The sequence below is a fragment of the Cimex lectularius genome, unplaced genomic scaffold (genome assembly GCF_000648675.2).
Source record: "Cimex lectularius strain Harlan isolate CLEC.00 unplaced genomic scaffold, Clec_2.1 scaffold194, whole genome shotgun sequence".
NCBI classification, from domain to species: domain Eukaryota; kingdom Metazoa; phylum Arthropoda; class Insecta; order Hemiptera; family Cimicidae; genus Cimex; species Cimex lectularius.
This window is the reverse complement of record NW_019392734.1, coordinates 444,396-515,851: the sequence shown is the minus strand read 5'-3', so window position 1 is coordinate 515,851 and position 71,456 is coordinate 444,396. Positions and strand designations below refer to the sequence as shown.

General features: G+C 33.9%; 6 protein-coding genes across 8 annotated transcripts in view; 4 read left to right on the top strand and 2 right to left on the bottom strand.

Annotated features, from left to right (window-relative positions):
• The first annotated feature begins 11,139 nt into the window (after positions 1 to 11,139).
• LOC106661065 (dopamine N-acetyltransferase-like) lies at positions 11,140 to 26,551 on the top strand. Its single transcript, XM_014384193.2, has 4 exons — positions 11,140 to 11,399; positions 24,901 to 25,133; positions 25,260 to 25,529; positions 25,653 to 26,551. The coding sequence occupies exons 1-4, from the start codon at positions 11,252 to 11,254 to the stop codon at positions 25,824 to 25,826; spliced, it is 825 nt and encodes a 274-aa protein (XP_014239679.1). The 5' UTR covers positions 11,140 to 11,251; the 3' UTR covers positions 25,827 to 26,551.
• Positions 26,552 to 32,136: 5,585 nt separating this feature from the next.
• On the top strand, positions 32,137 to 34,132 carry LOC106661066 (V-type proton ATPase subunit D). The gene is made up of 6 exons (XM_014384194.2): positions 32,137 to 32,297; positions 32,443 to 32,560; positions 32,625 to 32,772; positions 33,210 to 33,425; positions 33,484 to 33,562; positions 33,623 to 34,132. Exons 1-6 carry the CDS (start codon positions 32,257 to 32,259, stop codon positions 33,750 to 33,752), a joined length of 732 nt encoding a protein of 243 aa, XP_014239680.1. The 5' UTR covers positions 32,137 to 32,256; the 3' UTR covers positions 33,753 to 34,132.
• A 3,893-nt stretch (positions 34,133 to 38,025) lies between these two features.
• LOC106661064 (galactosylgalactosylxylosylprotein 3-beta-glucuronosyltransferase 2-like) lies at positions 38,026 to 51,417 on the top strand. 2 transcript variants are annotated; one of them, XM_014384192.1, is made up of 8 exons: positions 38,026 to 38,671; positions 38,751 to 38,797; positions 42,112 to 42,251; positions 43,640 to 43,799; positions 47,563 to 47,688; positions 47,766 to 47,957; positions 49,273 to 51,058; positions 51,178 to 51,417. In XM_014384192.1, exons 1-7 carry the CDS (start codon positions 38,530 to 38,532, stop codon positions 49,477 to 49,479), a joined length of 1,014 nt encoding a protein of 337 aa, XP_014239678.1. In that variant the 5' UTR covers positions 38,026 to 38,529; the 3' UTR covers positions 49,480 to 51,058; positions 51,178 to 51,417. The 2 variants fall into 2 exon arrangements, with proteins under 2 accessions (XP_014239678.1, XP_024082704.1); XM_024226936.1 differs by having other exon boundaries at positions 38,035 to 38,681.
• Positions 51,418 to 51,459: 42 nt separating this feature from the next.
• Positions 51,460 to 52,726, bottom strand: LOC106661067. 2 transcript variants are annotated; one of them, XM_014384195.1, is made up of 4 exons: positions 52,489 to 52,726; positions 51,863 to 52,146; positions 51,697 to 51,795; positions 51,460 to 51,630 (listed from the first exon to the last, which is right to left on the bottom strand). In XM_014384195.1, exons 1-4 carry the CDS (start codon positions 52,538 to 52,540, stop codon positions 51,535 to 51,537), a joined length of 531 nt encoding a protein of 176 aa, XP_014239681.1. In that variant the 5' UTR covers positions 52,541 to 52,726; the 3' UTR covers positions 51,460 to 51,534. The 2 variants fall into 2 exon arrangements, with proteins under 2 accessions (XP_014239681.1, XP_014239683.1); XM_014384197.1 differs by having other exon boundaries at positions 52,350 to 52,685.
• A 4,866-nt stretch (positions 52,727 to 57,592) lies between these two features.
• Positions 57,593 to 71,456, top strand: part of LOC106661157 (nuclear migration protein nudC) — a 212,521-nt gene continuing 198,657 nt past the window's right edge. The window contains exons 1-4 of the mRNA XM_014384388.2: positions 57,593 to 57,847; positions 63,619 to 63,696; positions 63,989 to 64,180; positions 64,255 to 64,452. Coding sequence (XP_014239874.1) covers positions 57,779 to 57,847; positions 63,619 to 63,696; positions 63,989 to 64,180; positions 64,255 to 64,452 — 537 coding nt within the window. The 5' untranslated portion in view covers positions 57,593 to 57,778. The remainder of the gene's footprint in view (positions 57,848 to 63,618; positions 63,697 to 63,988; positions 64,181 to 64,254; positions 64,453 to 71,456) is intronic.
• Positions 65,073 to 71,456, bottom strand: part of LOC106661158 — a 36,522-nt gene continuing 30,138 nt past the window's right edge. Inside the window, exons 2-4 of the mRNA XM_014384389.2 lie at positions 66,831 to 66,983; positions 65,999 to 66,245; positions 65,073 to 65,912 (exon numbers count right to left, since the gene is read on the bottom strand). Coding sequence (XP_014239875.1) covers positions 65,884 to 65,912; positions 65,999 to 66,245; positions 66,831 to 66,983 — 429 coding nt within the window. The 3' untranslated portion in view covers positions 65,073 to 65,883. The remainder of the gene's footprint in view (positions 65,913 to 65,998; positions 66,246 to 66,830; positions 66,984 to 71,456) is intronic.

Genomic DNA, 71,456 nt, shown 5'->3' with positions numbered 1-71,456 from the left:
CCCGCTCGTGACACTAGCTTTTTAATTTCAAACTTACATAAAAATATTAAATAATTATTATATTATGTTGTATATGACACTAATCTTTTCATCTCCCACAATAAATAAAATTATAAATCACTGGATCAGCAATAGGACCAATTAAAACAATATAATTTAAAATGTTACGATTTCAAAATAAACACGTTTTCCGCCATCACACACCGCCACATTCGTTCCCTTCCTTCTGATCTTTACCTCGTTTTATACAAATCCACCACTTTTAGTCGCTTCTCCCTTATCCATTCCTACAACCTCTAGAATTCCTTAACTAATTCCATTTCGCCATGACTCAACCCTTGCCTCATTTAAGTCCCGTCTTTTAGACTACCCCCTAATGATTAAATTATTAAACATCTCTCAAGGATGGGAAATTTCGATTTGTACTCAATAAATGTCGAGCTAATAATTACTTAATTTACCTAGTAAAATGGTTGATTATTGGGTTGTCTGGAAAATAATGCAACACCTATTAAATAAATGATTTTAAATATTTTAAAAAAAATTAATTAATAAAGGCTGAAACGACAATGGCTAAGAGGATCTACCAAAATTACTTTTCTTTTGAGGCGTTGTTGATACTAAACCGTCCCGACCTGTCCGCTTTGAAAAATGGTTGGTTTTCCAATAGATATTTACAATTGTGAGGTTTCGATTTGTAACTCAATAAATTTCAAGCTAATAAATACTTAATTTACTTACTAAAATGCGTTGAATTTTGGGATGTCCGGAAAATGATGCAGGTTTTTGGTTATGAAATAAAAATTATTAAATAAATGATTTTAAATTTTTTTAAATTTGAATTAATAAAAAATATTTAAAAACATTTATTCCTCCACAAAGGCTGAAGCAACAGTGACTAAGAGTATCTACAATAGTTATTTTCTTTTAAGGCGTTGTGGATGCTAAACCTTTGTGCATTGAAAAATGGTTGGTTTTCCAATAGATATTGTGGTGACCCAGAGGAACACCACAGACGGCCCTATCCAGGGCCTCATCACCACCCATCTCTCGCCTATCTCCCTAGGTCGGTTCTGCCAATGGAGAGCTAACACATCCACCGGGAGTGGGGTGAAAAGGGTATATGCCAAAGAGGGGGTTTTCTGTTTCCTAACCTGAAGGTTGCTGGACGGTGGAAGAAGAAAAGGGCTGATTGCGGAAAAGGAAAGAAAGCAGAGAGGAGAGAAAGGAAGAAAGGAGGACGTTTTCCCGGACGGGACCAACCCAGGACACCGGACCACCTCAGGAAAGGTAGGCAGGCCTCTTTTTTCTTCGCTCGCTCCCCTATCTCTGAAGACATTCATTTGATATTAATAAACGGATGTAAAAAAAAAGAAATTTTTCATGTAAATAAAATTCTTGTTTTCTAACTGGAGGAAAATTTTGGGATCCCGAACAATATTTACTCTTGGGAAGTTTTGCTTTGCAACTCAATAAATGTTGAGCTAATAAAAACTTACCTATTAAAATGCGTTGATTATTGGGTTGTCAGGAGAATAATGGAAAAATATTAAAGGCGTTGTGGATGCTAAACCGTCCAGACCTCTGTGTATTGAAAAATGGTTGGTTTTCCAATAGATATGTACTTTGGGAAGTTTGGATTTGAACTCAATAAATGTCAAGCTAATAAATAGCTAATTTACCTAGTAAAATGCGCTGACTTGTCCGGAAAATAATGCAGGTTTATAGTTATAAATTAAAAACAATTGTATAAATGATTTTAAGTATATTTTGTTTTAATTTATAAAAAATATTTAAAACATATTAGGTATGCAGAAGAAAGTCAGCGTCTGCTGGGAGGACAAGGAGGAATAGAAGGCAAAGAGAAAGCGGATACCCTTGCAAAAAAAGCGGCTCCTACACCGCAGATAGGACACGAACCCTTCTGTGCCATAGGAACCGACATTATCAATGAGTACCTCAAACAGAAGGATTTAAAAAAATGAGAGAACAATGGAACTCACTCATTGGACACAAACAATCCAAGAAACTCCTCACAAATTTCGGAAGGAAAGAAGTAATAGGATGTATCAAAGGAACCGGGAAAAATTGCAAATACTAACAGGATTCTTAACAGGACACTGCAAACTAAATGGACAATTAAACAATATTGGTATAAGCCAAGCCGGCACGTGTAGATTCTGAAAAGAAGCAGAACAGACACCAACACACCTATTGACTTTAATGCTAAACTTCCCCGCAGGAGGAAGTGCTTTGGGATGTACAATGCAACCTAGAATAAAATTCAACCAATGAAACCTGTCTAATCAGAAATGGGATTCAACGGCTGTAGGCACAGAACGAGACCATGGTGGAATAAAGAGTAATGACACAGTGAACACATTGGCCAAGTATGCTACTCAATGCAGCATTCAAGATTTGAATCTTCCGAAAATCGATGCGCTAAAGTTATTCGATAAAATCTGGATCAAAAATGGCAATCTATTTGTGGTACAGCTGAAAAGGGGTCTTTCTACAGGGCCTTATACCCAAATGTTAATACAACACGCTGGTATTTACATGTAGACGGTAGTGATCCTTTTCCGTAATGAGTCATGGAATAAGCAGTGACTACCTTTTGCAAAATAAAACAGAGACAATCCCCAAATTGTTCCACTTGCGATGTACCCGAAGATATGAAGCATTTACTTTTCGATTGCGAAGAATACCACGAAATCAGAGAAACTTTCCAAGCAGAAATTTTTGAATGTAACGACACTGAAAATCCCTTCAACCTTGAAACAATGATAGCTTCAGAAAACGTATTGATTTACAAATTGATGTTTAAATTCGTAAAAAATGTAATTTAAATATGTACAGTTATCGGTAACTATAGCGCATCCGGAGATGGGTTCCCTGGGGTTCGGCCCATGGTGTCGGGTGCGCTGTAGTTAGTGGTGCGCTACATCTTGTACGATGGCAAAATATTAAAGAAATAAAGCAAAAAAAATATCACTGAAGATATCCTAACGTCGGAACATAACGACGGTTTCCAACGCGCAAACCTAGCAAAACGTACACAAAAATATTTTAATTTCTGACTTTAATATTGGAGGGAATCGATAGTTAAGGTTGTTTTTGGATGATCTACGCGGCTCAAACGGGTAAAACTTGATTATGTCTGCGAATAGTTTTCAAAAAAACAGATAAAATAATAGGCAAAAATTAATTTCTGCCGTTACTTATAAAATTTTGAAAGTTTTTAATTTATTTGTATTTAAAAACTAAAACAAGACCCGCTTCTTTTAAGGCGTTGCTTATGCTTAACTTATAAGTTCGCTGCACATTGAAAAATGGTTGATTTTTCAATAAATATTACGATTCGTCGATGTAATAAATGTAGTAAATTATTCTGGAGCGAGGTAGTCAATACTATTACTACTACTACTACTACTACTAGACAATGTAGTTTAAATAAATTGCAACATCGTATTTCACCAACTAGCGTGCAATTATCACTAATTTTTTACAAGAAATATGTATATATTAACTTTGTACATAGTTATTTAAAACCAATAGGAAATAAAAATAAAACAGAATTGGAATTGAATTTATTCAAACATAAATAAAACTGAACTGTCAAATGTAAAAATAAACAAGAAAATAAAAGTATGTTGACGTTGATAAAGTGCTTCATAACTAAATAAAAAAGTTTCGTCACGGGACGATTGCCGAAATGTCAGTATGTCATGTCAACCATCCCAGTGAGCTATGAATAAAAAAACAATTGTCCCAGCAATTCGTATAAAAATAAAATAAACAGCTAGGGGACTCGTGTCTTTAACTGACTCTATTTTTACACGGGGATTGCATTTCGGCATTTTTTTAGAAGCACGATGTATAATATGCTTTTTATGTTGGGTTTGTTGAAATGCAATCAGTACAAATCTCATATAATTAATACAGCAGACGAGCAAACGTATTTAGCCTACATGATTTTGTTTTATTATTGAAAAAAAACAACAACTGGAATTTTCAATTTTAACAACTGGAATTCATCACATAAAACAGAAAAAAGTTGCAATTTGGTCGCCTTATCTTTAAGAAGGAATGAAGCACACAACAAACTTTGCAGCAAACCTTTCCAACCTTATAACTGATATAATGATGGGATGAAGAAACTGCCCCAACTTTGACCCCTAGTTCATCAATAATTGATCTTTCCTTGACAAAAGAAAATATGTTAAAATAGGTCTGTAGAAGGGATATGATAAAAATATCAGATTTAATCAAATCCCCAAGCCATTTATTAATTCATGTGAAATATTTATGTGTACATTGCATTTCATGTTAGAAAGGATGTTACTTTTTTCAGACAAAACTATTCATTTTGCAATGTACTTTTGATTTTTTGCAGGAACAATTCTCAAACAACAAATCTCCAAATATAGATCATTTTCCTGTAATTTCTTCCAAACTCACGAGAGAAAGACCAGGTTGGTGGGACTTGATTTAGAGATTTGGACCGAACTTTTTATAGCGATTCTCCACTCCAAAGTACGCCACTTCTTTTGCAAAAAAAATTGAAAGTTGATTTCGTTTTTTAATAATTTATTTTACCTTTCTGCTTGCTCAAATCAACTATGTGAATGTATCATTTTACAGCATTTTTTATGTAGATTGCACGAGGGAAACTCCGACTTAGCAAGTCCCAAGACCTTGTTATCAAAGGAGGGACCAAATATAAGTCTTGTTGAATTTATTTATTTACTTTGTATAAATTAGAATATTAGTAAAAATTATAAGAATAAAGTAAATGTGATTAAATAAGCATAAATCATTATTTAGAGATTAAAAAATATTGCTTATGGACTTAATTTATTGTTGGTTAACATAAAAAACAAAGATCTACAACAACGCAGAATATTCTAATTTGGTCTAATTCAAATCCCGGAGCAGTGGCAGCCCCAGGCTTGGAAAGAACGGAAAAACAAACTTTCTGTAAGCAAAGCAGGTCAGAAAATGGACAAAATCTGGATTTAACTTCTTTGCCTTGATTCTTGCTTAGTTGGAAATTAATTACAATTAATAATTACTGATAATTTTGACAATTTTAGGGGTCAAAATATAAATTTAAATTGAAAGAAAAATTTATATTTAAGTGTCTCTAGAGATGCTAAAACGTACACACAGAAATGACACATCGACTCAGAAAACAAACTCTTTGAGCCCTGAAGATGATCTCAATAAAGATCGAAACGTTGGCACGATAAAGAAAATGTTTTTCTAAAACCTACGTCACACCAGACCGCATCTCACGATCTCCCAATAATCATTAATTATTGGTCACTAAACGCCACACATACGTTCATATAGTTGGTTTGAGCAAGTAGAAAGGCAAAAGTACTAAAAATCGCAAAATTTCAACTTTCAGAATTTTTTTTGGCTAAACCAGGGCCTATCCACAAGAAATGACGGACATGTGTCCGATATTTTTGAGTGAAGAATCACAAAAAAAGTTAGATTCAAATGCGTAATTCACCAACTTGGTCGTCCCCTTGTCAGGTTAATCCGTGAAACTGAATTAGTACTTGTGGTTGTAGCTATTTCAAGAGTGTTTCTAGAAAGCCAATCTTTTATGACGAAAACTGGAGTGCCAATTTTAACTTATTGTTCTTCATATTAAATATGATTCCATAATGAGTTTCCCACCTAATGAACGCCTATTTACCTTATATACATCAGTCAAAATAGGTAACGCGTGTTAAAGTTTTTCAAAGAAGTATCTCTCGTTTTTTCAGCAGATCTTTTTAGGTTTTATGCAGCATGTTCCCTCGTTTTTTCATGTCTTTCGTTTTTGGCGTGAATAGCATAAAATTCTCAACCCATAACCTTCTTCTCCTAACTTATTTATTATGTGTACACTGGCATTTTCGAATGATCGGCGTAGGAATGAGGTCCAGTAGATTCCAACCCAAAACCAACACTAAGTGCTATTTCTTCTCTGAATTTTAATTTTTCAGTTTAACATCTGTGAATTCATCAATCTTGTTTTCATCAACGATGCAACTAACACTTCTGCGAGGTTCTTTTTCACCCTCACTGTTCTTCCAGACCTATCGGCAACCGACTACAGATTTTTATTTCAATTGATAAGACATATTTAAAATAATTTATTTAATTGTTTTTATATTATGACCATAAAGCTGCTTATTTTCCGGACAACCCAACAATCTACGCATGTCAGTTAGGTAAATTAAGTATTTATTAGCTCGACATTTATTAAGTATAAATCGAAACTTATGAATTGTAAATATATATTTTATGAATATGAAAACCAACCATTTTTCAAAGCGGAGAGGTCGGGAAGGTTTAGTATCAACAACGCCGCAAAAGAAAAGTAATTTTGGAAGACTCTCTAAGCCACTGTCGTTTCAGCCTTTGTGGAAGAAAAATAATTAAAATCATTTATTAATAGTTTTTATTCTATAACCATATACCTGCATTATTTTCAGGACAACTCAACAATCAATGCATTTTAGTAGATAAATAAATTATTTATTAGCTCGACATTTATTAAGTAGAAATCGAAATTTCACGAATGTAAATATCTATCGGAAAACCAACCATTTTTCAATGCACAGAGGTCTTGACGGTTTAGCATCCACAACGCCCTAAAAGGAAAGTAATTACGGAATTTCTTTATAAATCGTGAGATGCGGTCTGGTGTGATCTAGGTTTCAGAAAAACATTTTCTTTATCGTGCCAACGTTTCGATCTTTATTGAGATCATCTTCAGGGCCTGGGATTTACAAACATTGTTTTCATTTAACAAATACATTTAGGATGTGGATAAGTGAATTTATCCAATGCAAAATATATTTTTTATATTCAATCAAAGAATTTCTACTCACTCAAAGTGTTTGTCTTTTGTGTAATTGTGCCATTCTTGCGTGTGGTGTTGAGAGTGCCAGTGAGATTTTGCTGTTTTGTGTTTATATACGTTGGATTTTGAAGGGTGGGGAAGGATGTCGGTATAGAAAACACATTTTTGTATAAGACGTCGGCTTCTTTGAGGTGAAAGGAGCCGACGAAGGGAAAAATGTGTTGGTAATGGTTCGGCCAGATTATCCTTTCAGGATTATATAGAAAGGGATAAATAGGGAAAGGAAAACTGAATTTTTGGGAAGTTAGACCATGTAAAAAATATTTGATGTGTGGAATGTAATGTGATGATATAGGTATGTTATCTGTAATGAATTTGATTAATGATGTTGGCGTAGCTGCGACTGAGTTTACATGTAATTGATGCTGTGTTTATCTCGGTTGATATAAACCATTTCTAAGAAATTACGTTTATGTTTGTTTTGTTCTGTGTGTAATACTTTTGGATTTTTAAAGTCGAAATTGTGTTAGTGATCAAGATGGTGGGTAGCGAGGGGTGTAGGATTTTGCTTGGGTTTTTTGCAATCATAGATATGTTGCTTTACTCTCTTGTCCAGATATTGGGATGTAAGACCGATGTAAGTTACCGGAAAGTTTAAACAGTTGATCTTGTAGATTACGTCAGATTATTTGTTATTGGTGTGGGATCTTTAATTTTGGAAAAAAGTGTTTGAATTGTTTCATAATTTTTGAAAGCTATTTTGAAGTTATCGGACAAGAGAAATGTGTTTAATTTGTGTGATAGACCTTGGATAAATGGTACGGAAATGTATGCTGGTTTGTTTGTATTCGATAGATTTACTGTAGTATTATTAGTAATAGTGGATAGTGTTAGTGCCCGTAATTACGGAAGATACTCTTAGCCACAGTATTTTCAGCCTTTGTGGAGGAATAAATGATTTTAAATCTTTTTTATTAATTAAAATAAGTAATAAGTAAATTAAGTATTTATTAGCTGGACATTTATCGAGCTACTAATTGAAACTTCACAACTGTAAAAATCTATTGGAAAACCAACCATCTTGCAATGCACAGAGGTCTGGAAGGTTTAGCATCAACAACGCCGTAAAAAGAATATAATTTTGTATATACTTTCAGCCACTGTCGTTTCACCCTTTATTAATTAAAAAAAATGTAAACTGATTTATTTAATAGTTTTTGCATTATTTTCCGGACAACCTCATAATCAACGCATTTTACTAGGTAAGTTTTTGTTAGCTCAATAGTGAGTTACAAATCGAAACTTCTCAAGAGTAAATATCTATTAGAAAACCAACCATTTTTCAATGCACAGAGGTTTGGACGTTTTAGCATCCACAACGCCTTAAAAAAAGTAATCAAGGTAGATTTCCTAGCCACTGTCGTGTCAGCCTTTATTAATTAAAAACATATTTAAACTCATTTATTTAATAGTTGTTGCATTATGTTCCTGACAACTCAATAATCAACGCATTTTAGTGGGTAAGTTAAGTACTTAAGAAACTTTTCAAGAGTAAATATTTATTAGAAAACCAACCATTTTTCAATGCACAGGGGTCTGGACGGTTTAACATCCAGAACGCCTTAAAAGGAAGATACTCTTAGCCATTGTATTTTCAGCCTTTGTGGTGGAATAAATTATTTTAAATATTTTTTATTAATTAAAATAAAAAATAATTAAAATAATTTATTAATAGTTTTTATTTTATAACTATAAACCTGCATTATTTTTCGGACAACCCAATAATCAGCGCAGTTTATCAGGTAAGTTTTTATTATCTCAACATTTATTGATTTACAAATCGAAACTTCCCAAGAGTAAATATCTATTAGAAAACCCACCATTTTTCAATGCGTAGAGGTCTGGACGGTTTAGCATACATAACGCCTTAAAAAGAACGTAATTATTGTACAATAGATACTATTTCCCCGAGGAATATCAAGTACTCTGGGGTGAGTGTATGACGTCTGGAGAGTAAAAGTAATTTATTAGCGTGAAAGGAAAGGGTTCCTTATAACCCCGCCCCGAGGAATATCGAGTACTCTGGGGGGAATGAATGCGACCAGACATCTATGTTTGTGGTGATGTATATATATGTATTGTATGTTTTGTTTTCATTCTGTATTTGACAACCTGAGGTACAAACGAGAGACTAGCATTCTAGAATATCAACGTAATATATATCTGAAATCAGAGAGTCAGTAACCAGATCGAGACGCTCAAATGGCTGCAGTTTAAAACAAAATATGCGCGAAAGAAAAGAAAAAGATGGAAAACACCCAGAGGGCCGGCGATGACCTCAGCTGTTTGTCGGCCCATAAATTTATATAGATTATGGCCACTTATATATAGATACTATTAGCCACTGTCTTTTCAGCCTTTATTAATTAAAAAAATATTTAAAATAATTTATTTAATAAGTTTTACATTACTTTCCGGACAACCCAATAATCAACGCATTTTATCAGGTATGTTTTTATTAGCTCAATATTTATTGATTTACAAATCAAAACTTCCCAAGAGTATATATCAATTAGAAAACCAACCATTTTTCGATGCACAGAGGTCTGGACGGTTTAGCATCCACAACGCCTTAAAAGGAAAGTAATTAGTAGGTACTATTAGTCACTGTCGTTTCAGCCTTTATTAATTAAAAAAATATTTAAAGTAATTTATTTAATAGGTTTTGAATTATTTTCCGGACAACTTAATAATCAACGCATTTTACTAGGTATGTTTTTATTAGCTCAACATTTATTGAGTTACGAAGAGAAACTTCCCAAGATTAAATAAATATCTATTGGAAAACCAACCATTTTTCAATGCGTACAGGTCTGGACGGTTTAGCATCCACAACGCCTTTAATATTTTTCCATTACTCTCCTGACAACCAATAATCAACGCATTTTAATAGGTAAGTTTTTATTAGCTTACGCCTTAAAAGGAAAATAATTACGGTAGATTATTTTAGCTACCATTGTTTCAGCTTTTGTGGATGATTTAGAATATTCGTGTCGAGTGGCCAAAGAAGATCCTTCCCCAAGACGGCCCAGATCCTATTTGGATAGCAAGATAAATATAATATTTTTATCTCAGCGTGTATCAATATGAAAGAAAAGAAATGAACATACTCTTGAGATGCTTTAAAATAATGTTTACCAATATTATTCCTTTCTTGTATCAAAAACCTAGAAAAACATAATCTCATAATATCATAGGTGCCAGCGACGGGGCGCCCTGCTAGCCAGCCGAAACTGACCAAGGAACACCCCGCAATGTATCCTATGTCCGAGGTTCCAATACATCCGACATTTATCTTATGGTTGGTGTTCCTCAAGGAAGTATAACGGCACCATTCATCTATACCATCTGCTGACATTTCCCTTCACCGCAATATAAAAAAAATTTTCTATTTACTGATGACCATGTCATAGCCTTCCGCTTTCTATACACCTCCTCCATTTAGGATTGTACGATTAGATGATAAATAACAAACTCGACTAAAACGTTTAGGCTATAAAGAGACCAAACTCTTGTCGACTAACCTGGCCAGACTTTTAGACAAAAATTATATAGCCAAGCACTACAAACTCCAACCGTTAAATCCTTTGTAGGTCCTTTGTATATGAAGGAATTACACCATTCTCATTCCCGTAAACATCCCCTAATGTCCTAGACAAATTGTCACCACAACTTAGTCCTAGATGGTAGTAATACATAATCTATCTCATCACGGCGGTGTTCTCAGGGTTGACTGTCAAGAATACCGACACCGTAATTGACTATGGCACTGGGTACCTATGTTCAGATCTATCAGGCCAAATAACTTCTTGGAGCAGATTTGTTGTTTTATATTTTCTGTATGTATGTTATTGTTATAATAATAATAAATTAATTAATTATTATAATTATATTATAATTATAATTAATTAATTCTTCTTATATTTGGAAAATATAAAATAAAAAGAACAAAATATGCATATTTGTTATTGAGTTGAGTGCTGATCTTATCATCAGATAGACCAGATAATTTTAATTTTAATCGTTTTCCATAGTTTTATGTGCCTTTAAATATTTATTTAATCCCAAAGGAATATGGGAAAGTTAGGAGCTTTTTTATAGCGTAGTTGCTCGACAAGGTTCATGGAAAACGTTCCAAATTTTTTGGCGGAATCCTGTCGACGAGTAGGTATTGTAAATGAGGGGTCGACGATCTGTGTTAAACCACTTTTCCGAAGGGCATCGGAGGATTGGAGGGCGATTGTCCCACTTCCCATTAAATAAAGGGGTCAGTGAAATAGGGCAATTGCGTATCGAGCCGGGACTCGGTGGGATTTCAGAGGCGGGATGTACGGGTTGCCATGGATCCCTGGCTCCCCACCATTTGATGCCATTAGCCATCTCCCGGGGGCAAGGCCCCCCATCACAACCGTTCTCTCTGAGCACAACCTCAGATTGATTCCAGTGGAGTGCAGTCCCAGGAACCCCCCCTCAGGTGAGAATTTATCTTTCTAATAATTTCCACTCCAACCGGATCCATCGTCAAATCGTCAACGAACCAACATCTCGACCCTAATTACCAACATCCTACAATTCCTCGATGTCAAGTGTTCATTCCTTTGTTTTGGTTGAATCTGATTTTTACAAAAACAATTTATCTACCATAAATAAATAGAAATAAAATAATTAATTATAAATAATGACAATTTAGCTAAATTAAAGGATTTTTTCTCTAGTGAAACTATACCGTCTTAACTCATCGTAACAATTAAAAACAAAAACAAATGTGAATCATAAAAATATTAATTTAAATTAAACAAATGTTTCTCAAATAATTACCCGGGGTTAGAATAAAAATTAGGATTAAACATTATATTTTAACATTATAAAATAAAATGTAAAGTATATTGGATAAAAAAGTATATTTCGATATACAGTGGAAACCCATTTATCCGGACCCATTTTTAAAAAAATTTTTTACAAATTATTTCGAGATCGTGAGATGCGGTCTGGTATAGTAGTGTATAGTCTCACCATCTCCAAATCATTAATTAACGGTCAATAAACACCAAAATTTTTTTATAAATTTTTCATAATTGTCATTGTATGTATATTAATTTTTTAAAATTGTAAGTATATTATAAGTATGGGATCTTTAATTCGTCGTCAGAAATTCGTAAAGGCCACCAAATCGCCTATTTACTATCACACAATCGAGGAGGCCAGATAGGCCGAAAAAAATTAAAAATAAAGTAAATAAAAAAGGTGTATACTATTTTAAAAGACTAGAAATTGTGTCGTGTTGTTCGTATGTTGGCTTCCATTGAAAAAGAATTTTTTATTACGTACATTTTTATTAGGTATTTTTTGCATATAAATTTTTCGAGAAACGCGTGTCCGGACTTAAACAAAAATAAAACTATTAAAAACTATCTATTACTTTAAATGTAACTTGATATATGAATAAGTGTTCACTTTTGTATGTGTGGTTTTTCTATTTTTATGACACGATGCTAATAAAATCACAAACTTTCGGATTATCCGGTCAAGTCCCGGTCCGTCCGGATAAACGGATTTCTACTGTATATAAAAAAATCAACTTCATTGTCAAGTGATCTCCCTTTTTTTACTAAAAATGAATGTATGTTGCACGTCATGATCAGTATTTCAATGATTTTTAAAACTTTCAAATCAAAAGAATGGTAAAAATCAAAATGTTTGACAAGTAATTGCATTAGAGGTTTTTCAGTAACACTCTAACTAAAAGGCTTACAAAAAGGAATTTTCCATCTATAAAAAATCGTATATTAATCTGTTACATCTATAAAAAGTATATCAGATCTTTCTTCTTTAAAAACTTCCGTATAAAAAGAATGGTAAAAATCGAATTGGCTGACAAAAAATTGTTTCGGAGAAATTTCCAGTCCCTCTAGAAGTGTAGATTAAACATATTTTATGAAATTGATTAAAGTTTAAATTTTAAGCCATAATCATTGACCTCAAACCTACAAATTTTAAAAAATCCAATACTAGATTTAAAAAAACATTTCTTTAAATAAATGAATAAGAAATAAACTAATTAATTGTAAATGATAACACATCCCTAATTCAGCTAAATTAAAACTTTTTCTCTGTGGAAATTTTTTGTCTTTACTTCAGCATAAGCATTAAAAAAATAAAGAAAGAAAGAAAAACAATAAAAAAACAATGAGTAAATTTCCAAGTTTTTCATTTCAATTAATCAAATAATGGTCAAGTAGCCTTGGGATTTTTTAACCACAATAAAAAATTAGGGCTGAACATTCAATTTTAAAATTAAATATAAAAGTATAAAAAAGTTACTAATTGGGTAAAAACATATATTTCAGTATAAAAAATAAAAAATGAATATATCCTCACTGTTAAATGGTCCATCTGTTTTTATTATTATTGAATGTATTCTTGCTTCACGTACTTCTACAATTTTTTATTAATTTTAATATTAAAATAATGCAAAAAACAGAACGTTTGACAAATAATTACTCTGGCTATTTTTTGGTTTATCAGAAATTATAATTAAAGTTTAAATATAAAATTGAGAAAAGTTTAGAATATGAGCCCTCGATAACAAATTTTCATTTCTTTTGTTTTGACTGAAGTTGATTTGTACACAAATGATTTTAAATAAAATAATTTCGGTTTAGTTCTCTGAACAATATGTTCCGGCTGCACGCCCTCATCTGCAACCCAACGAAAATGTAAATTTTCAAATTGAGTGAAGTTTAGATTATGTGCTTTCAATATAAAATTTTCACTCCTCCTGTTTTGATTGAACACAATAATTTTAAATAAAATTATGAATTAAAAATAAATGGGATAATTAATGGGCTATTTATTTTTCTGACAAGTGTTCCAGCTACATACCACCACGATAAAACGAAAAACGTAAATTTTCAAATTAAAAAATGAAAAGAATGGTATATTAGAGATTTTTCAGTCACACTTCAACTAAAAGTTCTACGAAAAGAAATTTTCCATCTAAAAAAATTAAAGTATATTAGATCTTTCTTCCCTAAGAACTTCAAATCAAAAGAATGGTAAAAATCAAACTGTTTGGCAATTTCAAGGACGTCCAACAAGTATGAAAGAAAAATAAATTAATTGAAAATTATCTTAGAGTTAAAAAAGGTTTTTTGAAGAATCGGTAATTTAGTTGTTTCCGATCGTGTAATCTGCCTATATTTTCTGTCCCGTGCATTGGAAATGTTGCTGCTTCAGTAGTGGGTTCGTTTCTATTTCAAATAAGGGTTTTGAAAAACCTATTTTTAAGATTTGTTTCTTATCTGTTGATCTTCTTTGTTTTTCTCTATCAGACACGTTTCAGATACCCGCCATCTTCAGAAAGTACAGACCCGTCAAAACGATTGAGGACGGCTAAAATGCAAAACCAACTTTGTAATAACGCAATGATACAATTTGAAAAGCGAAACACAGTTTGATGTTGAACACTGAACAGGGTTGGTTCCTCACTGAAGATGGCGTTAAGCCGAATGCGTTTAATTAAAACGTAAACCTTTTACTACCGTCACTGGTAGGAAAAGATCAACTGTTGATCAGTTCAACAAAAATCAAAACACTTGTCAAATGCCTTGGGATTTTTTCAGTACAACTGTAAAAAATTTAATAATTTAAATAATTCACTAGTTTTAGTGGTCCACTTGACCAATTAATATATTTCAATTAATTAAGGTTTTTAGTTGAGATAAGAAAGTTAGTGTCACGAGCAGGATTCGAACCCAAGACCCTCGGCTAAATACGCCGCTGCTCTACCACTTGAGCTATCGTGACTTCGATCCACTCGGACACTAACTTCCACCTCTACCCCACCTTTTGAATTTTCCCTCCTTTTTGCCATTTTTCAAATGTCGTGTAATCTATTTGATTCTCGGCGACAAATAAATTGGCCACGGAGAGCTTTAGTGAAGGTACACTTCATTTTTACTTGCTAAATTCACTAGTTTTAGTGGTTCGCTTGACCAATTAATATATTTCAATTAATTAAGGTTTTTAGTTGAGATATCCGGCATATTTAGCCGAAGGTCGTGGGTTCGAATCCCGCTCGTGACACTGACGTTTTTATCTCAACTAAAAACCTTAATTAATTGAAATTTAAATAATGTGTAGATTGCATAGGTTAACTTAACAGCTGTTGTTTATACAATATAACAGAAATTGTTACATGGTTCGTCTGATGAAGAAATCATACAGATTTGTCAATAATGTTTTTTTTAAATATTTTTAGTGTTTATTCAGGTCTGAGAGTCTTTTTAATAATTATCAATGAAATGTAAATAATTAAAACAAGCCTTGGTATGCAATTGCGATTGGAAACTGGAGGAAAACCTCTCTAGAATATATTTCGCTTGAGGGCGGAGGAAATAAATATATTTTTTCGATCGAATGACGATTAGGGTGGCGAAACGAAACGTCTTTCTTCCTCTAAGGAAGCAATCAAATCGCCTTTTCGGCCGAAAATGATGAAACCCCAAATTGAACGAAATTCACCAAATAATTACACTCCTCGAAGAACATTTTGTGATGATTTTAGTAAAGAAGGCGCACAAAAAATTACACATTTTCTAACGCTTTATGCATGTAAGCAGATAAAGACCCATGAATTATGTTATAATGAATTAGAAAATGTAACAACTCATCATAGTTTTCAATCAATCGAAAGAAATCTAATGTTTTCATGTTGATTGTGTGATTGAAATTATAAGTCTGAATAGATTTGGAAATATCGTTGAAAGAAAGTACGGTAGCTCGTACAATTAGATTAAAAAAAAAAAATAATGGAAACATGAAAAAAAAACGCATAGAATGTGTACCGTACGCATCATAGGTGCGTTATCTGTAATATTAAATTAGCGTATGGTGAAATTTTTAAATTTTAAACGTAAAAAACAATATGAAGAAGGTGGATGCGCGCCCTATATATACACCTATATTTACATGCTCCAAATGACCTCAAAAATAACATATTTCAAGTCATCGGATAGTTGTAACCTAAAGCGTAAAATTGCTGAGGATTGTCTAAGAGATAATTAAAAATATTAAGGGGTTAGTTCGCCAAGTTGTGTATGTGTATGTGTATGAGTGTGTGTATTTATATACAAAAAAATTCATAATTATACAATAAAACTATAAATAACAATTATCGTTAAAATTGAATTAGAAAAGCCGACCAGAATCATCTGTAAATGGTGGGAGGCTGGTGCCGAATGGCTGATGAGGCCCTTAAAAATCGTTGGGCAACCTGTTGAAGGAATTAATAAATTCGACCCCTTGCCAATATAATTGGAGCAATTTCATAATTGATTGTGTAAATTAGTCTAGGGGGAAGGCAAATTGGTCTTTCGGATGGCTTATGAGCCGCGCTTTTTATTCCAGATTAGCCCGATTGAGAATTATTAAAATTTTGAAATTAATTAATTAAGTTTCGACACGTTTTATACGAGAGCCAGTCTAATGAACTAATATGAAAGATGTAAAATAAAAAATCTCAGGACAAAATTTCAATTGTTTACCTTGAGTAAAAGGACGAATAAATCCGTAAAACGACTAGATCACGTGTTAATACTACTAAAGATACTAGTAATGAATATGGATTAAATTTCAAACATAAAGTTAATTTGAAAAGCTAAAGTAAACAAGTTTTTTACAATCTACTGTAATAAACTGAGAGAACTAAACCAGGAAATCCATTAAGTCTTGCGGGTTTTAATCGGTCTTGTTTGATGACGGCGCGATAAGAACATTAAGTTTTTATGTAAGTAAAGTATGGTTGGAATAGAACAATTTTTCATGTATAACATAAAATCTTAGACACAAAAAGCCGATGGGGGTGCTCTTTTACCTTTAAAGTGGGCGAATGGCCAGACCGGCTATGTGACATTTTGTGTTAATTATTTTTTATAAACAAAGAAATATATTATAAATATGTATATTTCTATTTATTTATCCCATTAATTCGTATGTTAATGATTTGAGATGAAAGTATATATAACGTGTATCAACCCAAGTTTTCTGATCTTCCTTCTTTTCTTCTCTTAATTTCACACTTCTTATGTTCGTCTATCTTTATTTCGTTCATGTTATTACTATTTCATTTTTTTTGTTACTTCTCTCATTCCATTACCTTCAATATTTTCATATCTCTCATTTATAATATTTTTTTCTTACGTTTTTCTTTCTGGTTTTCTTCTTAATTTCAATCATCATTCTCTTCTCTCTCTCTCTCACTCTTTCATTCTCTCTCTCTCTCCCTCTCTCCCTCTCTCTCTTTTTCTCGCTCTTAGTCCTTTTCTCTTTCTCTTGAAAAGGAAGAAGAAAACGTTTACATTGTTGAAATAAATTATTTTTAATTTTTATTTGTACTTTCTTTTTTGTACACGTTAACTTTTGTATTTTCTCCCTTTTTCATGTGACATATGTCTATAGTGTTATGTGTACTTTTTAAATCTCTTTTCTTCTTACCTATTTTATCTTTTCCTCTCCCAGAGACCCTGTCACTCTAGATAATTATCCAATATATATTCACAATTTCTCTTTCTTTTATTCTTATAATATCTCTTTTTCTCTCAGTTTCATTGTTTTCTTACTTCTATCGATCTTTCAAAATTTTTCTGTACCTCCTTCTACTTTCTCCTTTTGATTTGTCAATATCTCTCCCTTTTTTTCACTCTCTCTATCTCATTCACAATTTTATAATTAGTATTGAATATACACATTTACATTCATATATTCATTCATTATATTTTACATACATAAATTTAATAGATAATTTTATGTATTATTATGTTTTCATATTAATCACTCTTTCTTTCAGTTTCACTATTTTCTCACCACTATTTCATATTCTCATTATTTCACATTTTTCCTTCCACTTTTTCTACATGATTTCTCTCATCTTGGTCTTCTCTTTCTCTCTTTTCTCTCTCTCTCTCTCTATCTATCTATCTATCTATCTATCTCTCTCTCTTTTGCTCACTCTTTCTCTTCATTTTTTGTTGCTCCCATTCGTTCTCTTTGAAAAAATAATTTATTATACACAAGCACATTTGTACTCGTTTTGTACATCTTAATCTTCAAACCACAAATTGAAATGTAAAACTGAAATTTCAAACTGAAATGACTTTTTGTGTATACATATTTTCGTACCAACCGTAAATTAAAAAATGAATTGAATTTAAATTGACTGAGCTATTGTACACAAGAGCCAATGAAGAGCAAGCTCAAACAAATTTTGGTCCTCCGGGCCGGATTTTTTACGTGTATGTTTTATATGTAATTTACTATCCCTCTTCTCTATATGACGTTTTTCATAATTTCTTTGTATAATGTTTTCAAGATCAAAGATGTACATCAGGTATACAGGTATACAAAACTATTTCCTTTCACACTTTTTCTTTTCACATTTTATCTATTTTTTATTCTATTTTTTAATTTCTCTCTCTTTCTTATTCACTATTTACCTATCTATCTATCTATCGAAACAGTTCCCTCAGTCTTGGAACAATGTGGCTTATGTAAACGCAGTAAAAATGTTCATATTGCTTCAATAACATCATATTTATCATTATTTATAAAAAAAAAACAACCTTAGCATATTCAAGTTATTATTTTTGTCAGCCAAACTTACATAATTAGGCTAATATTTTCGAAGGTATATGAACTTTTTCTCCCAACTTTTTCGTATTATCATAATTCTATATTTATTTTTGCATATATATGTGGATATTTTCATAGAATCTATTCTTGTATTTTTTTAGATAACAAAATTTTTTAAGCAGACGCATAAATCATCCGAAAATAACGTCTCAACAGTTTTACAAAAAAAAAGAAACTTTATCGTATGTTACATATATTATATGCTAGCTGTGGTAGGCTCCAAAAAGTTTAGGTCAATATAAATAAATTATTCCGCCTTATTATTATGGCTGAGTGGTGTAAGTTGTGGGCTGAAAGCTTTTTCACGTTTTTCTATTAACATTTGCCTCCCCTTTTTACCAACAGGACAAAATAAAAATAAAAAAAGAGAAGAAATTCCATTGTCCTCGCCACTCAGCCGACAAGCCGCGGATGCCGGGAGACCCCGCCTCCAGACCACACCCTCGTTAGGCCGAGTCCATATGGACGAGGGGGACAAAGCCACCCCCTGGCAGGGGGCCCGGATCCACGGAGGAAACCCGGAAGACTGGCGCCGGGATTTAAGCTTGCCAGATCTACCGATCAATTGCTCAGAGATAATATAAAAACCTAGTAGCAAAAACATATTATAAATTTAAAAGAATTGTAAAAAGTTGTAGTTCTGACAAATATTGATAGAAAGTCACCCCTATCTGTTATTAAACTTAAACTTTTCAGAAGTACGCACAACCCACATGGACACTTTCTAGATATGGTATGCAAATTATGATTTTACATTAAATGTTTTAGGCTGTGATATTTAAAACATTTTAAAAACAAAGTTAGAGGCACTACAGTCATAATCTTAAGGTGATTTTGTGTGTGTGTGTGTGTGTGTGTGTGTGTGTGTGTGTGTGTGTGAGAGAGAGAGAGAGAGAGAGAGAGGGAGAGAGAGAGAGAGAGAGAGAGAGAGAGAGGGGGGGGGATAAGTATTAAGAAGCAAAAGTAAAAACATGAATTAGTGAGAAATTAAAGGATTGGTGATAAAATAGCTAAACGTAGAGAAAGATTCATTGATAAGAAAGAATAATGGAATAAAAATTTATGAAAAGAAGAGAAAGAGAAAGAGAGAGATAAAGAGAGAGAGAGAGAGAGAGAGAGTGAGTGAGTGAGAGAGAGAGAGTGAGTGAGAGAGAGAGTCAGTGAGAGAGAGAGAGAGAGAGAGAGAGAGAGAGAGAGAGAGAGAGAGAGAGAGGAATTTCACTTAAGATTTATTTCACAAGATATCACATTTTATGTTAATAATAATAATGATTTTATGACAATGATACTATTTTTCATTTGATTAAAGTTTTTTACATAAACTTAACAACCTGTGAGAGAATGGAGAAAGAAAGAAAGGAAGAGAGAGAGAGAGAGAGAGAGAGAGAGAGAGAGAGAGAGAGAGAGAGAGAGGATAAGTATTAAGAAGCAAAAGTAAAAACATTAATTAGTGAGAAATTATAGGATTGGTGATAAAATAGCGAAACGTAGAGAAAGATACATTGATAAGAAAGAATAATGGAATAAAAATTTATGAAATGAATGAGAGTGAGAGAGAGAGAGAGTGTGTGTGTGCGAGAGAGAGAGAGAATTTTGACTTTTTGCAAACCAAAAGGAAAAGAGAAGAAAACAGGGAAGAAAAGAATGAATTTTAATAAAGGGAGAGAGATGGATAGAAAGAGAAGGAGTGAGAGAGAGAAAGAGACAGAGAAGGGGGAGCGAGGAAGAGAGTAAGAGAGGGAGGGAGGGAGAGAGAGAGAGAAAAGAGGGAAAAAGAAGAGCGTGTTGATAAAAATAATAAATTGCAGCAACAACTGGACAAAAAAAGAATTCTGAATTTTAAATAAATAGGCTTAATCTCTTAAATCCATTGTGGATCAGTGCCGAAATTTCATAAACGTATTCCTTTAATATTGATCAGGGTATGCTAAAATTAAATTTAAAAACTTTTCATAATTGTTATTTATAATATTAAAATGTTTGAAGGAAAAACTGTGATAAATGAAAGTAATTTTAATTCTAGACTCCAAGGCTTCTTCGGAATACTCCTTTTTATGAAAATGTTCTTCACAAATTCTCACTTTGACATAGAATTAAGCGTTTTATACTTGTAAAATAATCTGTGGTTAATTAAACGAACCTTCATTAGCTCCGGTTCTATAAGATACTCGTTTGTTGGAATTGTAGAAAATCCTGGACGATTCATGGTCTTCGGAATGAAAGAAAAGAGTCAGCACTATCGACTAAGTACATAAGAATCAAGAAAATGTGATATAAAATCGTTTTTCTTCGTGACAGAGTTTCATACTTGGTTTTGCGATGGAGAAAATTGTTTCACTAGGGCCGGAATCCTCGGAATTATGACCTTGGATTATGGATTTCCATATGTTTTTGTCAATTCAAATTTATTATCTCTCTCCCTCTTTATTTGTCTGTCTGTCTCTTTTTTTCTCTCTCTCTCTCTCTCTCTTTCTCTCTCTCTCTCTCTCTCTCTCTCTCTTTTATCCATCTGTCCTTTGTCTCAATCTCTCTTACTCTCTCCATCTTGCATTTTTTTAAGAAAAGCAAAACTCATATTCGTTTCTCCAACTCCGAAAATTTCTCGAGTACAAAACTTTGGGAAACAAACTTATAATTTTTTTCCAATAATGTTTGCCTTCCAAATCTTTCGATTTTGTTGTTGTTTGAAAATCACAAAATTGAAACAACTTTAAAACACCTTAACCGATCTAAGGTAAAAACGACAAAAGTTTAGAACAATATGAACCATACGTAATGATATAAATAATTTAGAACCCTACATAAAAACCGAAATTTTGAGTTTTTCTTTATTTCATCTTGATTTTTCTGAATACGTAGTATGTAATTGAGGGCCGATGGGGGTACCTAATATTCCGCCATCAGCCCTCTTGCACTACGCTTTCACGCCAATAAATACTTTCTCTCCCAACAGCTCTAGATGCAGAGAACTATCAGTACTTTATACAATGAAACAAACCTGTTTCCTCCAATAATCGGAACGGGGAATCCTACGCGCTCTCTTTATGGAGCCAAGCAATGGCGCCCTTTAATTAAGTAAGGCACAAGAAGCAACCTTTCTCTGCCTACCAGAAACATTCGTGGGCATTTGCCCAAAAGTAAGAATCCGTGGGTCAATCTCGCATGGCCTATCCTTAATCCTTGGACGGATCAGATTTTCCGAGGGCCACCTATCCATGCTGCTCTTGATTTCCCTACCGACTCGGCCCATCGACGCTGCCACCTGCTTTTACTAATTTTTGTGATTGCATCGGTTCTATTAACCAAAAATAATTATTTTAATTGATTAATCATTTGATGCAAAGTATGGTTGATTTGAAAAATTAGTGTCACGAGCGGGACTCGAACCCACGACCTCCGGATCAGCTCCCCGACGCTATTTGAAGTATCGTGGCAAGGGTAGACCCGGAGGTCGTGGTTTTGAGTCTCGCACATGACACTAATATTTCAACTCAACAAACATACTTTGCCTGAAATAATAAATCCATTAGAATAATTACTTTTGGTTAAAGAACCACAACTAAAAACGTATATGAATTACATTGCCATAGACTCAGACACTAGTATATTTATTTCGACCTAGTATCCCAAAAAACTTTTATTAAAAACAATCCCGTGTTAGTTACCATAAAAAACCCCTGGGATGCGTTGAGTTAACACCCTGTTTACAATTTATGGCTTTAATTGCATATCATTCCAAGCCTTGTAGATATAAGATGTAGATGTAATTTTCAGGGTATAGTACACTGCGCCCTTTAGGAGCTAATGTATCCTCCGTACTCTGCCTAAAGCACATCGGTGAGTCCTATTTCATCAAGAAACTTGATTAATAGGCCCTGTTTCAGTGGTTGAAGCTCTTCTATGGTCACATTATACATCCCAAAACACTTCCTCCAGCGGGGAAGTGTACCTCCGCAGTCTGCCAGTAGATGTGTTGGTATCTCCTCTGCCTCTTTGCAGAATCTGCATGTGCCATCTTGGATTACTTGGATTATTCCAATCTTCTTTATGTGTCCATTTAAGCTGCAGTGCCCTGTAAAGAAACCTATTAGGATTCGCAGTTTATTCCTGCTTCCTTTGACACATTCTGTAATTTCTTTTCTTCCGAAATTTGTTACGAGATTCTTGGATTGCTTGTTTCCAATGAGTCAATTCCGTTGTTCCTTCATTTTCTTTTTGTCCTTCTGTCCGAGATACTTGTTAATAGTGTGGGTTCCTATGCCACAGAAGGGTTTGGGTCCTATCAGGGAGTAGCAGCTCTTTTCCTTGCAAGGGGAATTCTCGTTGCCTTCTACTCCCATATGTCCTGGGATCGGAGGCTGACTTTGTTCTGCATACCTAATATGTTTAGTTTGGTTTTGTAGTTCAGCACCATCATTGAATGATATCGAGCTTAGTACTTTGATGGCTGCTTGGCTATCTGACATGATAGTTATATTCTTGTTTTTGTACCCTTTACTTACGTTGAGTTGGGTACATCTTTCGATTGCGAGAATCTCAGCTTGGAAGATACTAGTGTATTTTCCCATGGGTTCTGAGTATTTGGTTCCAGGTCCAAATACTACTGCCCCTGGACCTTCATGTGTTCTAGATCCATCTGTGTACCATGTTGCCGCTCTTAAAAGAGATGTTTCCATCTCGTCCCCATTCTTTTTTGGTACCTAGATTTATTTGGAAGTTTTGATTAAATTCAAACATCCTGTTCATGTCCTCGGGGCCGTGAGTATCGGATGGTCTTTCCATAGTTTGTTGCTGTCTCTCCATTTTAGTTTTATTCCTATTGGCGGTTTCTCTTTGGTAATATTAATGATGGTTTTCTGCGCTGTCCTTATTACCTGGTGTAGGGTGAAGTAATCCCAGTACTTTTTCCATGCTAATTGTAGGACATGTTCTCATTGCTCCCGTTATGCAGGTGCATACACGTCAGTATTTTTGTGAGTTCTTTACTTTTAGTTACTTGTTCTGCTATATCAGCCCAGGCTATATCTCCAAATATAAGTATGGGTCTCACTATCATGGTGTACATCCAGCAGAGTGTCCGATTTGCAACCCCAGTTCCTCCCTGCTATTCTTCAACACACCATCAAAGCTCGCGTCGCCTTCGTGATGGTAGAGCCGATGTTCTTAAATGTCAGTGTTTTATCTAGTGTGATGCCCAGATATTTGACTTATTTTTTGATTTCCATCACAGTGTTATTGAGTGTTATTTGCCTCATGTGATCTAGTTTCCTTGTGAAAAGGCGACTATAGTTGTTTTATTAGAGTTGATTCCTAATTCAGCGGTTTTACACCATTCTTCTGTGATTTTTAGTCCCTCTTGTTCCAAGCCTTTAAAGTATTCCTATTGTCTATTTATAGAAATTTAAAAAAAAATGCAATGGTCACACTTGACAAGAAGTAATTCATTCCGATCAGGAAGACTGTCAATTCTGAACCTAAATTCACTAATTTCGTGGTCCGCGTGACCAATTAATATATTACAATTAATTAAGGCTTTTAGTTGAGATAAAAAAGTCAATGGCACGAGCGGGATTCGAACCCACGATCTTCGGCTAGATACGCCGCTGCTCTCTTTTATCTCAACTAAAAACCTTAATTAAACTGAACCTAAACTTTATTCAACTTCAGAACTACTTTATTCTAATTTACTGACATGCCAGGTGCCACAAGGTTGAGGGAATGGAGAAAATAACGTCCCTTTTTTTAAATTATCATTTCTGTCTGCGTTTCTGAACCCAAATTTCATGAAATTTTCCTAAAGGTTTCATGTTTTTCTAATTGTATGCTTTTAATTTGCTTTTATGTAATTTAATTCATATAATTTATTGTATAATGAATATTGAATGAATATATGAAGGTTGAGGGAATGGAGAAAATAACGTCCTTTTTTTAAAATTATCATTTCTGTCTGCGTTTCTGAACTCAAATTTCATGAAATTTTCCTAAAGGTTTTATGTTTTTCTAATTGTATGCTTTTAATTTGCTTTTATGTAATTTAATTCATATATTATGGAAAAGTCCAAACGGAATAGGAAGCAGAAATTTTGATGTGATTAAAAACTATGTTGTTTTTTTTTGTCATAATACACAATAGTTCCTGATTTCCGGCTGATCTAGGACGTTAATATACTGTATACGAATTTATGTGTACTTATATTTTTTCTAAATATGTTTCGTGATGCATAAAAACATTAATTAGTGTGCGTTGTATTTATTATAACTGATGTAAATTTTTATGATTTCTACAGGAATCGAGATGGACGCGCCTCGAGGAGACGATATAGATTTAGTATCCCCCGTTCCCGATGAATATTACGACAGAGTGATTTATCATCTGAGGAACAATTTTTTCGCTGACGAGCCCCTGAATAATTCCGTCGGCCTGTGCCAAAGGGGTGAATCGAACGAAGAGCTGGAAAAGCTGAGCATTTCAACCCTTAAGGACCGGCTTTCAGTCATGGCCATTAACAGCAACAACGAGGTATTTCGAGGGGGTTTTCCACTTTGTCGCCTTGCTTCGGTTTTACGGAAATAAAACTCTTTTCACTTTTATTAAAGACAGATTAAAAAAGAGAAACTTTTTTTAAATTGGCGATAATTGTTGCAGGTGATCGCTGTCGTTTTAAACGGGGTCCTCACGGAAAAGGACCTTGACGAGTCGCTAATCAAATTAGAAAACAACTCAGACGAAAAATGCAAAACGATATTCAGAGTGCTTTACAGGCTCAATCATTCGTTACAGCTATTCAAGAAATACAAAGTCGATAAAATGTTCGAATGCAGGATTCTATCCGTCGATGCCAAGTATCGCGGTTTGGGCTTGGCCAACAAACTTATCATCAGAAGCGAAGAGCTTGCGAAGGACTTCGGCTTCAAGGTAAAAACATGATCGACAGTTAATTCAATCCGAGTTTTCCTTTACAACAAAACTTTCATCAATTTCTAAACGTTCGAGTTTTCAATTAAACAATCGAGTTAATTAAACCTCCTTTTTTTCCAGGTGTTCAAAACAGATTCGACAGGGCTTTTTTCTCAAAGGACTTTAATGAAATTAGGCCACGAGGCTGTATTTGAGGTGAATTACGAGGACATAAAGGATGAAAACGGGGAGCAAATATTCAAGACCAAACCTCCTCACACTTGTTTGAAAATCATGACCAAAATTCTCGATTAAATTTAAAAATAAATAAAACAAAGAGCACGCTGTTCACAAAAACACTGCAATTAGTCATTTTAAATTTAACGTTAAATGACCGAATGGTCGTAAATTTGGCAGAAAAAAAGGCAATCGGTGCAATTTTGATCTTTTGATCTAAATAAGTTAAAATATCCAACAATTTGAGAACGATGAGCGTTCTGTATCGACCAATGAACAAGTTACAACGAAATTCAATGTTCAACATTGTTTTTAAAGACAATATTTCATATTAAAATTTAAAAAAAAAACGCTTAAAAAATTAAAGTCTATTGAATGTTAAGTTTTTATAAATGTTGAAAATTTATTGACGTTTAATTATTCGTTAAAGTTGAATATACGTTGAAACAAAATTTTATACTCTCTGTTACAAAACTGGAAGAATCTCTGTTATTGGTGTTATTAGATTTAAACAATAAAATAAACGTAGAATGTACCCATAATTAAATGTAATCATCACTGTATTCGACGTATTGATTTGGAAAAACAACACTGTTTTCATAGTCGTTAATTGATTTTTAATGTTAAGAACTCACAGGGAACATTAGGCAATGTTTAGTTAATAGGATTTTTCACGGTCACATTTTTATGCGACTGGACATCAAGACGGACAAACGGAAAGAATTCAATACAAAACTAAACATAATAAGGGAACAATGTTTTTAAATCAATTGTACTTATTGTTTAAAACAAGGTAAATAATATGTGACATATATCAATAAATATTTTATCTTTATATGTCTTTTTATGATAAAAATGTTAATAAACAGATCCATTTGAATTTTTTTCTTTCAAAAAGACGATTTATTTCACGGAAAAAGGTGTAACATAAGCATATCTGTTCTGACCATTTTATTGGGATTCAGTCCAAACCCCACCATGTTCCTAGTAAGTAATACAGCTAAGTATTCCAGTGATAAAATATCTTGGAAATAAATAAATAAAAATACATGAACATTATCAAACGAAAGTAGATATAGTATGAAAGCAATTAAGCCAGATGTACATAAAGTGAGGAACTTGAGAGAAAAGAACTTGTGATTCTCTCGAGATTGCGAATAGGTCATATCAGACTAATCCATAACAGGCTTTTAATAGGCAGCAACTCGTCCTCGGTGTATTCGAAGTGGAGTATCATTTTGACTGTAAAACGTATTTTGGTCGACTGTCGCCCTTTGCAGCCCTTTAATCAAAAGCTCAACTTTTCGAGTGATTTGAAGGAGTTACTTTCTAAGATCACTTTTCTGCTTGACTTAAATTTATTGGAATTTATAATGAGATTTAGGCCTTTTCCCAAATTCTTATACCTTTGAATGATTTGTCTGTTAGTGTTTGAATGAGACTTCTGCGTGCAAGATTTCTTTCTTTTTTCACGAATTTTTGCGCCTGCCGGAGCGGAAAAATTAAATAAAAGAAAAGAAAAATTGTGGGGTAATAAACTACAATGCACAAAATGGCAATTTAAACAAGAAAAGTTAGCTCCCTCTGAAAAAATAAATAAATAAAGAAGGATAAGGAAAATTATTTATTATTTTTTATTATTATTGGCCATACAAGCCTATGAGAAATGTTTAAATTATGGAACAAAAATTCGAAATTCTTCGTTTTTTTTTTGCGTACTTTGGTCTTTCAAATTAAGTATTTTAAAAGGATAATTTTTTTTTTAATTTGGATGCCAATAGGATAGATTAGTTGAGTAGTATGAGTGAATATTAGGAATGTCAGAGCTTTATAGCTAGAAGGGATATAGCTAACTTAAAATAGAAGTTTTTATGTAAGGTTTTTGGTTGAAATGAAAAAGATAGTGTCACGAACGGGATTCGAACCTACGACCTTGGGCTCAATACGCCGCTGCTCTACCACTTGTGCTATCGAGACTGATCAAGTAGTTATAGCAGCGGCGTATTGTGCCGAAGGTCGTGGGTTCGAATCCCGCTCGTGACACTAACTTTTCATTTCAACCAAAAACCTTATATAAAAAGTTAATTAATTGAATGAAGTAATTTGGTCAATAGACCACTAAATATAATGGATCTAAAATAGAAGGTTTAGGACATGAAATGACCTTAGCCTTTAAAACGCCCTTAAAAATTAATAATAATAATAATAAACCTCGTCAATTTTGTACTGTAAATTTTTGTCGAAATGTCCAAAGATTTAATTGTTTAATTAAAACAAATTTTTTCGTTGAATAAAATTCAAAGTTTGTCAGTTTATTTATTCGATATTACATCGTCGACAGGCTTTCTACACTGTTCAGAGCTGTGCGCAGTTGTACTTCCTTATAAAGGCCATATCCTCAAATTAATCTAATTTATCACAATTGACGCGTCCTTTTGGTTTGTCGATTGACTCGGATTGATTCAAATTAAAAAAGAAGAAAAGGCCAATTTAAAAATGAAATCTTATTAAACAATTTAAAAAATGCATGACCTAATTGTATTGAGCTGAAACGCACAGTGCATTGTAATTTTTATGAAAAAATTATTATTTGATCGTATATTAAATATTTATACAGTTAGTAAAAAAGTCTAAATACATTAAGTATTAATGACAAAAAAGGGAGGAAAATTAAGGATTTTGATTTAATTATTATTTATTTAATTAATTAAAATTAAAAGGAAAATTACATTTGAAGTCTGTTTAACTATTTCATTCATACAAGAGAAAATAATGTCAAAACGTTTGAAAAAAGTCTGCGTATGGGGAAAATAACCAATAACAAAAGACGTCATTTATTAACAAAACAAATTTATCGGTGGCAGAGAGGCTCTCGTGTATCAAGAGCACTGTCGATAGGTGGCCCTCGGAGGACCTGTTTCGTAGAAGTAAAGTCATCACCCGATTAAGGATAGGCCATGCGAGGTTGACCCACGTGCACATACTTTTGCCACGGGTATATGTCCGGCATGTACAGAAAGGTTGCTCGATGTGTCCAACCTTATTAAAGGGTGCACTACCTTTACTCGAGAGCGCATAAGAATGCCACCCGATATGAGAATTGTGCTTGAGCACGGCAGCGAGTATCTGGTTCCTCTGTTCCATTTTTTGGAGAAACAGGTTCGTATTACTGTATACAGTACTGACATTTTCTATCCCTAGCGTGTGTTGATAGTGAATGTATTTATTTGCCAGAATGTGTAGTGGGAGATAGCCGATAGTGGAATATTGACTATCAATCGACACTCAACTAGGTTAGTTATGTAAAGTGTGTAAATGGTGATAGAGGAATATTGAATACTCCTTCAGCCTAATTGAGTGAAAGGTATGTTAATAGGAAAGACTGTATTTAAGGGTGAGTGGACGTAGTACTTTGTGTTGGGAGCTGAAATGACCTAGCTGTTGATAGACCCCGGATCCGAACCTCGCCGGCTAGTCGGATAAGACCGAGGTCTGACCCCGGATCCCAACTCCCTAGGTGGGTGATTCTCGAGGTCTGTCGGTAATTTATTGTAATTACGAAAGATTAAATTGCCCATGGACTGCGAAGCCTCGTACAAAAAGAAAATTGATAATATAAATATGTCGTTTCTCCTGATGCTCTTTAAAGGTTACCGAAATATCCCTTGCGAGAAATGATTGGCTCATTTCTGTTCACGCGGTACGTTTGGTTGAAGCGTCACGGGAATGAGGCCAGGGTCTGAATTTCGACTGATAACAGGCCCAGTAGCCCTGGAATTTAGTTCAATACCCATGTACATGTGTCACTTAAAGCAGTCACACCATTTCATGAGTTAGAGTACATATTAGGATGGCGGGGAATGAACTCGTACATTGGAAAGCTAAAGCTTTCTATACTGTATAATCAAGAAGGTGATCGAAGCCTGGAGGTATGGGAGAATTTATGGAACAACTCCATGCAATCCATTTAACTAATGAGTATTTCCCAACCATCTCCTCTCATTTCAGATGCATGAATTAAAAATGGACAGAGTATTGCAACTTCAAGCAAAGCAGAATGATGGAATACCTTTATCTATTATCTATTATAAACAGCCCTGATGGCTCGTGCAGATTGGCACTACCGTAGACCACCAAACCTTGCGACTGCGTCCTACATCAAGACAATGGAATATTAATTACAGCGTCTATATCACATTTACACTACAAAGCAAATCTCCTTTCACAATATGCTACAACAACGTTCCTATCCCTAAATCCGACTGCGTTCGTTACTTTCGGTTCCACCTAGACTCATGCTTAACGTGGCATCTGCTTATACGACTGAAAGGTCAATACCTAACAGACGCAACGGTTTACTCTAACACGTAGAACGACAATCCAAGCCATCGGCGAAAACAAACTTACGATTTACAAAACGCTACTACAACCGATTTGGTATAGAACTGTGGAGCACCGCTCTTCCAAAATCCAACGTCTCCAATCCTTTTAGCCTCAGTACTCAGATCCGTATTGTGTCTCCAATACTGTCCTCCACAACGACCTTAAAATCCCATTTACCCAAAACCAAATTCCTCAAAAATGTACCCAGTTCTACAATAATCTTTTTCAACAACCCAATAGTTTCGCCCAAGCCTTGTCCAACAGAACCAATTCCTAAAATCCAAAAGGCGTCTCAAGAGGAAATGGCGCGACCTCTTTTCTGAGGTGCAGGCAGTGGGAGAATAATGTTGATTATTTGCTCCCCACGATGTAATATGCAAAAATCTATGTTCATCAAATTACATATTGCACCCATAAATTGTAGATTGTAATAAAATATTGTAAAACAATTGTAAAGCCTTTTTAGGTGTCTTCCTAATATGGATGATCAACTAGGATCTGGAGGAGGTCTCCCTGACCACTGCAGCTGTACACCTTATTGTACTTTATTCCTGACTCCATTTTTTGGGAGCTCGCAACACGCGTGTGAACGCTCTGAGCCCCCGGTGTGCCAGTGTTCTTCCATCAAAGAAACTCATTTTTGAAGGGGGTCGGTACCAAATTCAGGGTCGCTGAGATCCGATCCCACCCCAGACCTTCCATTGATAAGAGCCGTGTCAATTCTTTCTATTGCGACCACCGGTCCCTTTAGGCGAGACAAAAAGTCCAGAGGCGACGGCGGGGATCGAACCCATGACCGCGCGATCTACTAGCCGAGAGTCTGACGTCTTAACCACTCGGTTACCAGGACCCATTAAGTGAAGTAAAGTGAAGTGGGAGAATAACATTGATTATTTGCTCCCCACGTTGTAAATATGCAAACATCTATGTTCATCAAAATCCACCCACAGGACTTGTAGGACACTTCCTTGTGGGCCCAGGCAAAGTCCAACCATCAACCCTTGTGCCTGGGGATAATCATTAATGGAGGCAAATTTCCCCCTTACCTTCCTATACCCTTCCTTTCCTTTCTCTTCCTTACCCCCTCTGCTTTGGCAGAGGCTTCCTGGGTTACTGAACCCACACCCCTCAGGCAACGGGTGCATCAGTAGGAGGTTCGTATGAACTCCCGGGTGTGCGATCAGTCCCACCTTAAAAATAATACTAAACCACGGGAGTAGAGTAATCCAAACGGCTCTACTATTTGACGTTGGACTAGTGGTGGACGTGGTTTCCAAACAAATTGTACCTTTGCTGAAGGGTACCGGCCAACGGAGCCGGAGATTCTCTACCTCTCCGGGGTGGTGAAAGGCACGGCACTAAAACGGCCTTTTTCAAGGCACATGTATGGATGCCCCTTTTAGGGCTCTTCTGAACTTGGTTAACATTGCACCACCTCGCTAGCCAAGGGATGTGACAGGTCCATGCATGTAAAATCTTCCTCGTGTTCTCCTTGAGAACACTGGGCGTGTGAGAAGTCCTCTCGGGGATAAGTTCGGACGTTAAAGATCCTCATGGGTCTCAACACAAAGATGGGTACGTCTGTTCACCAAATTACATATTGTACCCATAAAATGCAAATTGTAGTAAAATATTGGAAAACAATTGTAAACTTGTTTAAGTGTTTGTCTAATAAGAGTGTTCCACCTTAACCTTCTGACAAACCAGACATCTATGATCTTCCCAGGCTTTAGACCATATTGCATGACTTTTGGCAGCTTTTCATGCAATTGAAAAGTCTGTGTGGCTGATTTTAGGTCTGTCGTAGGTTGTTGTTCTTTCTGCAACATATGGTTGATTGTGATTTTATTAAATTACTATCGCCATTCAAATTTATTTATTTAATAAAGCGGTAAATAAAGAGGGGTTGTAAAAGGTCGAATAGTTCGGTTTTATTCGAAAATTGGCGCTTTTCCTCTCGACCGTGTTGCGTAATGGCCATATCTCTAGGCGAACTCTCTCCGCGAATGATTTCGAACCGAACCTTCACTGATTCGGGCTTACAGCTGATGGTTATTTCACTACGGTCGAGTTCAAGAGTTTGTAAATTTGTATTTTCGCCCTTCGTTGAAATCAAGAATCAATCATGTCAGGAAAAGACCGTCTCGCTATATTTCCTTCCAGAGGGTAAGAGGAAAACTTAATTATAAAATGTACGACTGTGCTAAAACGGCCTGGACTTTTGTTATTGGCCACGCCTACTTTTTCTCTTTTTTATTTTCACCTTTTTAACTTTTTACACTTGACTTTTTATTCGATTTTAAATTTCCAGAGCGCAGACTTTGATGAAAGGTCGGCTCGTAGGAGCACAGAAGGGGCACAGCTTATTGAAGAAAAAGGCTGATGCTTTACAACTTAGATTCAGGATGATCCTGTCAAAAATTATCGAGGTAGACCTAAAAACGTACAAGCTAGTCTTGTTTTGCATTTAAAAATATTCTATGTTTAAACTAGACGAAAACCCTGATGGGAGAAGTCATGAAAGAGGCTGCGTTCTCGCTTGCAGAAGCGAAATTCGCTTGCGGGGACATCAACCAAGTAGTGCTTCAAAACGTCACAAAGGCGCAGATCAAAATAAGGACCAAGAAAGATAACGTAGCCGGTAAATTATAAAAACACCAATTTAAAAAAAAAATAATTCCATTATATTTACTGGTCTATTGACCAAATCACTTCTTTCAATTATTTAATCTTTTTATGTAAGGTTTTGCTTGAAATGAAAAAGGTAGCGCCATGAGCGGGATTCAAACCCACTCCCTTCGGCTAAATACAACACTGCTCTACCACTTGAGCTATCATGATTTCGATCAGATTCCGAATGAATTGAAAAATGGCAAAAAGTAGGGAAAATTCGAAAGGTAGTAGGTTGAGATGGGGTGTCTGAGTGGATCAAAGTCACAATAGTTCAAGTGGTAGAGCAGCGGCGTATTTAGCCAAAGGTTGTGGGTTCGAATCCCGCTCATAGCACTGACTTTTTCATTTCAACCAAAACCTTACATAAAAAGATTAATTAATTGGAATAATAATAACAATTTTCAGGAGTCACACTTCCTGTATTTGAAAGCTATCAGGACGGTGCGGATAATTATGAGTTCGCCGGGCTTGCGAGGGGCGGGCAGCAAGTGGCCAAGTTGAAAAAGAACTATCAGTCTGCGATTAAGCTTCTCGTCGAGTTGGCTTCATTGCAGACTTCTTTCGTCACTCTCGACGAAGTGATCAAGTTGACCAACAGGCGTGTCAACGCTATCGAGCATGGCAAGTACAGAATACAAAAACACACCGAACTCTTAATCAATATCAACTTTCTTTACAGTCATTATTCCAAGAATTGAAAGAACGCTTGCGTACATCATTTCGGAGTTGGACGAGTTGGAAAGAGAAGAGTTTTATAGGTATGGTAAATTTCTATTCATACGATAGCACTGAATTAATCATTTTTCCTCCTCCCCAAGGCTAAAAAAGATTCAAGACAAGAAGCGAATAGCTAGAGCTAAAGCTGAACTCGCAAAGGGATTACGGCAGCACAGGGAAGCTGAAGCTGCCAATATCCTCGAAGAAAGAGACGAAGATTTACTGTTTTAAATGAGAAATTTTATCGATTTTATTTTGTTTCAAACATCAACGGGACAGGAACGAAAACATTCCAAGATATATTTGTGCAGTCGTTAGTGTTGTGGTAGTTTTATCAAATTAGATTTAAAAGAAAAAATGTATTAAGGAATTTATAAATAATAGTTCAATATTGAAAAAAAGAAAAAAAATAACAAAAAATGTATGTAAATAATAGTCTCCTCAACCCTATGTTATGTTGAATTTTTCTTTTGTATAAGTTTTAGTTGCAAATACTTTATGTTATAAATATTTTATTGGTTTGGGTTATGGTATTTAATTTAAATTCAAATCTTATAGGTATAATGTAATAGGTCATGGTTATTTCATGCCATAAATGAATTGTGAAATATAACTTGTTGTGGCAGTGAAAATTTTCTGACTGCAAACATCCACTCACTTATTCTTTTTGAAAGCTATCACTTTTGCTAAGTATTCTGATTAATAAAAAGTCTGTAATATAAATATGGATGTATAATTGTACATACTGTAATGATTTGGAAAATATTATATTGTTTATAGAGTGATATAAAATTCTATAATACATTATTGTGTTAAACATTGCACAGAATTTTTTTTTAAATTCACCCTTCCTTATCCATATGAGTTTTGTTTAAATCAAATATTTCATCCTGCAGAACTGAGACTACACTGACCAAGACCATTAAGATCCAATTCTTACGTCTATTTTTAAAAAAATTAAATCTTTTTTACGAGGGTATTTCAACAACTATGAAGTTATATGAACCCTCAGGATGCTGGTGTTTTTTTTCACAAAAAGCTCATTTGTAAGTATGTCAGGTTAGAATGCAGCCCCGCTGGATTCGAATCTCGAACCTTTACCATATAGCGATGGTATGATTCAAGAAAACCACCATATCTGTCTCAAAAAATAATGTTTAGCACTGATTCGGACAAGGCAGCTTAGGATGAGATATCCCAACCTCCAGTGTAACTACTACGATCCAGCCCATTGATGCTAAAATGTATTAAATGGATGTGGCAGGGTAGGTAGGCTGGATTGGAAGAGAAGCTTTCATAGAAATTATAAATGATGGGGTGAGTGTGGAGTTCAATCCTTTTTAAAAAAAGATGGTTCCTACTCACATTAAGTACTTAATGTGAGTAGGAACCATCTTTTTTAAAAAGGAGAAGCATTCATGTATCAAGCCATTGATGATGACCTGTAGAAGAAGGGTCCTCCTCACCCGATTAAGGATAGGCCTTGCGAGATTGATACATGGTTTCAATGTGTTCTAATTGAAGGGCACATTTCCTTGTTTCTACATAAAGAGGGATGCCACTCAATACGAAAATTGTGCTTGAACACAGCAAGCCTGGTTTACAGTTCTGATTCTTGGAGGACTGTTTTACTGAATATAGTGCCGATATTGTTGTGTATCTTAGTGTGTAGAGAGTGAATTTTTATTAGTGAATTTATTTTGAATTTTATTAGTGTGAATGTGTAGGTTGATAGCGTGATATTGGGTACTTCATCAACCCTCATTAAGATTAGTTATAGTATATGTGTAAAGGGTGATGGTTGAATATTGAATATTCCTCCAGCCTAATTGAGTGAATAGTTTGTAAATAGGAAATAATGTATTTAAGAATGAATGAGAATGTGACGGTTTGGAGAAACTGATTGCGTTGGGAGGTGTAATGATTACCGGAACCCAACCTCAGTGGCTGGTTTGGTCTGACCCCGGACTGCCAACACCCGGGGTGGGTGATTCCGCAGCCTCCTGGAAATTCGTGGTAAAGCACAAAAGCAAGAAATGTCGGTAGACTGTAAGACCTGATAGGCTCAACTATGTACATATGTGTATATATAATCATCCCTAACCTATATATTTATATGTGCAGATTTGAGCTTATAAAATCATTAATCAATCAGTAGCACTTACTTTAACTTAATGCTCGAGCAGAAAAGCTCTGTTCAAAAGAACAATCGCCATGACAAGTTTAATTGGCTACTTTAATTGCTAATACAAATAATAAGATGACGTTTGCGTCATGGTGGCAACATAACCCCATTGATAAATTTCCAGATCATCCAAACTGCTTGTTCTCAACTGCTTGTTGAGTTTGGACAAATGGACAGAGAGGCTATCTGACAAAGGCGAGATGATTAATCCTCCCCAAGTTCACATTCCCACATTGAGACGATTCAGTCATTTTTTAGAAGTAGTCAATAGGCAATTTACAGCAGTTACAACAATAAAAAATAAATTAAATAAAAAAACTTGCAAGACATATTATATTGTTTTAATAAGAAATACTTGCTTAATTTTTAAGGTGGTGCACGGATGGATATACATATTCTCAGAAGCCAAGCAGCACTGAAGACTCCTCCATCTTCAAAGCCAGTCTGGGAATGCCTAATATATCTTCAGCTTCTAGAACTGCAAATGGAAAAACACTGGATGAATTCATCAACAAAGTTTCTCAACTTCTCAACCAAAAAAAAAAAAAATTGTATCTCTCAGCAAGTTGAAATTAATATAAATGAGAGAACCTGATACAGAAACCTGCTGTCTCTTGTCATGAAAAAACATTTTTACAATTATTTATATACTTATATTTATATAATGTATATTTATATACTTATTTTCATTAAAAAAATGTCAAATATTTTTATGACAATAATATTTCATATTTTGATTTGTAAAGCATTAACCACCCATATGTTTGTATAAATAAATAATTAATTAAGGATAATCCCTTTTTCTTTCTTTGTTGCAAAACCCTAAGCTAAATGTGTACATTCTTTGAAAAGGAGCATTGAGGTTTTTAGGCTATGACCAACTGGCAAGCATTTTAATTTGACATTGACACATTTTGCCAAGAATGGTGATTTATGGCCAAATGATGAGATGATGCCAGTAATGAAAATAGTAAATGCTTTTTACATTTTCAAAAGTTTTATATTGGCAATATTTTAATTATTTATTTTATATGTGCAATATGTATTAAGTGAGATTCCATGAAATTGTAATAAACACATACACAGAATCAACATTTATTCATTAATTTATTAACAGGAAGTGTTAATGTGAGAAAGAGAGTAAGTGTGTGAGTGAGAGAGAGAGTGTGTGGAAGAGAAAAGAGAGAGAGAAAAAGTGAGTGAGGGAGAAAAAGAAGAAAGAGAGGATGAGTGAGTGACAGAAAAAAATAGGAGTGAGGAGGGAGTGAGATAAATAAGAGAGAGAGAGAGAGAGAGAGAGAGAGAGAGAGAGAGAGAGAGTGAGGGTGGAAAAGAAGAGAGAGGGAATCAGTGAATGAGAATAGGAGTGAGTGAGTGAGAGAGGGAAAGTGAGAAAGAGTGAGTGAGAGAGAGTGAGAATGAAAGTGAGAGAGAGTGAGAATGAAAGTGAGAGAGAGTGAAAGTGAGAGAGAGAGAGTGAAAGTGAGAGAGAGTGTGAGAGAGAGAGAGTGAGTGAGAGAGTGTGTGAGAGAGAAAGAGCGAAAGAAACAGAAGCAATAGATGGCTTGTTAGCAATATAGAGACAGGTATAAAAACAGATGAGATAAATGTGAGAGAGAGAGAGAGAGAGAGAGAGTGAGAGAGAGTGAGAGAGAGAGTTTGAGGGGGGAGGAGGAAGAGAGAGTGAATGAGTGAGCGAGAAAAAAGAAGAGAGAGAGGGTTTGAGAGAGATGGACAGGGAGAGAAAGAGAAGACAAAGAGAAGTCAGTAAATGCCATCAACTGACGACTTCTCGGGGAAGGAGTTTAAAACGTATTTCTGAAAAAGAAAATGGATTGTAGAAGTAGATTTTCCTCAAATGAAATCATGTTGCTGTTTTATTAATGTGTTTTGAAATGTGGGTGCTAGTGTAATAATATATTAAGGGACGGAAATAATTTAGAGATGGAAGATTGTACAGTAACAATAAAAAGTAAAGTAGTAATATAATTATAGATAGATCGGTGTGTACAGTGATTTGGCATCATTTAGACTGTTTAAGATAATTAAATGTATCATATGATCAAATTAATGCCGTTCTGGTTAGAGGTCACAGGCAAAACTCCAGTGAGTCAATATAAATTTATGAAGTGTAAGAAGATTATTAACCGGACCTGGTGAATGCATACGCGGGTGTTTAATTGATATGTTGATAAATCTGGGCGATCGTCCTGCATTTGTGTTACAATGAAATGTTTTGATTTAAAGCGGCCTGCGGCTGCGATTCGACTGGGGGTGCCGACGAAGTGGGGATAGAGACGGGTCCGTCGTTGAGGGAGAACCAGAGCTGTTAGTAGTTTAGACTTTAGTACTTTAGTAGCAAAGATTAGTCAGTTTGTTTTAGACCTCGATCTCCGTCCTGCGGATGTATTTCAAAGTTCAAACGTTATAATTAAATTGTTCGAAATAGATCCGAGCCGTGTCTGCGCGGAGCCGGTGTCGTCGGGCCGTAGTGATGTCCGTCTCTGTCCAGAACGAAGTCGACAGGTTCGGAATTAGCTAATCCTCGGAGTTCGAGAGTCCTTTCTTTTTACGGAGGTCGGGACCCTCGCCTTTGACCCTGCCAACAAGGCCATGAACCGTTACGGAGATCATAATACTCACAAAAATAAGCATTTTTCTTACGAGGGTCGCCGGCTATAGTTCGCTTCCTGAGGGAGGACAGAGATCTAAGATGAGGAGATATCGCGATTTACGTCCGTTGATAAGCCTAAATGTTAGACCGGAATATCCGAAAGCGGATGCGTTGGATATCATTTTCTAAATGTTAAATTGTCTTGGCCAATGGCAAATTCGTCCAAACAACCTTATGAAAATTTATCTAAAAATTCATTAGCCGATATGTCTAGGAAGACAAAGTTGTATTTGTGCTTAGGTTTGACCGTAGTCGGATGTCTTTTTTATGCCACCTTGAGCGGCCACTCAGGTGAGTCTGGGTACCTATTTTAAATTACAAATAATATTATAAAAAAAAAAAAAGCCAATAATGTTTTTAAATATTCTAGATCAATTCGTTGCAATGAAACAGTCAATGGATGAGTATGAAATCTTGGTAAGTAGTTTTATGCTTTTTGTAGAAATTGTAAGATTTCTAACATTATTCAATCCTCAAAAACTAAGACATGAAATGTAGAACTGCCTGGTTGGCAAAACTTACAAATTATTAGACATGGAGGGATTTTAATGGAATTAAAATTATATATAAAACAATATACATATTGCAATTCCAGCTTGAAGAGAAATATAAAGTATGCAATGAATATCGTTTCATTTTTTGATAATTTTTATTGAAATGCCTGCTTTAGAATTTCTTATGTCATTCCTCCAAAAATAAAAGGCATGGTGACGTTTCAAACTGCCTGGCCGGCAAAACTTTCAGATTGGCATTCATTTGCAGAAATTGGATGGATTTTTAATTAAATTAAAATTATTCATAAAACAACAGAAACAATATACATATTTCGATTCCAGCTTGAACGGAAATGTAAAGTATGCAATGAATATCTTCATTTTTTATAACTTTGATTGAAATGCTTGCTTTAGGATTTTGTTACATCATTCCCCTGAAAACAAGACACAACATTTCCAACTCCCTGGCTGGCAAAACATTCAGATTGGCATTCATTTGCAGAAATTGGATGGATTTTTAATCAAATTAAAATTATTCATAAAACAACAGAAACAATATACATATTTCAATTCCAGCTTAAACAGAAATATAAATTATGCAATAAATATCATTTCATTTTTTTATAACTTTTATTGAAATGCTTGCTTTAGGATTTTGTTACATCATTCCCCTAAAAACAAGACACAACATTTCAAACTCCCTGGCTGGCAAAACATTCAGATTGGCATTCATTTGCAGAAATTGGATGGAGTTTTGATTAAATTAAAATTATTTATAAAACAATAGAAACAATATACATATTTCAATTCCAGCTTGAACAGAAATGTAAAGTATGCAATGAATATCTTCATTTTTTACTACTTTTATTGAAATGCTTGCTTTAGGATTTTGTTACATCATTCCCCTGAAAACAAGACACAACATTTCAAACTCCCTGGCTGGCAAAACTTTCAGATTATTAGACCTGGATGGATTTTTAATGAAATTAAATTTATTTATGAAACTTTAGAAACAATATACATATTGCAATTCCACCTTGAGCAGAAATATAAAGTAAGCAACAAAAATCTTTTCATTTTTTTAAAATAAAAACAAACATTAAATAAGATACATGCAGTTTCACACTACCAAGCATGCAGAACTGTCAGATTATTTTGGGCTTTGATGGGTATTAAATGAAATTCAAATTAAATATACATTTTTCTTTGGCTGTTATATGTTAAACATTTATATTTCATCACGAGATGAATAATCCTTAATTTTTGTTTTATTTCAAAAAGATTTTTTTGTAGCACCCCAACAAAACGAGTGTAATATCTTATTTTAAATACTTAAAATCTCATTAATATGACACAAATGGATGGTTGAATTTTCTATTTACAAAACTTTTGGGTTAACTATGGATTTTTTAATTTGATTTATTTTTAACGAGGGTTTGCTACAGCAGAGGTGTCAAACTCTTAGGGTGTTTATGTTTAAAAAAAAAATTATAGTATGCCGGGTTCGAATGCAGGGCCGCTGGATTCGAACCCGGGACCTTTATCTATAGTGATGAGTGTCATGTGATCACCTAAACCGTTGTGGCCACTGATGCCCCCACTATAGATTTAGATGGAAGCATCGACCTTTTCCCCATTATTTTACTCTATTCTAAAAATATTTGTTGTAGCACACCAGCAAATCAAGTTGGACATTTGCTTATTTTAAACAGTTAAAAATCTTGCTAAGATGACAAGGAAAGGCAGTTTGAATTTTCAAAGTTCAAAAGATTTTGATGTACTATGACTTTCACATGGTTTAATTGGATTTTTTTTAATGTATGAACACATGTTTTTAGATTACTCTAATGGGTTGGTTTTTATGTTAAATCAAACTAATACCTTAGTAATAATATGTACCTAAAAATCCAACCACAAAAAAAAATTTCCTATTATTTTGTTATAAAATGGATTTTAATTGGTTCATTTTTTAGTCCAAGTGTATTTTTTTCTAGTTCTTTATCATCATAAATCACAAAAAAAGAGGTTAAAATGAAGATAACTTTATTGTCTATTCAAATATAAGATACTTTTATGCCATTTTTAACAATCTTTTCTCCACGCCTAAATCCTTTGTTTACAGACCAGTTAAAAGTTGACAGTTTTACTAACTTTTTTTAAACATTTTTTAAAGTGTATTTTTCCCCGTATTCCATGTCAGATTAGCGTATAATTTTAATTACTGGATTAGGTTTTGATTTTTCAAATCAAACCTAAAGCCATAGCTTTCCTATTTGGCAGAAAATTATCTAATAAAAATGTTTTCTGATAATTTATTAAAAATACATATTTTTATTTTTTATGATAGCCAATTTTGTCGCATCATTTTGTTAATAAACTTCACTTATATTGTTTTTTTATATCGCAAGATTTTGGAGTGTGTTGTATACTCCTGTAGAAATCGAGAAAAAAAATTTGAGAATAATTGTGGGTACAGTTTAAATTTTTTAAAGTAGCCTATTTGATGGTTTTTTTTTAAATACTGCCATACTATACTGATTAGTCTTAATTATTGAAACATCCATTAAATAAACATAGTTGTCAATAATTTGTTAAAGTCGTGAGGAGTGATCAAGAATGAGGTTGTTTAGAAAAACATCTTTTTCATTTGTTTTTTACCTATGTTTCGACCTTTATTTGGGTCATCTTTACAAATTACAAAACATATGTTAATTGAAAAAAAAACAAACTTAAATTGTATTTTTTTCAATCAACATATGTTTTGTAATTTACCCAGGCCTGAAGATGACCCGAATAAAGGTCAGAACGTCTGCAAAAAAATGAAAAAGGTGTTTTTCTAAACTACCTCACTCTTGACTGCTGCTTACGACTTTAACAAATTATGAAACAGGTCACTAAGAAACACACATAGTTGTCAATAATTAATCAGAAATTGTGAGATGCGTTCTGGTGTGATGTAGGTTTCAGAAAAACATTTTCTTTATTGTGCCAACATTTCGATCTTTATTGAGATCATTTTCAGGGCTCAAAGTGTTTGTTTTCTGCGCAAGTGTGCCATTCTTGCGTGTTGTGTTGAGAGTGCCCATTTTTCTGAAACCTACATCACACCAGACTGCATCTCATGATTTCTGAATAATTATCGACTAACGGTCACTAATCACCATACATAGTTGTAAATTAAAAAGGTTTTATTTTATCTACGTATTAAAAAAATACGCATTTTCTTATTTTTTCTAGCTTAGAGAAACTAGAGAGCAGATATTAGATAGACTGAAGATGTGCCAGCAAGACTGTCAACATTGGGATCCGGACTTGCCAATAATCTATGTCATAACTCCAACTTATAGTCGCCCAGTACAGAAAGCAGAATTAACAAGGTCGGTGGTGATAAGAATAGCCCCAACGTTATATTACAATTATTACATAACAGGGTAATGGGTTGAATTTAACGTGAAATTATTTTTCATTATAGTTGTACATATCGTTTCAGTTTTTTTCTGGATAAATAAAAAATGGTCGACAAGTTTGATCGTAAAAATTAATCCCTCTTAGAGATTTTTTAATTAAGCATCCCAGTGTATATAATGAGAAAATATATCCAGAAATCAAGAGATCAATATTTTTTTTTTCTTAAACAATATAATCTTTTGAAGGTTGGCCATCCAAAATTAGCTATGCACAATTAAAGTAATTGGTCACACAGTTTTTAAATAAGTAAATTCCCATGTGAAGGAGAAGAAAAAATCTGTTTCTTTGTTAAGTTTATAAATTAACCCTAATAAGTAAATTAGTAAAATAAATGAAAATATATTTAAATTCTGTATATATAATTGCCTGCAATGTAAATAAATTGGAATCGATTTGTGCCTTGTGCTAACAAGAGTTAAAAAGATGGAGCACACGAGTTAATATGTTAGACCTTCAAAGCTTCAGTTGGCAATTTGGATGGAAAACTCACATTTAATTTTTCTCGCGTTTTCAATGCAGGTTCTTTTCCGAATTTCGGGTTAAAATATTTTAAATAAAACCATCTTACTGGTAATTTTTTTAAACTAAAAACATTTTCAAATATTACAAATGGGACGAATTAATTGGAGATTAAACCGATTGCCATTTTTATTTTTAGCCTATGTGCTTTTCCCCTCATTTGATGACAAAAGATTTTAGAAAGTCATTTAACATTAGAGGTCATCGGTGACTCAAACAGTGTCAAGGCCGGTCAGATGCTTAATCATCTTGATGCACATCACACAAATAAATTTAAAAAATATATTAAAAAAGAAAAGTTTATTGTAATTTAATGAAATTGTGATGTAATTACATTTGATTTTCATTTCCTTTTCCCTAACCCAGACAACTGGACCTAAGAGAGTGCAACCAATTTAACTTAATTTAGCCATGGTGATCTGTGTACTAGATTGTGTACTAGATCAACTTATTATCTCTTGAAAAAAAGCCACAAACAAAATATAAAAAGATAATAAATTTAAGCAATTTCTAAGTGGTATAATGCATGTAATATATTTCCAAGGCTAGTGCAATGACTTTTTTTTTGTAAAGAGACAGTAATTTAACAATTCGCCGGTTTATTAGCCAGGCGTTCTGCATTGCCATTGTAACAAGCTAGAGACGGATTAAAATTCAAATCAGAACATTTTCCAATTAAAGGCAACAATTTCCGTATAAGAATTATTCGTTTAGTTGGCCAAAAGATGGCCTCGAATTTCTTATTCCATTTCTTCAATTAACAAATTTTTTTTTTCAGATTTTCTCAAACTTTAATGCTCGTCAGCAACATCCATTGGATTATTGTTGAAGATTCACAAAAGAAAACCCTACTCGTTGAGAACTTTTTAGCAAGGTCTTCATTGAATTATACCCACTTATTTGAACAGACTCCTCCATTCTACCAACGCAAGGGAGCTGTGAGTAATCATTAAAAACATTTCTTTGAATTGAATTAAAAATAATAATAATAAGAAGTTACTTATTCGTTCAAAATTGTACAAATATATTTTACATGTAAAAAAAATTGCCCATTGAAAATAATTTAGCCGAAGGTCTTGGGTTCAAATCCCACTCACGACACTTACTTTTTCGTTTCAACCAATACCTTACATATAGATTAATTAATTGAAAGAAGTTATTTGGTCAGTTAGACCACGAAATATAATGGATTGAAAATTATTACAAACCTTTTTAACATTTTAACACACCTATTTAAACATTTTTTAAAATATTCTTTTCTATTCCTGTCTTGTTCAGAAGAATTTTGAGTTTTATGTGGGTAATTACACTAATGGGACATACTGGTCTGAGTTTGAGCGTCCAATTATCACATTGACCATTTCAGCAGGCCTGGGTTCAGTTCTCTGCATAGCCCTTTTGAGAATTGTTAAAAAAATTCTGATCATTTTGTGACTGAAGACAAAATTTTTGTATGAATTTGAAAAAAAAAAAGTTGGCATGTAGGTAAAGAACTGAAAATTGGTGTGTAAAAATCAAATAAAAACAGAATGTGTTGAGGATTTATGATAAAAGCTCTCAGGGAGATAAAAAGATAAAATCGTAGAGTTTATTCACTTTACGCTATGCAAAGTTTGCAATGGTAATATAATATACGGTCACATAAAAATAAGAACAATTATTTAAACTAAAGATCCAATATAACTTCCAGTAAATTCCAGTCAGGATTTATTGTACAGATTACTAAAAAGATGACAGTTTGACTTGGGAGCTCGGCTGATTGCTCAGCTAAAGTGGCCAGTCAAACATGATTAAATTGAGTTTTAAATAAACAGATAACGAATTTGTTTTTTTGACTTGAGTAATGCAAAAGTTGTGAAGTTACAAAGTCAATAACAACATTGATAAGACAGCACAAGTGATAGGATGAGTAAGTGATCGATGGCTAAAGATTAAACACTTCACAAAAAGAAAAAACGTAGCCCAAACTGTCAGATTTTATTTGAACCTTGAAAAGAAAAAGAGTAGTTTAAAGATAAATAAAATAAATAGCCTCGGATGTGAGGAGTATCAAGCGATTTTTGGGACTGATTTTAAGATGGTAAAACGCATTCCCCTGCCTATGTTCTCTGATGGTGTTCTTAAAGAGATTGAGATATTGTGTAGAATGGTTTTCCAGAAAAAATATTTTGTGACTGTACAAGGGAAGGAAAGTGGCTCAATGATGATAAGGACGGGAAAGGAAGCGTGTGGGAGGTGGCCATTACTACCAAGTGGCTGCTGTACATTGGATTCAACCTCAGCCCAGTAGATGCCATGAGTGTCCAGCTTGCAATGCTATGTGTTTGTAAGCTCGAACGAGATAACTAATCACAAGCCTTAAAAATGTTAAGGTGATATTATTGTTGAATACTTCTTGGAAGTCTTCAAATCTTCTTGCAGTAGTTAAAAACCTCAATGCAATGATCCTTTTATGTGGAGAAATGGCTGGTCTCATCACTTTATCATTATTTTTACAATCTTGATTTATAATACAAAATAGTGACCCATTGAAGCGTGTAAAAATATGTTCTTGGCCCAATGTTAAAAAATTAAGGAAGTATTTTGGGAAAACCTCCAGTTCTTTTAGAAGATTTTATTGGAATATTTATTTATTCAATTTTGGGTCTTTTAAAACCCAAAAAATTATTTAAAGAAAAAAATTTCTGGCTGATGTGTACTTTAACACTATCAAATTTAAAATATCATTGATTAGTGATAAGAACTGGAAGAAAATCTTGGAGGGAGTTGAGGGAATCCTCCAAGAAATCCTTGACGATTTCCCACATATAGGTACGTTTAAAGTATGCATTGGCTGTTAATCACTTCAAATTGTTGATTGGATTAAAATGTTGAAGTCTCTCAACATTTGACTTTTTTTTTAAAGAAAATTTCTCTAGTGTATAATATTTGCAAATCCGCAAATTACATCTTCTTTATACTTCAACAATAATAATTTTAGTTCAATTACAGGCAGAAAAGTTTGATTACAATATTATTTTTATGAACTTGCCTTTTTGGTTTTATTTTTATTTTTATTTATATTTCAGGTATTTATTAAAAGAGTTGGTTGGTAAATAGAAAATAAAAATACCCCCTCTCTCTTAAAAAAAATTAAAAATAAAACATTATAAAACAAAAAGTTTATGAACTTGTTCTTATTGCACACTCTGATCTTCTCATGCTCATAATTAAGCTTAACATTTCTTGAAGAATTTCATCCCACATCTCAACTAATGTATGATTATTTAAATGATGGAGATTTTGAATCAAATTAGGAATTAAGTGGTTTTGCCTTTTCATCATTTTTAAAGTAGTAAAACAAAAAATAGGGCCAAAACATTGTTAAATTTAAAAAAAATTAATCAAAATTTCAGTGTGCCATTTTTTGTGGATTAGTGTTTTATTATCTTATTTAGGGTTTTTTAATTTAATAAAATATTTAAAAATAACGGAAATAAATTCCAAATTTCCGCCTCCCTGCAAAGAAATCCCCATCCATCAATTTGGTTTTACATCCCTCCATTCTGCTGTCGAGCAGGGTTTACAAGTAGTTGACACATTAACTTCTGCCCTAGAAAATAAACATTAAAAAATTAGTAAGCAGTTTTTCTAGATGCCACGGAGGCATTTAACAGAGTTTGGCACCCCGGCCGGCCTCCTTTTCAAATTAAAATTCCTTCCTCTCAGATAACTGGGTGAGGGTGAGAATTGGCACTGAATTTTCGGACAAGGCCGATTCCTCAACCGATTATCTCAAATACCAATCCTCTCCTCACACACTGACCCTGTGATCACCCAACCTCATTACAGACTGGTTCACTCAGTAGTGCATTCAGCTAAATGAACAAAAGGGCTGTCATGTGAGGTTTAAACTTAGAAGTCCACCAGTGCACATATACAGTAAAGAAATCCCTTCATCCAACCAAATCCACTACAACCCCCCACTAATCCCCTCTACCTTAGCTTCACTTGGACAGCATACATACATGGGACTCGCACATTAAACAGAAAAGACAAGAACTCAACTGAAGATACAGATAACTCAAACGCCTCCTACTTGGACCTAAATCCGCTCAATAAATTAACAATGTCAAGACACTTATTAGATCAATTTGGATCTACAGAGTCAGGTCTATGGTGTTCAGCCAAGCCATCCAACAACCAAAAAATCAATCCATTGAATTAAAAGTCCTCACTGAAGAAGGTGCAATGCCTAAACGTGTTTGAATAACTGGACAAAAAGCCCGCGAGTGAAGACAGACCCAGTAAATGGCCATGTACCAGTTCAACATATAAAGCCTCCGTCGCATCCTCTACGTCACTAACCAAGCCGTTCACCAAGACCTAGAAATCCCCCGGATATAATTTTAGCATGCACTAGGCCAAGCCTTTCTTCTCAACATCCCACACAAACAGTCATCCAAACCGCCCAAGTGCCCAATAAACCAGCAGTTAAATACCGAGAATTCCAGCAATGGCTAGGTCCTCTACCCCCATCTCCGTGGTCTGACAAAATCCTGCCAGATCCTTATTTTATTGTTCATCGCTATCACATTGTTAAATTATCAATTTTGTACAGAAAGCAATGCATTTTGTATGAACATGAAATTGCAATATGTTCAGAATAACGCTAACGATATTAGAATCTAAAAATCTAATAAGAACATTTTTTGTAAACAGGCTAGAGGTGTAGTTCAAAGAAATGCAGCTTTAAGGTGGCTCAGGAAGAATCGAAGTTTGAATGACAAAGGTGTAGTCTATTTTGCAGACGATGACAATACTTATTCTATACAAGTGTTTAGAGAGGTAAAAATTAATTTAAACTTTTTTTTTGTCATTCATTGCTTTTTAAATATATATATTTTTTAAATTGTATTTTTTAGATGAGGTTTACAAAAGAAGTTAGCGTTTGGCCAGTTGGCCTGGCAGGTGGTTTAATGGTAGAAAGGCCATTGGTAAATATGACCACTGGTAAAGTTATTGGTTTTAACAGTGCGTGGAGGCCCGATAGGAAGTTTCCTATCGATATGGCCGGCTTCGCCATCAACCTTCAGCATCTTTTAAAAAAAACAACAGTATGTAAAGAATTTTTTACTTTATTAATGTGATTTTAACAAGATTTATTTGATTGCATAAAGCAGAATTCAATGAATATTCGGAGATCGTGAGATGTGGTCTGGTGTGACATAGGTTTTAGAAAAACATTTTCTTTATCGTGCCAACGTTTAGATCTTTATTGAGATCATCTCCAGGGTTTGGAACTTATAAACATTGTTTAAGTTTTACAAATGCATGTGGAAAAAATGAATTTACATGCTAGAAAATTTTAGATTAAAAAAAAATGAATTTATAGAATGCTAAAAAATTTTAGCTTAAAAAAAATGATTTATACAATTCTAGAAAATTTTAGCTTAAAAAAAATGAATTATACAATTCTAGAAAATTTTAGATTAAAAAAATGAATTTATACAATTCTAGAAAATTGTAGATTTAAAAAAAATGAATTTATACAATGCTAGAAAATTTTAGCTTAAAAAAAATGAATTATACAATTCTAGAAAATTTTAGATTGAATTTATACAATTCTAGAAAATTGTAGATTTAAAAAAAATGAATTTATACAATGCTAGAAAATTTTTTGATTAAAAAAAATAAAATTAATTATTATTTAATTAAAAATATTTCTAGCATTGTATAAATTCATTTTTTTTCATCTAAAATTTTCTAGCATTGTATAAATTCATTTTTTTTAATCTAAAACTTTCTAGCATTGTAAATTCATTTTTTCCACATTCTAAATTTAAACAGTGTTTATAAATCCCAGGCCCTGAAGATGATCTCACAGAATTCATTGTGTTTTTGAGCAAAAAATTACAGCTAGTAATTAATGACTTTAATTTGAAAAAGAAAAGAAAAAGAGATGACAAGTGTCTTATATATGCTGCGTAACAGAGGAACTATACACTCCATATGGGCGCAGCCGCACCAAACCAGGCCAGAATCATGCGGTAGGCAACCATTGTTGCATCCACCATTTTTCTGACACTAGTTTAAGAGGATATGAGTGTATGCGCCGCCACCCAAATCCCGAACAGATGGGGTTTAAAAATGCAAAACCTCATGTACCCCGCCCAATCCCCGTCTAAATCCAGCACGCCACAACCCCCAGCACGACCCAATATATATAGTTTAAAATAATAAAATATGAATGTCTGGTTTCTTGTGTGTATATTATTACCATAAGGGATAATAAAAACGTAAAATACTTGTGATTTGTTTAACTCTGTCGGTCTAAGTCATTCTTAAATTAAAATACACGATATATTCTCCTTCCAGTAGGATAAATTGCACAAATAGCGTTGTAAAATATTTCTTCCATAATTGTTTCAGGCAGCGTTTACGTACAATGTGACAGCTGGTTTTCAAGAAACGTACATGCTTGAACAATTGACAACCAAAGATAGGTTAGAACCCAAGGCGGATAACTGTACCCAAGTCCTAGTCTGGCATACAAGAACTGAACGGGCCAGGCTGTCTGAAGAGGACAAACTTAAACGAACAAAGGGCATCCATTCAAATGGTGGCATTGAAGTATGAACATGATAAAGCTTATTGTTTTTTATTTATTATTGAAAAATAATTTTACTTTGACATGTGCAATATTCGAATACTGATATCAACACATCGGTTAATATTCAATTATGTTCTTTTTTTTTAAATAAAATTTATATGTAAATGTTACACATCTGTGAAATGTTAATCCAAAAAGAAATTGTTTATTTGAATCTCTTTTTTTTTTAAATGTTGTACAAACCAGGAAATGTATAAAGTATATTGTACATAATAAATTTATTATTACCTTTTTAATACGGTGACATAAATTACACTTGTAGAAATAATGGAAATCATTTTCAGTAATTACGTTGAATATATTTTATATGACTGCTTGCATAAGAATTGAAGTAATTGTTGATAGTATTTCTGCTCATTCTATATTCTCTACATCCTAAAAGATGTCGTTTTGTAAAAATAAATGTCATATTTGCTTCTGTAAATAATTTTAATGGTTAATTAGTTTATCCTCTTATGATATTCCTTCCATGTTAACATGCTACGATTTATTGTTAGTATATTTCTAAAATAAAATTATTTCAAAATTTACCATTGTAAATCAAAATTCAGTTTTCTTAGGAGTGGTTTAGTTTCTTTCCAAAATTATAAAAAGCATATTCCTCAATTAATTATTTTAGTGACCTCAACCATTAAATGGAATTTGTTGTCAGTTAAAAGTGCTCAAGTATTTTTAGATATGTGCCTTTCGATAGGATAATTTTAGTATTCTAGTCTAGAATATATAATATTTATTACTTGATATTTATTGTCGAGAGAAAAATAATTGATAAGAATACTTTTAACAGTGCTTACTGCATTTGTAATCTCGCTGTCAAGTTATGGCTGTAATAAACTCTTTTAAAGCTTGCCATTGATTTTTTTTCCCTCTAGGTTTCTTTATTAATTTTACTTTTTGAAAAGTAAAGTTTTGAACCTTAAAATGTGCCTAGTTAAAAGATTCATTTGTTCTATTGACAAAGTTTGACAACATGTGTTCACAGTTTGGAAGTTTTAAAGTGGTAGATGAATACAAAATATTTTTTAGAATAATTTCATAATTTGCACTTTGTCAATTTAAAATACGTGACCAAAATGACAAATATTGTTTGCACAATGCACGTTTATTAAAACATGTGGAATTCATCATAAAACCCACAACTATAGTATTGGCCATCTGGCATTTTGTTTTGTTTAAAAAAAAATTCTTATTTGATGTACAAACTGCTAAATTTAAAGTTATAAAATGGATGACGAATTCTGTGAAGAACCTGAACCACCTCCCTTTCAAGGAGATGGCAAGAGACGGGTCAAACCCGACATAAAACCACCTCCGAAGAAGGGCACCGACATAACCATCTCAGAAAATGCTAAAAAAAAAATCACCGGCTTACCTAAGAAGTCCCGATTGACAGAACTAGAAGAGGAAATGCGAGACAAAGAGAGACAGGTGGAAGAAGAGCACACGAGAAATTGGTATTTGGGCGATGATTACTTAGACGAGCTACAACATCGGCTGGAAACTAGCTTTCGTGTTTCACCTCCTGATCCATATGTACACAATGTTGTAAGTTGACTTTTTCAACATATCGATTTCAGAATTTTCACAAAATTCTAGATCAAAGACAGAATTTCTATCTTTTGTTGTTTTGTTTTACTGTTTGTTGATATAATGGTAATGTTTAGTACAAGTGCTACGAACAAAACAGGGAAGATCCGATGAAGTGCAGGGACACTGGCCATATGTTGAGAAAGGCAGTAGAAGAAAAGCAGTTAAGATTTATTGAAAAAGCACGTAAAATTGTAGTAGAAGAAAAGGCCAAGAAGACTAAATAATTATTATAAAGGGTTGTATTTTAAAATTAAATGTGGACCATTTTTTGAATGGTAGGAGTTTTCTGTTCAATATAAACATATGTAAAGTAATTTTTTTATTTTTTATTTCAGTTAATAATTTGCAAACAACCATTTAGACGGTTAATATCGTATATTTTGTTAAATGACAGAGAAAAATTAAACTACAGACATTTTTGATTTATTCCATCATATAGAAAGGAATTTCAGTTTTGTCAGCTTATCGGTTGGAATGGAAAAAGTTTTTATTGCTCTGTTCACATCGCCTGATGGATCTAGATTCGGCTGAAATGCAACAGTTTATTTTTTTAGAAAAAAAAAGTTGATGAAAAGGACAACATTGTAACTTACTTCATGGTTTTTCGTGTCAGGGTCTCCCATGAGAATTAGATTCTTGAAATATTGAGACGAGCGAGTGGGGAGCAGAACCAAAGAAGGTCTTGTTTCTTCCTGCAAGCAAGTACAAATAAAATAAGACAAAAGTAAATCAAAAATTTACATCTTTCTTTTTCAATACAGATTTTGGTTCTTCTTTTTGCTGAGCTTCCTTTTCTAGTGTTGAACTCAATTGAGGAGTCTGTAAATTGAGTGGTAGATCAAACTCGCTTCTAAGCAAATTCCGAACAAAATTAGATCCCAGCTTTTTGAAATCGGTACTGCATTTCTTTTGATTAGTCGTATTGCTGTAGACACATTTTTGCGAATGTTCATTTTCATTTGAATTCTGTAAGTCTTTGCTTTCAGCTTTTGATTTGAAAATGTATGTTGGACTTGTGACACTTGCACCGGATCCCATTGTGTCTAAAATGAAATTGTAATACGTGTGTTAATCATACCAAAGAATGATCTACATATTGTTTTTGTTTCTTTTTCATTTTTTTTAAATGTATGTATATAAGATATATTAATAAATACAAATGTTAAGCAAGTTTTTTTTTATGAGATTAAGTTTTAAAAAATATTGTATTTTTTATCTTGCTATTATGCATACAAAATCCACCTACATTGTTAGTGTATACATAGGTGTGTGTGTATGGTCGAGATTGATTTGAAGATAATTGTCATAGGAAGTTCCCCATCGCTCTCAGCACTCCATCTTTATTTACATGCTTTGAAATAAATTTTTTATTGAGTTTGACTCACCACTCATCATTTCAAAAAAGGTATCTGAGAACTTAAGACTTCTGACATCCATTCTGTAATTAACCAAAAAAAAGGGCACTAACAAAAATTTAGCCAAGAAATAAGGGAAAACTAAGTTTAAAAAAATGTTACACTGAAATAATTATTGCATCTGATTTATATTAAATAATATGTTTATTAATATTTTTTAAATTTTATGTTATACTGTGCAAAATACATTTTTTCTCCAAGGTGTTATTGAAAAAAAAAAAAAAAAAAAAAAAAAGTTAAAATGAGATTTTATTTACATATGATTTGGATTGTTGTATTATCCAATAAGTGGATAATTTTTTTTTTTAATTAAAGATATTTATTTTATTTATTGCTATCTGTACATAATATACATTGAGGAAATAGTTAGTTATAAACAAACCTGTCAGACCAGGAGGCAGTGGGGTTTTCGTTTGTGCCCTTTTTTTTGGTTAAGTACAGAATGGATGTCAGAAGTGACGTTCTCAAAAAAGTAAGAAGTAAGAAAACTAAAACCAACTTTTATTTAATTGGGGGAGGGGAGGTAAAGTTAATTCGGTGGGTTAGATAGAAGGTCATGAGGCCATTGTCGTTTTAAACGGTGTGGAGTATTGTAAGGGTGAGATGTTGAGGAAAGAGTTAGGGCTAGAGAGTTAAAGTGGAGGGAAGTTAGAGTGAAAAGTGAAGAAGCGTGTTCGGATAAGATCTTTCACGAAAGGGATTTTAAGATCTTTATGGATCGTTTGATTGGTGACATAGAAGGGAGCATTGCGGATATGGCGGAGAACTTTAAATTGAAAAGACTGAATTCGTTGGATATTGGATGGTTTAGCCGAGCTCCACAGCTCGACTCCGTAGGTCCAAATAGGTCTGATGAGTGTTTTGTAAGCAGTTAGTTTGTTATGTATGCTTAGTTTTGATTTTGGTCCAAGAAGGCGTCTGAGTAGTCCATATCTTTTGGTAAGTTCTTGCCGTTTTAATCGTGTATGTGGGTTCCAAGTAAGTTTACCATCTAAATTCTAAGTAAAGCCCAAGGTAACGGACTTGGTTCGATGGTGGTATTATTTTGTTGTAAATGTGCACTGGTGGACAAGTTTGTAGTTTGAGCGTAAATGTAACTTGTTGGCCTTTTTTGTTTGTTTAACCTGATCCGCCACAAATTGTACCAGTTGGTAATAAGGTTCAGGTGTTGTTGGATTGCTTCTGTGCTAGCATAGGATTAAAGTGTGTTGATAAGATTGTGGAGTCGTCCGCGTAGGTTGTGATTTGTGTGTTTGGATGTATGGGTATGTCAGCAGTGTAGATGGTGTAGAGGATTGGGCCTAGGATACTTCCTTGTGGAACGCCAGCTTTGATTGGTGTGATAGGTGAAAAATCGGTGCTGATTCTTACTTTAAACCATTGATCTGAGAGGAAGGATTTCACGATAAGGTAGTAGGAATGAGGGAGGATACATTTTAACTTGTAGAGGAGGCCGGGGTGCCATACTTGGTCAAATGCTTTCGTAATGTCCAGAAATACGGCTGAGCAGTATTGTTTGTTTTGACTACTCTGAAGCACTGCTGAACAGTGGAATGGAGAGGTCAAAATCCAAATTGATGGTTAGGAATTACATTTTCAGAGTCGAATATAGGAATTAGTCTTTTAAAGATTTTGGATAAAATAGGAAGGAGGCTTATTGGTCTATAAGAGGATGGGGCACTGGGGGATTTGTGTGGTTTTGGTATTTGAGTGGATAAAATATATAAATAGTTTTATCATATTTGGATATAGAAATTATAGTAATTCCTCTATATTCCCATAGTCTCTTCTTTTTCATTCCACTAGACGAAATAATCCAACTTTTATAAGGATTATTTTGTTTAATAATGTTTAAACATTTTAAACGGAACTTAGAGAAAATGGAAAATTTGTGGTTCATAGTTTCTACAAGATTTATTTATTTGCTAGCTTTATTATAACTCGGCATTGCACAGAGGGATAACAAAAAGTGTTATTTAACAAAGTATTTTGAGTATAAATATTGCTATTGCTATATAGGAGCATATACATAAATTAAATGAACACAATTGAAGGTTTGATATCAATGATTGTATTTAGTCATGATTGATGACATTGTTTTATCATATTTTGACAGCCAATCTGGTACCGTTTAAAGACGGGTTCAATGTTTCTAAGAAGAATGATAAGAACACCAACCTTCACATTAATGATGTTTGGTGATAATCCAGATTAAACAAATTTAAGAATTCAGTCACATAATTTACTACTTCATCTTGATCTATAAGAGTATCTGATTATTGATTTCATTGTTATCAGCATAAATAAAGTTGGCCCAAATTCTATTAATAAGTAATGGGAATGAACCAAAATAACCACCCAATCAAGAAATCTTGTACAACTCAACTTTCTAAATGAAAATGATAAAAACAAGCAGTATTGATGATGCAGCAAAAGTTCAGAAAAATCTTAGTGTTTTCTTTACTCATAAATAACAGATCTTTTCTTTAATGCACATTTTAATATAAAGTTTTTTCCCACTTGATCATGTATTATTATTATTTTCGTTATGATCATTATGATTGACTTTCATTGGTTTTGTTCATTCTAGACCTTTTAGTCTTCATTGTTTTGCCTTTGTGTTATTTAACTCTAAAATTTTACCATTATTTTTTTTTATGTGAAGTTATAATGGAAATCTTTTGGATTTAGCATTCTTTGCTTGTATCTTTTGTCAGCTTAATCTCTTTCTATATTTATTTGTTTTCTTTTTCAAACAAAGAGACCAATATACAGAACTAAAAAAAATAAATGCAGGAGTGTCACAATGTAGCATACTAGGTCCAATACTTAACTTGTTAAAACACTAGGTATTTTTTTGAAAATGGGTGGAATAAAAATTGCAACATTTGCACATAACGCAGCAGTGATATCAGTTGGACTGAGCATCAACTGTTCATCCAAAATCCTTTAAAAGGCATGCAACAAGATAAATAAATGGACAAAAATTGGAGAATGAGGTTCAATTAGGGATGGTTAGGGGGTCCTTCAATACTCCTCTCTCTTTCGCATTATCTTTCAGAATTGCAGGGTCAAGACTATGGACTATTCTGTATCCTTGCTAGCTTGTTTCAGATGTGTGGAATCTGAGTTTTAAAAATGACATGATTCCTTTTCTTTTGTAATGTGTTTTGTTTTTAATTAATTAATATTTTAAAGAAATATTTTGTCATTATTGTTTTATTGTATGTTTTATTATTATTATTATCATCGCTGTTTTTATTGTTTTAGTATGTTTACAAAACTAAATTTATTTCTAATATATGTACATGTAAGCCCTATTTGTACCTTTAAAATAAATAAGCGTAAATCTGTCCATATAAATTTTACAAACATAATATTGGACCAGCAATTCATCTAAATATCTGAGAATGACCTTAGATGCTAACTGAGATGGATAGAGCACAAGAAGTAAAAAGAGCAGAAACGGGTTTAAGGGAGGTAGACAACTATACTTGTTGAAAGGAAGTGGCTTCAGCTGTACTATACAAAATAAAATATTATTATACAAAAAAAGTCCTAAATCCCACATTTAGAACTTACAAAGGGATCTTAAGATTCCTGAGGGCACAGTGAAAATATAAAGGTTTGCAGCAAAACACCTCAGCGAATGTGGAAGTATATATAAATTACGCAGGGCGGGTGACCAAGACCTGAGGGGTTAAATGCCTGGGTAGACTCGTACCCCATCCAGGAAGGGTCTGGGACTTGGTTGGTTCATGTGTCCTGCATAAACCTCATGGATTTGTTCACAAATCCCAAGATTTTGGACCATTTTATCTCGGGGAGTAATTTGGTAATGTCCTCTCCTTCAATTGTTTCAAATCTATACCTGGCATACCTATCACACTCTGCGAGGTAGTGCCATGCCGTTTTTTCTTTTATTTCACAAAAATGGCAGAAGGGGTCTGGTAAAATACCCATTGCGAAGAGGTGTCTTCAAAGGGCAATGGCCTGTCAAGATACCTATCAGCCTCCTAATTCCCTTCCTTGAGTTAGAGAATAGCCATTTCGATTCTGTTGGTTTGATCTCCTTCACAAACTCCTTCGATTGCCTATGTCCGGGGGACAGATTCCATTCTTTAAGGAATTGTTTCATGCCCCAGCTATTGACACTCTCTTTCGCTGTGCTTATAGAGTGGGATAATATCGGTTGTGGCCCGACAAACGCAGTATTTGAGTCTTCTTTGGCCAGGCTATCCGCCTCTTCATTGCCATAGTGTCATTATGTGCTGGTATCCAAATGAGGGTTACCCTATTCTCATACCTAGAAGAATGTGGAAGTAAACGAACTCCTACAAAACCAAAACATCATTAGGTTTTTTTTCCTGTTTTTAATTTGTCCTACAGACATTCAATCAATGTCATTTTGTTGGTGACAACGCCGGCCAACCGACCCGGGCCACCTCCAAAGGGCACTACTCCATTCGCCCGCTTCTTATTCGGGTATACACTTAATTTCAGCAGCATTAGGAGGATGTGGATAAAAACCGTACATAGCAACAGAGGCCCCTGGAAATGTCCACATCCTCCCCGCTTCCCAGGGACCATTAGAAGTTTGAAAAGGAGAAAACTGCATGAACTAGTTAGTTAATAATTTGATAAATAGTAATGTGTAAAACTTCACAATTGTACTTTTATATACACTCTAAAGTGGCTATTTTGGAGCCCAAGTTTGGGGTTTCGAGGCTTATGAGGTATTTGAGAAAATCCACTATTTCTTTATAAAGAAAATCTCTTTGATTTATTAGTTAATAAAGTTTCCACAATAAAATAATAATATACAAAATTTAAGGTTATTTTGACTCGTTTAATATTCTTTTCCTTCAAAAATTGCACAATTTGTTGTAGCTGTGGGTAGTGGAAAATTGTGTTGTTTTTAAAGAAATATTTGGGAATGCGTAATTTTTTTAAATATTTTTATTGTTTGAAAGCTTAAAAGCGCAATTGAAGGGAAAGATGATGTTTTAAAAGACTTTTTATTTTAAATTTTTTTTTGCGTCGCAATGTTTGAACGGTGGCGCGTTTCTTTTGTTTAGGCGGCCGCGTGCTTCTGTTGCCAGGGAGCCTGGATAGAGGCGGACAAGAAACAGATCCAGAACCTTCTATCAAACACGCTTCTGATTTCGTTGAGAATCTCCGACTGTTCGAGATTTTTTTTTCAAGTCCGACCCGTTAAATCGGTGAATTTGTTTTCGCACTAATAATAAAACCCTCGGAAATGACTGAAGCAGCTTTCGACAATATGCTGCTCGCGATGGCACAACAACTGGAAGGAGGAGTTGGCGAGGTACTCTCAAAACGCTTTTTCATTCTCATACATTTTCACTTGCCGAGATCGCAGACCTTATCTTCCATGGTCGGCCCTTGAAAATTTCTCAATTTAAACATCCTCCGATGTCCATGTGAGAACTGTTTGAATCAAATAATATTTGAACATTTTCCAGGCGAAAATTTGAACAATTCAAGGACTGCTATGTCGGCAAGGTAAAGTTATATGTCATCCATGTCCATATCATGATTTAAACCATAAATGATAATTTCAACAATATAAGATTTCATGTCATGCTTTAATAAGTTTTAACTCATATATTCAAAAGATTCATGACAGTTTTTCCGTTCGTTATCACTGATACCAGGTCCTCCAGAATCCGGCCATTTTTAATGAAGTGGGGAAGGAAAACAAATTAATTAAAATTATATTTTATTAATTGTCATAATCAACATTGGCTTCACTATTCTCATCTGACGAAAAGCAAAAACAAAAAGCTTAATTTGGGAAGTGGTTTTTTTATAAAAGTGATAAATGAACATGTGGGTTATTTTACGCCTTGACAGAGTCTGGTTATAATATGAGTGTAACGAGTCTTATCGGCTGGAGGGCAACTGTGTCCTGTTGGCGGCACACATTCCGGGTCACTTTTTCTTAGACTGTATTGTACCACTGTAACATGACCATAACTTACATGGAAGGGAGGAGATATAGGCAGCCGCCATACTAGGCATGCCAATTGATGCCACTACTCCCGAATACAACTTCATCAACAAGTACAGTAGAATCTCATTAACTATGCTGTCATATACCTAGCCCCCCCCCCCCAAGTTGTGTTTTAGGGGAGAGTGGAATCGTGATAAATCACAGAAAAACAAATGCGTGTAATTTAATTCTTATTAAATACAAAAAAATTAAAACAAAACAAAAAATTTGAAATATGTGTACATAAGTTTATACATAACATTGATGATAGGCACACAGAAAGTGTCTGATTGGTATGCAAATGGAAGAAACTGCTTTGAAGCCTGAAATTCTAGTTGTTTCTTATCCTCTGTTCTCGTTATCCGTAGTGATGCTTGGTACGTATCCTTGCAGATAATACAAGCTCCCTCTGTATTTCTGCTGATCTCATTTGGGGTTGGAAAGTGTGGAATGGGGCCCTTGATATCCAAAACTTATATTTATCACTATGTGTGACTCAGCGACCATAAATTTCTTTGTCCCTCATTACAGAACAGAATATGGACTAAACTTCCTTCTACCGAGGATAATGGGATTGCTGACTTGTTATTCCAATGAAATAGATGCATTTCATGATTCCTTGCGCTCAGTTAAAGTTAAATTAAAACGTATACATGCCAGAAATCCTTAAACCACATGTTTTTGTTATTATTAATTATTCAGTTGTTTTCTTTTTGTTATTATGTCCTTTTTGACTACTCCTCTTGTAGATTCACTCTGAGTTATAAATAAATAAGTCTACTATTCTTGTACCAGAAGAGAGGGCCAAATGAATACTTCTGAAGGCCAATTCCTACTGGTATACTGATTTCTCTCGATAGAGGCACGGTAGCTTGAGTCCTAGGGGTGAATCCAAAGATTGAACTGACTTAAAACTTAGGTAGATGCGCTACTGTTTTCCAGTCAGAAATCGTAGCAATTGAACACTGTGCCAGAGGAATAAAAATACTAGGAACACATTCTAGGAAGATAGCTAGCTATTTGCTCTGACAGTCAGGTGGCACTAGGCTTTTTTTTTTTTTTTCAAAGGATACCAAAAACTGGAGGAGTTCCGTCCTGAGCACTGCAGCTGTACTTTATCCCTGGCTCCATTTTTTGAGGGCTCGCAAACACAAGTGTGAATTTGAGCCCCCGGTGTGTCGGTGTTCTTCCATCGAAGAAACTCATTTTTGAAGGGGGTTGTGACCAAATTCAGGGTTGCTAAGATCTGATCCTGCTCCTTCCATTGATGAGTGGCGTGTCAATTTCTTTGTCAAAAGTCCAGAGGTGACGGTGGGGATCGAACCCACGAGCGCGGGATCTACTAGCCAAGAGTCTGACACCTTAACCACTCGGCTACCGCGACCCCCGCACTTGGCCTTAGCCTCATGTGAGGTAATGGCTAAAAGTGTATGGAATTGTATGGAATCCATGGTAGAAGTCTGGCTCTGGCAGGTGTTCCTGGTTAAAAAAAGTAAGTAAGTAAAAAAAGTAAAAGAGTAAGTTAAAAAATTACTCTCATAAAATTAAAACTATTTTTAATAGAAATATAATGATTGTCCCCTAGTTCTTAATTCAGATCCCCATACAAACAAATGGAGAAGAGATTGTTGCGCTTTTTGCCTGTGACTATTTTTAAATTCTTGATCAACTTTTTCCAATATTTTTTTTTTTTAATTTAAATAATCAAAAGCTCCAAGCTGCACAAGTACTTTTATCAACTTTTTGTACCATAGTATATTGTTTTGAATTACCTCTCTGGATAAAATGTTTGGCAATCTAAAATCCCATAATGATAAATCTTTTCCAATGTAATTATAGCGCAAACGGAGAACATAAATAAAAATCAGAGCTAAGCCTTTCTCATGCATGCAGAGGGCTAGTGGCTTTCTAATATAATGTCTTGTTTCCCAAATTCTTCTCTTCAGTTCACTTTGGTCTATACACGGTAAAAATGGTCCATATGATCCCCTTAGGGATGGAATTGCAAAAAATTCCTTTCTTTGTGGCCATCCATGTCATGGGAATGCACTGTCGCAATTTCAGCCCTTAAGATCTAGTGGATTGGTCTGTGCGTTATCAGTCAGTCACGGGACTGCATAGCAAACTATAGATCTAGAAACTGAGTAAAAAAATTCTAATTTAACCGAGAAAGGAATATTATTTTTATTGAAATATTTTTAAATGTAGACATAATTGTGAAACTTTGCTAACTGAATTTCTGATCAAAATGGGATTCGAATGAAAATTTTGGTGTTAAAATTACTCACAGATATTTATATTTATTTACAATAGTAATACTGACACCAAAAAAACTTCCAGTGTTCAGACCTGGCATGCCTACCTCCATTTTGGAAAATCGAAATATTTGACTTATCCATGTTAACAGTAAGGTTCCACAGTTGACAATACTCTGCTAACTTACTGACTGTAACACAGTGGGTGGTCTACAACAAATACAATGTTATCTATGAATATTAAACAATAATGGCCATAAGAGACACTCTTGCTTTAAACCCATCTTCGTGTAAAAGCTATCTGTAATTCCCTCATGCTCCCAGACTCATGTTCTTGTATTTATATGTAATGCCTTAGAACATTTATTAGCACATCTATCCAGTGAGTCAAATGTTGATTTACAATCGATAAAAAAAATTATTTCTTTGTTTTTTGGTCTTAAATTTATTGATATTAAAAAGGCTAAATATATTTTCAACTGCAGAATAACCCTTCCTAAAGCCTGTTTAGGCCTCATTCATGACGTTATTCTTTAGTGTCCGAGTATTGTCATACCAATAGCAAACCAGTAAATTTTCATAATATGTACCGTCAGAAAATGCAATCTATAATTCTGTACATTAGCATTACCATTTTTATCTAAAGAGAAAATAATGGAGTTTTTAAATGGCTGGAACATCAGCTGCATAAACATGATATAAAATTTCTAAAAAAATTCTAAGAAATTACTGGAACACCTGGGTGCCTTGCCATCTTTCGCCGTATGTAATACCTCTTGTAATTCACTAAAATTAAAAAAGGGCATGAAGAGAAGTTCCACACAAGCCCACCTCACAAGTTTAACGTTGTCAAATTTTGTCTTGTCTCAGTGTGTTTGAGAACTGATAATTCTTGTATTAGGTCAATTATTAAAAAAGTACCAGGCTCAGGTACTTTATTTGAAGTTTTCAATTTTTTTCATTTATTTTATTTTTTTAATATAAACAAGAATGCTTGTAATTCCAAACTCAGATGGGATGAAATCGAAATTTAACTGCGCCCATGACCTTGCTTCTTTTGGAATGTCATACATTCGGTCAGCAATGGCCTACTTCTTTAGGGGAAAACATTCATATATTGGAAGTCTTGAAATCATAAGTAGACTTTTTTTTAAATAAAACACCAACGAGTAGTGTTATTAAGGAATTGAGCAGTTGGCCTTTAGATTTATTGAACTTTAACCAGAAAGGTGATATTGTTCTGCCATCTCAGAAGAAGACATACAAACTTGTCCTTCTTTTCAGCCAAAGACCTTCAAAAACACTTAACTGATGGGTCATAAGGGGCTCCCAGTTTTGAAGTTTAGAAGGAAATATATACAATAATTTATTGACTTTTGCACTGGTTGATTTAGTGTGTAATGAGTTTATTAATAAATTCCAAGGAAGTAAAGTAATTCCTGTCATGAAGGTGTTCTCTACTAACCATTGGGTATCGGTGACGAGGGATCAAACTACTTTATAATACCTTTTACATATATATTTCTTATTAAAATTCCTTGTGCTGTAATGGGAGTGGAACTCATACAATTCAGCACTAGAATGGCAAATACAAATCAGATTCCTAAACTCTCGGTCGCTGTGGTTCCATGAAGAAATGAAGTTGTCTTCATTTGTCAATTATTACTGTACTTATCCTTCTTTACACCCATTATGCATGTAATATTCATCATTATTCTGTGTTTGATTTATGATGCGGAAAACTTAACATATTCTTGTTTTATAATTTGTCATTTTCTATTAATAATTGTTTTTAGGTTGTCTGGAAAATAATGCAGGTTTATGGTTATAAAATAAAAACAATTAACTAAATAAATTTAAATATAAAATATACTCCATCATCAATCAATAAATTTTTCATGTTGTAAAACATCCAGGTGTCTGAAAAAATGGTAGTCGGTAGACGAGAGATCTGGAGAATAGGGAGGATGAGGCAGAACCTCATAACCAAGATCAAATGTTTTTATGTTGTCACGTGTGAGATTGTCTTGCAATGGAATCGGCCTTTTCCGATTGACCAAAGATGGCTTCAATAATGCCAATTTCTGGGGCAAGCTTTGAGAACAGTACATTTTGGCATTGATTGTTTTCCCAGGATTCAAGAAGCTGTTGTAATAAATCAGCCCAAATGAAGCGCAACAAAGAAAAGGACAAAGGAAAAGGTTCATTTCTTTTTCGGCAAAGAAGTGTTGTGCAAAATCCATAATGATGATTTTTTGGCAGTCGTTTAATGCATGAGAAACTTAACTTTTTAGCTTTTTAACCTTTTCAATTGCATTAAAGAGGTCAGCGAAGGTTGATTTGCTAACTGAAAAGTTCTCTGCAAATTTTTGAACAGTTGTTCTGAGATTTTCTTCATCCAAAGCTGTCCCATGTTAATGAATATGTACTCAGATCACCGCAGAAGGAATTATCCTATACACTGTAAATTATTATATTAGTATATTTTCTACTTGTAAATTTTGTGATTGTTGTTATTTACAAAATAATGCATGGATGTTTAATGATACTTTACGATAAATTGGACATATATCTTTGTAAAACATTTTCCATGAGTTGAATTTTCTTAACCTGTTTTTCCTCTTTTTTCATAAAAACCCTGCTTTTCATGTATTTATTCTTTTTGAGATTTTCACTTTGTCTAAATATAAGATTTGACTTAACGGTTAAATGTACAGCCAACCTGACTTGATTGGTCCTCAACTAATCTTGGTCATAGATAATTATTATGAAATAAATTAATGAAATAAATTTTATCTTTCTTAAAATAACTCTTATTATTTCTTTCAGTTCTTGGACACAATTTTTAGTTTTCTGGCCAGAAAAACAGATTTCTACTCAGGTGGCGATGAAAGCATTGCTAGATCAGTAAGTATTTGTATTTAATGATTTTTAGATAGACTTTTGAATAATGAAATATATAATGAAATATATAAATGAAATATAATGAAATAATAATGAAATATAAACAAAGTGATTGGTATAAAAGAGTATAAGGGATACGATGTGTGGATCATGTTTATAAATTTTCTGATTGTTTTAATAACACAAAATAATTTGTGTAAAAGACATAATTATACATTCAATTGATTTTGTTTTTAAATTATACTACTTAATTTAAAAAAATATGTACAAATATAATGTTTTACATTTATTTTAGCTCATTATTGAGAAGTATAACAAATACAAGCCAAAAGCAGCACAAGTCAAAGAGCAAAAAAAGGCTGAAAATGAAGACGCTGATAGAAAACGGAAAGAAAGGGCTAAGAAGGAAAAGGAAGCTTTGAGCAAATGTGAGGTCAAAGAGTTAACAGATGAAGAGGCAGAAAAGATTCAAAAACAACTTGATGAGGTATGCAATTTTGTAATGCACAATTTTTTTGAGATTAGTGTTGATGATATTTGCTCAAAATTAATAATTTTTAGGGAAAGGAAAATTCAGCCAATGGAGTTAGCACTGAAGAAAGAGGCGATGGAGATAAGAAACACAAGGGTGAAGAAGATACTCCCTCAACTTCAAAAGATGAGGATGATGAGGAGGACAAAGGAAAGCTAAAGCCTAACAGTGGAAACGGTTGCGATCTTCCGAACTACAGGTGGACACAGACACTTAATGAAATTGAGGTAAGTTTTTTTTAACTGCCTTTCACAATAATGGGCGATCTCTCTTATTAATATTTGAATATATAATGTGACCTAAATCTCTTTAATTTATTATTAAGGGTTCAGTTTAAAAATAGATTAATGCTACTCTTATTCCACATGATGTAAATAATTATGAACCATCAACTTTTTTAGTAACTAAAAACCCAAACCAAACCAATACAATCATTAACATAAATGTTCCTTATGCCTTCCCATATAAAAAATTTAAAATCCAACCAGTAATTAAAACTACGGTTTATATAGTTGGGTGTAATCAACTTTGGCTTAGGCTCACCTTAATAATGTTGATATGTAGTCTTTAAATTAAAAAAAGCTACCAAAGTTTTTGGATGAATATAAAAGTGCCCATTTTTATTTTTGGCATGTCAGGAAACTTGCATTTAATCGTCTGCATGTGTTTTTAAACCTATTTTAGTGAAAATAGAATGAAACAATATGGATATTATTTATAAATTGTTTTCCTTTTCCTCCCATTCTGAGTTAATAAAACCCAAGTTATGAATGAAAAAAAGGATTTGCTTAATTTTTCATATAAAGAGTTCAGTTAAAAAACAAACATTTCTTTACATTTTTCCTGTAACAATAAAAGATTCACAAAACATTAAAAAATATCTACAAAAATGTTTACAAATTAAACATTAAAATAAACTTTGTTACCAGTCTTCTTTCTTAAAGCTTTGACATTGTTTTCTTTTAGTTGTATAAACAGAGCGTTTATACAGGTTGTACAAGTACTTTAGTGTAAGAAGTTTAGGGTGAATATAAAACACATTACTTAAGGGCGTTTAATAAGAAATACACTACATACTATTACATATCACAATTAAATTTAAAGTAAATTATAATCCTTATATTTTATCATATCGATCTAAAAATGTACATCGATAATTATATCTACTATTCAGTAGAAAATTGCAGTTATGATGATTTTGATGTAAGCTAATTTCAATCACAGTCAATGCACAGATTTAAATTCTAATCTAAAAGTTTTGGTGGTTTGAAAACTACAAAGAATAAAAGCTTTCTTTCAATTTCCCATTTCAAAATAGTTTGCGTATTATTTCCAGTTACACCACAGACCCATATTTACAAATTGCAAATTTTGTGGGCGTATTGAAAGAAGGATTTCTTTGTCAAATTGAAGTTGCTTAATATTTTTAACGTGTTTTTAATCAATCCATGCACTCACCTTCCATTCAATGAATATTTACAATCATAAATTAATAAATTCTAATTCTTGCAAAGTAGACCAACTTTGCCTACACATCTTCTCAACCATTGTATTAAAAATTTGAATTTTGTTCATGTTTACAGTTGAAATTTTTCTCAAAAACATAATACTGTTGATTAAATAATTTAAAAAAGTTAAATGTTGGGAGACTTTCCTAATCAAGAATATTTCACAGATCTCGATCTCACTGAAATAAAAAGAGAAAACAAATTACCCTTACACAATCTCAAAAAAACTAAAAACAAAAAATAAAAAAAGAAACTTTAAACGTACTTTCTATATAGTAAATAGCAGCAGATAGGCCTACGAGAAACAGAGCACACATTGTGATGACAAGAGCACTTATGTGGTGCTTTGCACAGCAGGACTGCTTTCTCTCTTTGCACTTTGTGTTTCCAAAGTTGACCATTGTAAAATGGGTCGAAGAGGCAATCGAACATGCGTCTACATCCTTTCTCGGCTCTAGCCTGAGCCCTGCAAGGTTCGCTGCAGTGAGCAGCAGAGAACCGGAAGAACCACTCTGAAACAATTGGCGTACATTAAGTTCGTAAAACATTTCAATGTGTCGAGTCTGAAATTTTCACTGGCATCTTTTTGCGACTGATACTTAGTCAAATACCTATATCGTGTAATTTTGTTTTAGTGGAATGAAATAATTATTCAAACTTAGTATGTTTGATTTGGACATATGCCCAATATTATTCTAAAATAAACCCTGTTTTAATAACAGGACTGATGCTATTGATTTTTATTTTTATAGTTTCTTTGTAGCACATTAACATTTATATGTTGTATAATTTTTGTTTTATACTGTACGACTGGTTTGCTGGTCATATCTCTAGATCTGTCATCTTCTTGGTCATCTCCTGGTCACATTGTTGAAAAGATCAATGATAGATTGAACTGAGATGGACATATTAAACATATCATTGTGAAATGAATCTCATGAATTATGTCATCAATCAAACTAACAAATCTTTTGTGACGGTCCAATTAAAAAAAATAAATTGTCTCTTCTTGAGAGCTATTGTCAAAATGTGCATGATAATAATTATATTAGTGGGTTGTCGTAAATAAATATACATTAATTGGTTTAGAAAAATACCTGAGTACTGGTATTACTAGATGGTGTTGGTGATAGCCACTCGTTGACTGTCTGAATAGACCTCTCGGTAGTGGTCGTACAGGTACAAGTTGTGTCATTTCTGCAAAGAGCCGGCCTCGGGATGTACCAACCACCTCCACCTTCTTCTTCCAACTGTTCAAACACAAGAGATATACGAATTATTACGATTGTACAATTTATGTCAGGCTTGATATTCGGAAGGAAATATTTTCTACCCGATGACCCAGATTGTCGGAAAAGGGCCGGGATTATATGGGCCCGATGGGAAAGCGTTTCCACGGTTTGTTTCAAATTATTAGGTTGGAAGAAAGCTCAACGTGTACCGTACGTGATCGCGCATTTCGTACTTCTCGTACACGCCCTACGTCAACCGTACTTACGCAACGCCTAGAAGTACCCGACACCAAATAAGGATGTCCTTCCTTAAGTTCCGTTTTTTTAAACAAATTTAATACGGTTTTTATTTACTTTTATTCCCCTGTCGAACATTGGTTTTTCAACGAAGCTGACATTTCCATAATACCGAAATTCTTCCTTATTTAGAAATATTTTAAGAACGCCGGTTTAAAAACAGGCTCCGATTGAGGAAGTAAGAATATACTCGCGTTCAAACTTAATTAATTAATCTCGAAATCAAAACCACAACCGGTTGGTCAGTCGTTATAAATTTTTATGGGCAGAAGTTGTTATCTTTCTTAATATATGCTAAACATCCAATGATTTGTTAGTTTTGACAGCAGCTAGTCAGTTTTGGGTGTATCGTGGTCATCTGTCAACTAAACTAAAATTTAATTAACTGTGTCCTGATGTTTAGAAAAATTTAGCTTGTTCGATAAAAAATAGACCAGATTTAAATTTCTTAGGTGCACGTGACGAAAGGTTGCAAGCTCGGTGTACATGAGAGTGGTTTTTACGGAAAAACATCACCCCGTCGACTTGTTATCTTTCAATTCAAACGTCCAGACGAAATCACGTTTTCGATCTCACGGGTTGCTGCCGTGAGACCTTTCCCTTAACTTTCGGTGAATCTTTCTCAGACATGAGAAACGGGGCCTACCCAGTTATTCCCCTTCGGTGTTGGATGGTCATCGTTAGCAACGCGCCGTGTATGGTAGAAGATTTGACCCAATCTCTGCAAACACCCTGTTCGAGTATCATAACTAAGATTGGAAACAATCCATCTTTTATATTGGCTTGTTTAAGTTTGTTATGTAAAACGTACAAACGAAAAGTAATTTGAAGTTTTTGTGTGTACAAACAATCGTTGACTAGCGAGAGACCCTATTTCGGCTACCGTTATTCACTTCTACATTCCCTCCATCATTCACATTCATCACTCAGCCATTCATTCATTTATTACTTCTCACTCACTTCAATCATTTATTATTTCTTATGTACTCACATCGCCTCACTCCTTTACTAACAACTTTATTCACTCATTCTCTCACTCACTAATTCATTCACTAAATCCACCTTATTCACTCTAATTCCCCCTTGCTCTCACACTCACTCATTCACCCATTACTTATTACCTAATCGTTTTCACTCACTAACTCATTTCTCTTGAACTAATCTTCTTCACTTATTCTCTTATTACACTTCACCCAATCAACCTTACTACCTCACTTATTACGCTTCACATAATATTTTTAAATCACTCATTCACTTATTACTCTTCACCTAATCTTCCTCATTCACTAACCTGTTCTCTCTCTCTCTCTCTCTCTCTCTCTCTCTCTCTCTCTCTCTCTCTCTCTCTCTCTCCTTAACATTATCTCACCCACTAAACTAATCTCATTTATTACTCTTCACCTAATCTTCCTTACTCGTCACTCATTCACTTATTACTCTTTCCATAATCTTTCTCACTCACTCAGTTTCTCGCTTATTCACTCACTCACTACTCTTTATTAATATTCTTCACTCACTCATTCAATTATTGCTCTATAACCTTCACCTGATTTCCCTCACTCACTTTTTCCCTAATCTTTTTCACTCACCACTTTCTCGCGTATTCATTCACTCACTCATTCATTCATTACTCTTTACTTAATATTCTTCACTTATTCATTCATTTCTCAGTCTATAATCGTCACCTAATTTCCCTCACTCACTCAGTCATTTGTAATCTTTTAATCTTTCTCACTTACTTACTCAGTCACCCATACTTACTACCTAATCTACCTCACTCACGCATTCACTTATTACTTTTTTTCTGCTTTCCAACTTGCTAAGTCGTTGACTACCTACTTTACAGTTTAGCGCATGTTAACCGGATTTAAAGAAGTGAGAGTGTAAAATTTATTATGAGTTGATTTTATTTATTGTGCTCTGTAATTTATTTCCTTAAGCTAAACTTTTACTAAGATACCTGCACATAAGCCATTTGTGATAAGTGTGAACCTTTTAGATTGGACATTCTCCTTGTAGTCGGACATCGTCTTCGTTTTTAAGACAGTCCGAAGTAGTAGAATTCCACGTGATGTAATTAAATGATGAGAAACATTCTAATCCTATGTGCTGGTGCTTGTAATTCAATTTCTTACATCACGCAATTAACATGGAAATGCGTAAGTTATTTAATTTTCAAACGGCCGAAAGTGAGGGGGAAAAACTTCCGAACACTTGGTGATCCAGATAAATATCAGAAGATTTGGAAGGAGTCGGGGTACGATAAGCTCCTAGCAAGGAAATGATGTAACAGCCCGTGACCTTGTCCCCGGAAGAAAGCTGTGAGCTCATCATAAGCGCCCTGCGGGTTAGATAATCCACTCTTTCGTTTTGTCCTCTCCACCCGCAGACGATGAACAACCCATGTCCCAGTTTCGACTCAACAAACTATTAATCACCATTGCGAAATGTTCCTAATACAATAGACGATCTGGTAACAGCGTTACTCAGAAGGTCTAGTTTGTCAATAACCGAGCCAGCACGAATTGCCCAAAACGGATTGACCTTTTGGTATTTTTTGTCTTATTGAGTTTGTAATGGATTTTGGCAGGCGATATCTTCTTTTAGAGTCGTATCAACTTGGGTGATTGGCTAAGCCCGATTTACATTAGCCAAATGTGATCGTGCCATCTCTTGCCCTTAAAGGTACGACGATGGTAAAATCGTTAAAAATTTGGTGAAATTTGATGATTCTGATTTGCACTGATGATTTTGCGCTGAAAAACCCAACATTGATTGTATTCGTTCATATAATAAACTCAAATCTGTAATTTAGTCGTTTCCAACAATTTTGATCTGCATATCTACGCTGGTTTGTTCTGTTGGAGGCGTTTTTGAGCTATGCCAATTCTAAATCTTCTTAGTTAAATCTATCAGGCCATCTATGATTGCATTTGGTCGTTTTAGTCACGAACCCTCCACTGAAGACGGCTCAAAGCCGAAACTCGTCTGACATAACAAACCAGCGAGGATTGGCAGGCCAAATTGATCGGAAACGACCAAACTCCAGGTCATCACCTCGTAGACCTCATGAACTCAAATATGCTTTATGTTCTACACAAACTATTTTGTTCATCACGTAAAAATCTCAGTTGTTTCTATGTGTTTCTTAGTTGTTAATATTTGTTATGTAAATCCTGAAGGATTTTGCATTTTTAGATAAAACATTTTTTTTAATTCTGCGTAGTGTGTTCCCTCCTACCACTTGTTTTGTGCTACACTGAGCGCTGTCCAATTTTTTCTTGTTTAAAATTGGAATAGCTTATTCTCACTATCTTGCTCCCTGGCCTTCTGTGTCATAACTAATGATTATTATGCATATTTCTGATTTCGTAATCTATGATTATTATGCATTTCTACTCGTCTAGTATAAGTCAGTAATTACGTTAAAGGCTACCCCTATAGGGCATATTTTGATATTCTAGGTTAAAAAAGAAAACCCAATAAGGACTAGAGTGTTCATTCTCCAGTAGGTTCAATTTCTTCGCTGTCCCATTAAAGCGTATCGAATCAGTTCAAACTATATTAAAAAAGTTTTTGGTTTGAATATGTTTAAAAATTTATATATAGTGTTTTTGTTTTGTGAACACTTGTTAATTATTGTTTTGACATTTTGTCGTGTAAAGTGTTGGTAATTAACCAACCCTCTTCCTTACTCATCGTCCATTCCCCCGAGCAGAGACGTTTCGAAACGGTTCAAACTCGAGACAAAATAGTTTCCAAACGACTGTAAATATTCATGAGCACTGTGCTGTGTGTGCAAGGCTTTGGCACAATTCCTCAACTTTTAGTTTTGTAGATGTAAATTCCTTGTGTAGCATGACTACTGTCAAAACACGGATTCGGAGAAAACATTCCAAAACCGGTGATCTATACTATTTTAAAACATACTTGAATAAAATTATTATTTGGGTAATTTATTAATGTAATAAAGTTCATGGCCAATAACAAAGCTGGTTTTGTTTTGAAAATTTATTTTTGTTAATTGGTGTAAAATTTGTGAATTTCTAATGATTATTTGGAGACCGTGAGATGCGGTCTTGTACGATGTAGGTTTAGAAAAACATTTTCTTTATTGTGCCAACGTTTCGATCTTTATTGAGATCATCTTCAGGGCCTGGGATTTACAAACATTGTGTAAATTATACAAATACA

Excerpts from the sequence above, each read along its gene's own strand:
- LOC106661065 (XM_014384193.2), top strand. The coding sequence starts at position 11,252 with ATGTACGGGTTGCCATGGATCCCTGGCTCCCCACCATTTGATGCCATT. Across the intron at positions 11,400-24,900 it reads TCCCAGGAACCCCCCCTCAG|GAATCGAGATGGACGCGCCT; the intron begins GTGAGAATTTAT and ends TGATTTCTACAG. Across the intron at positions 25,530-25,652 it reads CGAAGGACTTCGGCTTCAAG|GTGTTCAAAACAGATTCGAC; the intron begins GTAAAAACATGA and ends CTTTTTTTCCAG.
- LOC106661066 (XM_014384194.2), top strand. The coding sequence starts at position 32,257 with ATGTCAGGAAAAGACCGTCTCGCTATATTTCCTTCCAGAGG. Across the intron at positions 32,773-33,209 it reads CAAGAAAGATAACGTAGCCG|GAGTCACACTTCCTGTATTT; the intron begins GTAAATTATAAA and ends AACAATTTTCAG. Across the intron at positions 33,563-33,622 it reads GAAAGAGAAGAGTTTTATAG|GCTAAAAAAGATTCAAGACA; the intron begins GTATGGTAAATT and ends CTCCTCCCCAAG.
- LOC106661064 (XM_014384192.1), top strand. The coding sequence starts at position 38,530 with ATGGCAAATTCGTCCAAACAACCTTATGAAAATTTATCTAAAAATTCA. Across the intron at positions 47,689-47,765 it reads CTATACAAGTGTTTAGAGAG|ATGAGGTTTACAAAAGAAGT; the intron begins GTAAAAATTAAT and ends TGTATTTTTTAG. Across the intron at positions 47,958-49,272 it reads ATCTTTTAAAAAAAACAACA|GCAGCGTTTACGTACAATGT; the intron begins GTATGTAAAGAA and ends TAATTGTTTCAG.
- LOC106661067 (XM_014384195.1), bottom strand. The coding sequence starts at position 52,540 with ATGGATGTCAGAAGTCTTAAGTTCTCAGATACCTTTTTTGAAATGATG. Across the intron at positions 52,147-52,488 it reads CTTTTTTGAAATGATGAGTG|ACACAATGGGATCCGGTGCA; the intron begins GTGAGTCAAACT and ends ATTTCATTTTAG. Across the intron at positions 51,796-51,862 it reads AAAAAGAAGAACCAAAATCT|GAAGAAACAAGACCTTCTTT; the intron begins GTATTGAAAAAG and ends ACTTGCTTGCAG.